We start from the raw sequence: 72,089 nt of genomic DNA, 5'->3' as shown, positions 1-72,089 counted from the left end.
TTTGTACCACTCCTAGATTCAAGCTATCCAAAACAAAAAAATAATGACTTAAATTATTATGTATATAGAACAATTAGTGTCTTTGTCCATCTATTTTGTTTGAATTATTTGATTTCAATACTTTCTTAATTAGGATCTTATGGCTTTATAAGGCCTTAATTACAGTAACTTTGACATCATAGATGAACAATGTTTTTTATGAACAATATTTTGGTTGTATCTTTTTATATTATGGAGATAAATTATAATAATATAGATGAATGGATTAGTATTTGATATTGTTTCTCTAGTTCCAAAATATGCAAGCACAGTAATGTCAAACACTTTAATTTGTATTTCTTTCAAACAAAAAAATAGGTACAAATACATAAACAACATCTGCATATAACATGTCATTTGTTTTTAGTAAGATGCAACTGACTAAATTGTCTATCCAATTTTAAGAAAATAACAACTACTATAATTAGCAGTATACATACAAACATTAAAGTCCCACCAATTTTTAGAATCCTAATTTCAGACTCCAAGCTTTCAAGTTTTCAAGCAATCTTAATCTTTCATTCTTCATTCTCAATTGAAGGACTTGTTTTACCATTAGATGTATCACATCTTCTTCCTAAATTTTATCTGCCCATAGAAACAGCCCACAACACCTCTTACCTATAGTCTACACCCAAATTCAAAAAGATTGAAAGTGAATAAATCATGTTTATACCTAGAAAGACAGAAAATAAGAACAACCACTTATATTGTAGTTTGGACAACCAAAGAAGGGCCTCCTTGGGTTAGGATCTGTTCTTGACCATCGCAGTATTGGTCTCGACCCGTACCCACATAAATATGGTAAACACGAATCTCTATTTCTAGTTATTCTCCTAGCAATGCTTCTATTAGAGCGTGAGTTGTTTGAGCTCCCAGTTGCGTTGCTCGCACTAGCCATAATCATGTGATTTTGAAGATGAAGAAGAGAAGAGAAGAGAAGATAACAGAAGAAATGAGATACTGCAGAAAGTGATCTTTAAATTTAGGGATTAGGATTTTCAATTTTGATTTAGGGATTAAATTGTACCAAAATATTTACTAATCCACATCAACTAACAGTTACTTGGCCAGCATGTCACAAAGGAATCCAGTTTAGCTTTTTGATTGCGTCAGATGGATAGAATGGGCCTAAAGGACGACTCTGAGTTTCGGAGTGCAACTTCAGAGATAAAAATAGATAATTATTAATCTCAGAGACTACTTTAAATCTCAAGTATAACTTTAAAAACTACTTTAAAACTTAACTCAAATTTTCTAACTCAACTTTATATACTAATATACAGTTATCTAAATTACTTAAAATATCTCAAAATATTAAAAATCAGCCTAATATTTTTTACTCTTTGAATATATTTAAATAGTAAAAAAAATTAAAAATAAATTAAACTAGTCAAAACTGTATATAGAATTATATGATTCAAATTTATTTCTTTCAATACTAGCTAGTCTCATATAAAACCAATCGTTTCACATAACAGTTAGTTGAGTCCTATACGCAAATCATAAATCATATTTAGTAAATTTTATGGTGTTTTTTTATTGTAATGTCTAATTTGTTTAATTTATTTTTAAAAATAAATAATAAAATACTTAAATAAAAATAAAATATTTAAAATTTATTAAATATTATTTATTTATCATTTTTAATAAAGAGTAAAGTATCGTTTTTGTCTCTAACGTTTGGGGTAAGTTTCAAAGTTATTCTTAACGTTTCAATCGTCCTATTTAAGTCTCTAACATTTCAAATTGACTCAATGTTGTTATGCTGTTAGGAATCCGTTAACAGAATTGACGGCGGGACAAAATTGAGACGATTTTAAAACGTTAGGGACTCAAATAGGATGAAAATGTTAGAGACAAAAACGATACATAAAATTAAATTTTAATTTAATTTTATCTTTCAATAATATTAATTTTTTACTGTACATAGTATTCAATTATTTTTTAATTACATTTAAATAAATTACACTTAATTACTTTTATTTTAAATAAATTTATTTTTTATAATTTTAAAGAATTTTGATACATTAGAGACAAAAGGTATAATTTATATTTTGTTATATATATTTATATATATATATATATTATTTTTTCTGCAAGTTTATGTACTAATCATTCTACAAATATTTCATAATAACTAAAAATCTTTAAGAGTAAAATTATTAAAAAATTAATTTATAAAATAAAAGTAATATGATTAAGTGTAATTTACTTAGATGTGATTAAAAAATAATTAAATACTATGTATAGTAAAAAATTGATATTATTGAAAGATAAAATTAAAATTTATTTCTATGTATCATTTTTGTCCCCAATATTTTTGTCCTATCTAAGTCCTTAACGTTTTAAAATTGTCTCAATTTTGTCCCGCCGTCAATTCTGTTAACGGATCCCTAACGGCAGGACAACATTGAGTCAGTTTTAAAACGTTAGAGACTTAAATAGGACGATTAAAACGTTAGGGACAACTTTAAAACTTACTCCAAATATTGAGGACAAAAATAATACTTTATTCATTAGATACAATATAATAAATACCATAATATTCACTATCATAAAAACTAAAAAATAATAAACAATAAATAAAATTTTTAGTGTCTATAATTTTTGTGTCTAAATTACCTAAAAATAAAAATAAAAAAATAAAATTATTTTTTATTTTTGAATTTTATATCTAAAATTTAGACACCATAACAAATATCTAAACAATAATTTAATATTTGATGATATATTTCAAACTTTAAGGTAAATCAATTCATTATTATGCTTGTTGATTTTTCTTGATTTATTTAGTTTTCTGGTCAAACTGGTGCATGGCAGTGGCTAATTCATGTCATTGTCAAAGAACTGATAATAATAAATAATTTCGGGGAGCTTAACTGACAGATTAGGACGATACGATGTGGGGACAACAATGGATTCTTGAAGACAATAAAACACATGAATGCCTTTGGACAAAATAAGGTACACGTGAATAATCTCCAAGCCATTAACACGCCTGCTTCCTCCCATCCATCAAATAATTGCACCTTTCAAGCTCATCAACTAATTTATATTCAACAATATATATTGCTAGTTATCCTCAAAAAATGTTCTTTTTAAATTTAAATTAGAAAAAATGACAAATTCATTCCTATTTTTTGGTTTGTAAACATTTAGATTACTAAAATTTAAAAATATATTTAAATTTTCAACTTTTTTAAAATTTAAATATATCGATTTGTGAATTTAATTTGTCTAATTTTAAAAATTCTCTCACTTGTATATCCGTATCAACTAAGTTAATACAGCAAAAGTCACGTTTGATTTTTTTGTTGAGTCTGAAAAACCCAAATGAACATAAAAAATCGATAAGTCCAAATTTTAAAAAGGTCAACGATTTAAGTGAATATGAAAGATGATAAATCTAAATTTTAAAAAAGTAAAAAACTTAAATAAATATGAAGGATCAAAAACTCAAGAACCTATTTGTTATTTTCTCTTTAAATTAATTAAATTTTATCGTAATATTTAATTAAAAATTTTTTATTTGGTAAATAATTAAAATTTCTATATATGTTATAAATTTTTTTTCGGTACCAAGCCCAATTCCTTGAATATACTGCAAACACAAAAAATAAGTAATTCTTTCGAGCAGCAAAAATTTAGGAATTTTATTTATCTGTACCAACTTATTGTATGGATTTTTCTCATTTATAAAATAAAAAAATTATTATTTATTCCAACAAAATTTGTAGACGTTAATTTTTTAAATATGATTTTTTTTATTTAAGTTTGTTGGACTCCAATAAACTTTATAAAAATAGGCAAGTTCGTCTAACTTTCGGCGAACTAATTTATAGAGTTCGCCTAATCCCCGATAAACTCCTTTTTAAGTTTTTTAAAATTCGTATTTTAATGTATTATCCTCATCTCCAAATAGTATATAGATCTATAAATAGTGTATAGGAATACACAAAAATTTACGACAACAAACATGGCTTCTTTAAGAATTTTTTTAATTATAAATTAAAAAAATAAGTCATATTTAACAATGACAGCTACTGTTATCGTATCTAAAAATGCATAGGTACACCAGAATGAGTCATATTTAATAAAAAAATTTAGTTATAAATTAAAAAATAATTATTTTTCATAAATAATCCACTTCAAATATATCAGATTGAAAAGTTAATAATTATTTTTCAGAGTACATAAGAGTACACAAAAAATACACACGATAACAATTCTTGTTATTTTTGGGAAATAGTTATTTTTTTAATTTATAATTAAAAAAATCCTTGTTAAATATGCTCATTTAGGTATACCTATATATTTTGAGATACGATAACAATGATTATTATTGTTAAATAAAATGTATTTTTTTAATTTATAATTAAAAATTATTTTAAAGAAGTCATGCTTGTTATTTATAAATTTTTGTGTATTCTTATACACGTAAATCTATATACTATTTAGAGATGATGATAATGGATTAAAATGTGAATTTTAAAAAATTTAAATACTAAAAAAAATCGTATTTAAAAAATTAAAATCCAAAAAATCTTGTTGTAGAAAATAATAATTTTTTATTTTATAAAAAACAAAAAAAACCCTTATCGCATTGGTTTTGTTATATAAATTTAAATAAATATAAAAAACTTTTAAAATAAAAATGTTAATAAAATTTTAATAATATTTAATAAATTTATAATTTTTATTATATATAAATTTTACTATCTTGATTCAATAATAATTAAAGTATCATATTATTATTTTATTAATTTTTTATTTTAAAACATCGCTAGATGTAAACACTTCTAATTTTTACAAAGCACGTGACATAATATAAAATTAAATACCCATATAATTTTTTTTCTGATGCCAATGCATTTAAGATTAGATTCTAATAAAAGAAAATGATATATCATATATCATTATATAAACTTCACATTAATTTAATATAAATATTTTTAACATATAAAACAAAGACAAAATTAGATAAAATATTAAAAAAAGTCGAAAATATTTTTATAATAAAATAAAATTTAAAAAAATTAAACTAAAATTTATATATAATTTATGTATAAAAAATTAAAATTTAGGAGATATTAACTTTTTCTACATTATCCAGTGTAAAATTTTTTATATATACATCAATTATATATTATTACGTGCATAAATAATTAATTTTTAGATCTACTACATGAGTAAATTATCATAAAAAATTGAATATAATTAAATAAATATATAAAAAATATATTATAAATATAAACAATAATATTAAATTTTTTTGTATTAATATCTCTAAAAATTAAGTATTAAATTTATCCAATATATAATAAATTGTATTATATAGTGGTGGTGATTTAACATCATACACACATACACAATCTCTTTATATATATATATATATATATATAGATAACTTTAATAATCGAATTGAATCAGTGGGTTGAATTGAAAATTGGTTACTAACGATCAAATTTAAATAAAATATTAATTGACAGTGAACCTATAAAAAATTTAAATCAATTTAATTTTTAATAATTTTGGTTTAAAATAATAAAATAAAATAAAATAATTTTTTAAAAATTTTTTTATATAAGAAAAGGAAATCATATATGAAAATGTTTTAGAAAATTGTCAAAAATAAAAAAAAATACATAAAAAAAATTATGAAAAAAAACCGACAAAGGAAAACAAGTACATTCTTATTATATATAGTTATATATTAACAATTATAATTTTTCAAAATTTAAATAATTGATCAATAATTGAACCTGGAGAATTCATCGTCATGAAAGAGTACTTCCTGACTTTGTAGTTCCCTAAGGCTGGGGCGGTGTTCCTTTCTTTCTTGTTTTGGTCCTTTTGTAACTTGTTCTTAGTCATTAAAAAAAAAAAAAAATCAAAGGAGAGTTAATTAAAATGTTGTCTTTTATATTAATTAGTAGACCTCTTGAAAGTCGTAGACTTAGATCCATTATAATAATAATTAGTTTACTTTAAGAAAGTTAAGGGTTAGGTCCTTTAATTTATTTGATAATAGATTAATTTAGATTAACTTTTAAAAAAAATATTTATTTTTAAATAATTTTTTAATAGATAAAAATTATTTACATTTGAATAATTTTTTAAATTTAAATATTAAAAATAATTTTTATTTTTATTTTATCTAAGAATAAAATATTGGATCCGTTTGAATTGATTTTTTTAAAAAAATACTTAATATATTTATCTTTTTTTAAATATTATTTTTAATATGTAAAAACTATTTTTATATTTGAATAGATTTTTTTAAAAATTTAAATATTAAAATATCTTTTTTTAAAATTTTTTTAGTAAGATATTATTGAAATGTAAATAATTTATTTTTTTAAATAAAAATATTTTTTTAAAAGATGTATCTAAATTAATTTAAAATTAAAAAATATTTTATTTATAAAAGAATATTTTTGTTTTTGGTGACTATTTATAAAAGAATATTATTTTTATTAAAACATTCCAAACCAAGTGTTGGCTTTTAAAAAATTTAAAAAAATTACTTTTTAATAAAAATATTTAAAAAAATATATTTAAATATATTTAAAATTTAATAAAAACATTTTATTTTTTATAAAAATATGTTTTTTACTCAAATAAGTGAATCAAAACTAACCCAACAACAAATTAAGGGATATAGACAAGCGAAATTAAATTAAAGTGGCACGCACATACCTTTGAAGCTTGAAGCATGGCATATGGAGGCGTGGGATATGAGGCACTAAGCCACATGAGAGTTCAGAAGTGTAATAATTAAATCTTTGTAAGAATGAGTTGATGGTTGAAAATAAATGAAATTATGAATTGAATTTTGTGATATGCTTTCGGCTGCACTACCATCATCCCTTACGTCAATCTTTGCGGCTATTATATTATTATTATTATTATTCTCTTTTGCTCTTTGTCTCCTCTACTTTCATGCACCCATTCTTGGATGAACAATGGGAATCTTATCTTCCATCGTTATCTTTCCATGACTTAGATCTGGACGAGACCACGACAAACAACTTAAATGACGAATTATAAATGAGTTGGAGGTTATATTTTGACCAAAAAAGGTAAAAGTATTAGATTTATATTTCTTTTTCAATATATATTTTATTTAATCTAAATTATCTAGCTAGATAGGATTTACAACTCACGGTTGAAATACAATAATCACAATAATCATTTTCCTCAAGTATAAGACTGATTAACACGTGGTTGCTTTTCTTATAATAATAAAGCTTTGAGTGCCGACGGAAAAGTCAAGAACTCAATACACAAATCGGTTCAAATATCACTTGATTTTAAAGAAGCAAGAAGATGTTCAAAATTGAGGAGATTTAAACAATAAACTATTATTTTAATCCCCAAAACATTTAATTTTTTATAAGATAACTTCCGAAAAAAAATGAAATATATATTAATTTTTTGAATAAATAACTATTTGTATTTATAAAAAATAAAAATACTGACATATGTATTTATATTAGATCAAAATTAAATTTATATTTACGTAATATATTCTCTATGTGATAAAAGTATCTTGTCTTTGTAAGGTTAGAGTATCACGTAGGATACCTTTGTCACACAAAAAAGTATCTTATGTGAATACAAATTTAGTTTCAATTTAACATGGATAGATATGTCAGTATTTTTATCTTTCGTGGATATAGATAATCATTTATTTTTAATCTTTTAATAAAGATTGTTGTTATCCAATCAGCATTTGCCAAAAACAAGAGTTTATAATGAGTACTTTTGTAAAAATCATGCCTCGAGTTGTTGTCCCTTGTAAATAACTAATGATCCTTTTAATTACTTTTTAGTGCTATAGAGTTTGGCAATTCATTAATCATAATGAAAATTACAGGTCTAAACTACATGACCAACTCTTCCACAAAATTGATATCGTGACCTGGGATTATGAATCTGCTTTTTCTTGAGAATGTTTCTCTTCTACCATGTCTTTCACCAATTCTTCTACCATTGTTTGAGCCAAAACTTATTGAAGTTTGAGTGAAATGAGCAACAACTACTTCTTGATCAGTTTTCTTGAAATGTTCAAGTATGTCCTCAAAATATAAGGTAGCAAGAAAGATTTAGCTTCCTGAACTGTGAAATTGGCCATGCGATTTATAATAGATATGATGTATTTTTGGTAATCTTTAATTAATCTATCGAAGATAGCTTGAATATATGATCATCCTCTTAAAAAAGATAACCTATAACAAGTAATTAATCTATCAGTTTTTTTAAGTGCTACGAATTTTTTTTTTAAATTAGTATAAGCAAACTAAATGTCTTCTGAACCTGAGAAAATTTGAGTATTGAAGTATAATTTCAAAAACTATCCCTCAATGAAAATGATCACCTCAAAAATAATTCAGTTACTTCAAAAGTAATATAGCACACCTCATAAATATATTGTCTCATTTTTACTTGCGAAACTACTAAAGACGCGAAAATACTTACCTTAAAAAGTGAACATATAAAATGCATGTTTTGCTTCCAATGTTTAAATTTGAGTTTGTTCAACAAGTTAAATTGTATAGATATATTGTTTAAATATATTGTATTTAATTTTATTATTTTTATTTTTCTTTATTTTTATGTTTAGATAAACACAAATAGAAGGAGGAGATCCCATAAAAAATATATCTTTCAAATTAATTCTAATATTATGTTACATTAATTATAAATTTTTTATTTTGTTTTTAATCAAACTTATTGAATTAGAAAATAGATCAAAGAATCTTGAAATTAAAATTTTTGGACAAATTCCAGTTCTAAGTATGGATATTAACTTTTCGATAATAAGTAAATTTTTTTCTTTTTTATTAAAGGTAACAGACTTCAGAAGATGAACTTAGTTGAAGGATAAGAGGGAGAAAGAGAGAGAGAAAAAGAAGAGGAAAAGAGAGGAAACATAATTGGTTATTTGTGATTTCTTCATAAAAGAACTGGGCTATACAGGGAGAGTAAGAGTGTTTATTTATAGACTAGCTAGAACCTTCTAGCACCTGATCTAGCTAACAACTAATCAACTAAATAACTGAAAACTAACTGAAAGCAAACCTAGAATCTTATGCTGACTCAGTAGTGCCAACAAACTAAAATAGAATGTGAGTTATTGATCTAACTTGCTGAACTGAACTTGTTGTGCAAGTCACACACGCTTAAGTAGCTGTACTATAACCTCTATCATTTATGAATATAAGTGTCATTATAATTTTTTGCCATACAATTTATCAAGACTCAGACTTATTTGGTTTAGATTCGGTTTTAGTGTGATCCGGAATAATATAATTTTATCGGATCTAGCGGCAGGTAAAGATCTCAAAAATAGACCCGATTATTATTTAAGGTCGAGTTTGGATTAAGTCAAATCTGACTTCACCCAACCCCATGTACACCCCTAATATAAAATAGAAAATTGTTGCTAAAATGAACAAAGTGCTGAAATTATATTGTTTTAGTTTTATATTGCTTTCTTCCATCATAGAAGAAAATTTTTTTAACTTGTAATTATATAGACAAACCTTATTTTCATATCTTAAACCAAATTATACTTTTCTAAATCTTAGACTAGTTTGCATTCAACTCATAACATTCTTGAACAATCTCAAATACATGATAGGTCTTCAAACAGAGTTATTAAGTTTATAAACTTTTCAACGCCCTAGTTAACATTATGAGAGTTGAACTTTCAATTTTTTTGAGAGCTGAACATATGCATCATTATATACTTTTTTTTAAACTCTTTTCTCTTACATTCATTATTTATTTATTTATGAAATTCATAAATTATCTTTTTAGTCATATATGAGATAATTTAAAAATCACTTTATGAGTTATGTGAAGTGGACTAAAGACTTTAATAAGTATTTCTTTTCAAAACTAATATATCAGAATATGTTTTAAAGATGTTAAAACAAGTTTGCTAATCGTACATTTTAACATATATCCGTTGCATATAAATTCAAATACTTGAAAAAAAAATTTAAATTTTTACACTACAAAAAAATTTCTCATTTAGCCATATTTTTTTAAGCTACATCTGAAAAGTCTAACCTATTTATAAAATAGGCTACGCTTTTCTCCGTGTTACCTTTTTATAGGAGAGTAGAAAATAAAGTTGTGGCATTACTTGTAAGGTGTTTCCTTAGATATTATAAATATCAATTATAAAACATAGCTTTATCTTAATATCTATAGGTACACTTTTTCACCAAAGAGAGAGCTGTTGAAGAATAACCTATTGTGTGGTTTGGGTGCGCTTCAAAAGTGTTTCCTAATATAAGAACAGCAAATACACATACGACACTTAGTGAATTTTTTTGTTTCCTTTTATCATCGAAGCTCTTCATTCACTCTCATTCCTTCTCCCGAGTCCTCTACCAAAGCACCAAATAACAAAACCGCTGCTGCCACCATCCGTCCATCTCGTAGCTCTCCCCTTGAAAGGTTCTAAAAATCCTAGGCTCTATCGCGCTGCCATCCGTTTCACCGTTGCCACTCGTCGCTCTCAAGATCGCCACTAGGTTCGTAGTGGTCGTTCGTAATCCTGATAGTTCGTTGTGCTCAAGGGCCCTCCCCTCATTCGCCAATGTTTGCTCTGCAGTCCTGTTTCACATCTCTTTGTCCGTCGTCCATCGTCGTATTTGTCGCCAGCTTGCCGGCTTCGCTGTTCGAATCTTGTCTTCTCCTTTCTCTATCATCAATCGTCTTCTAAAGGTATATATGTCTCAAGGTTCTTGACTATTTTGTTTTCCCCTATTTATTGTTGTGGAGGTTTTTAAAATATTCAATTTATGATTCCTTTGCTATTCGTATGAGGTTATGCGTTTGCCAAATGACTTTTAAGGTTTGTACTTTGTATTTACTTTGTTGGAGTTTGATTTTTTTATTCTTTTTTTTTTGTTTTTAAATTGATTTTGCTTTTGAACCTCTGTTTCTGGGTATTTTCTATTCAAATGTGCTTTGGAAATATAATTGGATGCTTTTACCTTGCATTTGAAATTTGAATTAACAAAAATCTATTTTTCTTGTACATTAGCTACTACAAGATTAGAAAAATTTAATTAAACGCACTTGTAAATCATCTCTAGGAGTTGTTTGATCTTATTGTTTTATGATGGAGCAAGTAGTAAGGATGTTGTTATCACTAGTTCATTTTTATGATGTGGCATTACTATGTAGCAATAGTTAGCTTTTGGAGTCATGAATGAGGTTTTTTCCTGATCCAGATTGTACATCGGGATTCGATTGTATCCAGAGTAAGCATCCATGAAGGACAGATATCGATAATCTAAGGATGAATCACCCAGAGCATCAATACTAGGGAGAGGATATGGATCCTTAGGGCAAACTTTGTTGAGGTCAGTATAGTCAACACGTATAATCCATTTCCCATTTTGTTTTTTCACCAAAACGATGTTAGCTAGCCATGAGGGATATTTCATCTCCCTTATAAATCCTGCCTCTACCAAGGCTTGTATTTGCTCTTCCACGACCTATGTCCTTTCTAATCCAAGCTTCCGATGCCTTTGTTGAATAGGTCGGGAGCTCGGGTATACTGCGAGTTTATGAGACATCAGGTTGGGGTCTATGCCAGGCATGTCGGAGGCTTACCAGGCAAAGAGGTTAGAATTTCTCCTTAGTAGATTAATGAGCTGTTTCTTGAGTCCTTCCTCCAAGTTAGCTCCTATGTTTGTTGTTTTTTTGGGGTTGTCTCCAATTTGGATTTCTTCTAATTTACCTTCAGGTTGGGGGCGTAGTTCATCTCGAGTTCGAACTCCGCCAAGCTCGATGGTACTGACCTCTTTTTCCCCAAGACTTCCTTTTAAATTGAGGCTTTCATTGTAGTACCTGCGTGCTAGCTTCTGATCTCCCTTGATGGTGGTGATTTCTTCTGCTGTAAGAAACTTCATACAGAGGTGAGGTGTGGAGACAACCGTCGTAAGTCGGTTTAAGGTGGTCCGACCTATTAGGGCGATGTATGCCGAGACGACGTCGACCATAATATAATCAACGCTTAATGCCTTCGAACTTGCACCCTTTCTGAAGGTAGTGTAGAGGGAGATGTACCTGAGAGGTCGGATCCTCAGTCCGAAGAGGTTATCTGGGTAGGCCTTTAGATCCTTTTTCTCTAACTCGAGCTTATCGAAGCTGGGTTTGAATAGTATATCGGCCGAGCTTCCCTGATCTATGAGGGTCCTATGGAGGTTGGCTTTAGCAAGGATCATGGTTATAACCACGGGATCATCATGGTTGGGAGTTACTCCTTAGGCGTCCTCTTTGGTGAACGAGATGGTGGGCAAGTCGGGTAATTTGGTTCCCTCCCCGACCTGATACACCTCTTTTAAATGCCTCTTCTGTTATGATTTTGATATCCCCCCTCTAGCGAATCCCCCATTAATCATGTGTATGTGTCGTTCAGGAGTTTGCTGTGGACGTTCCTGTCGTTCCCTTTCTTCATCTCTCTTTCTCTTCCCTTGGTCGTCCGACCTATCAGCCAAGTACCTATCTAGTCGACCTTCTCTGGCCAACTTTTTTATGACATTCTTTAGGTCGTAACAGTCGTTGGTCAAATGCCTATAAAGTTTGTGATATTCACAGTACTCTGTCTGGCTTGTCTGGCTTCCTCCTTTTTTGTGTTTGATTGGGTGAGGAGGTAGAAGTTTTTTTGTGTGGCATATCTCTCTATAAACATCTACTAGAAATACCCGAAGAGAAGTGTAATTGTGGTATCAACGAGGCTTCTTCTAGTTGTATTCTTCTTTCTTCTTAGGTTCCTTCTCTTTTTTGGGGTGGATAAGGCGGGTTGTGTCGAGAAAAAGGCTCCCTTAGTCAGAAATTTTCCTCCATGTTGATATATTTTTCTGCCCTTTCTTGGACTTCATTCAAAAAAACTAGGTGTCACTTGGATATGGACTGAGAGAATGGCCCTTCTTTGAGGCCATTAACTAGCCTCATGATCACGGCTTCAGTGGGCAGATTTTGAATCTCCAAGCTTGCTTTGTTAAACCTTTCCATATACTCTCGAAGGGTTTCTCTGGCCTCTTGCTTGACTGCCAACAAGCTCGGGGCGTGCTTTACCTTATCTTTCTGAATGAAAAATCTGGTAAGAATTCCAGATCGTCAAAACATGTTACTGACCTGGGAGGTAGGTTGTTGAACCACTTCATCGCTGCCTTGATCAAAGTGGTTGGGAAGACTTTATAACAGGTGGCATCAGAGGCGTCAGTCAAATACATCCGACTTTTAAAGTTTCTAAGGTGGTATTTTGGGTCGGAGGTTCCGTCATAGAGATTCATGTCGGGAGTTTTGAAATTTCTAGGAACATTAGCCTGCATGATCTCTTCTACGAACGGGTCTTCTTGGGAACTTTCCTCCTGGTCTGTTATGGTGTTTCGCCTTTGGAGGTCGGCCTCTAATCGCAAGAGCTTTTCTTCCAATTCCCTCCGTCATCGCACCTCTCTTTGCAGCTCCCGTTCTGCTTCCCTTTGACGCTCGGCTTCATGTTCGAGTTATTCTAGTCGTTTTCATTGGCCATGAACCAATCCCAACAGCTCCGTTATTTGCTGAAGGTCTTCCTCTGTTAGTGGATGGACCTTTGATCAGATCTGTCTGGGCTGGAGATTTCTTGATGTCCCTTCTCCGTGAGGAATATGCATTTGTGGTGGTAGAGGAAGTATAATGGCATGGTCCTCTAGTTGGGGCTCAGGCTCAGATTCGGATGTTGTATGCCTGTCTTCGTACTGGTGGTCTGCCATTATTAGGGGTTGAATCCCAGGTTTTTCGACAAAAGCGCCAATGTTTCGATGGTTGTCTGAAACGTTGATTTGGGCTTGAATGTGAGGTCCAGATCCCTTTGTGTGGCAGCGTCCGACTTTTTAATGCCAAGGTGCTACCTGTCCAAGTTTCTCATGAGGGGGTGGAGGGTGGTACCTGTAAGAGACTCTGATGCTTAAGTTAGCAAGGATTTTAGGCAGGATTTTTGTAGATTAGAACATAATTATACCTGATGAGTGTCAGTGTATTTATAGTAGGGTTGGTAACCACCTTTGTTGGAGTAGTTCCATATTTATTGATGGATAACTGTTCTCTTTATCCTGGGAGTTCGTTGTCATCTATCTTTTAGGGAAGATAGAGATAGTGGGAGAGATTTGCGGAGATAACTACCTATTTGGGCAGGTATAGCAAAGCCCCTTTCGGTGCCCAACTTCTCAAAAGAGGTCGGACATGTTATGAAGGCCAACTTTTTTGGTGGACCTTTCATCGTTATTAGGCATGGCTTTATTCGTTGGGTCAAGGTATGAACAATTTTCATATATTAATTTCAATTTGAAATAATTTTTATTTTAATTTTGCTTCACGCATTTTATTTTTAAATTATATAATTCTCTTTCTATAAATGAAACCAAATATTATTTTATTAAAAAACTGTTTTCACATGTTCATTTATTTTGTTTTTGGTTTTTTTACTCATCTCGTGCCGTAAAAAACCCCTCTTCCAACACAAAAATTTTAACAGATCAGATATATCTTACAAATAAAAAAGACTAATCAAAACAAAAATTTCACCCACAAAATGTCAAAAAGCCCAATAACTAACACACCTTCATTAAACAATAATTAAACTCTCCCAAGACAAAAAAAAATTAAACTCTCCTAATTAATTTACTCCAGACAAACCCCCTGCCTTGTCAGTCACCGGTAGCAGACAATGTCTGCGCGTATAGTCACGTAAATCCGTGTCACACAATGAGCTACACCACGCAATTTTCTTACCTGAGAAAAATATATCACTTCCTCATGCTAGTATTGTTCTTAGTATAAAAGTATGGAAAATTCTATGGTGTGGTTATACTGAACATCCACACATGTGGATTTGACGTATTTTTCTGTATTGCCTTACACGTGGAAGGAAATCTGATGTAATCACTGCTATAAAAAACTGACATGTACTGTTCTTTGAAGTGTTGGTTGAGTTAGTGAACGGTAATAACTTCACTTACGTAGATTAATTAATGGAGAGAAGAGGTCTAATTTTTTTGGTAGAATGGAGTAATGGGCCATGTGAATTAAATGTTAATGGGCTGAGATGTAATCTTTCTTAGAGTATTAGACTAACAGACTAAGACTATTAGTAGTGAATGAGTTAAAAGTGAATTATTTTGGCAAGTGAAAAAAAATTTGTGGATAAACGTGAATTGTGTATACAAAAATTATCTATGTATAAAGTCTGAATGTAGTCTTCAAAAATAGCATAGAGTAATGAAAAACAGGATTCGTTTATTATATTAAGGAATGAGCAGTGCCTACATTAACAATGAACCAATTGAGCAGAATTTTTTAATTATTGACCTCTGTTATAATAACAAAACGGGTTTTTTATTATGATATTCATATTAAAAAATAATTTCAACTGAACTTAATGTGAAAAGTGAAGTTAACTTTAAAAGAAAGAAAATTGACAAATAAATATATCTGTATTTGTAGTTACATAAAGAAAAGAATACGAATTTTATTAAAGTGGAATAATTGGTATTGAAGTTGCATGTAGATGCAAAAAAAAAATTATGAAATTAATTACTACTGACTATATGCCAAGCCTAAAAATTATAAAATTAAAATTGAAGTAGTTAAATCCTCTTATTGTGAAAAACCAAAAAGAAGTCTCTTAAATTAGTGCAAGATATGTAGAAATAAATTTAAGATTAAGTGTTATCAAATCATTGTGGAGACTTGAAATCTTTAGGTGTGTGGTTGCATTACGGTATATAAATTGACATAAAATTGATTTTGCAAACATGAGGTGAGAGATACTATGGGCTAAAATTTTTATATATGAATAATTTTAATGTGAAATACAAAAATATTTGATCATTTTGGTGTTCTACACAGTTGTGGTAGTAGCACAAAACGTCACTAACGTTTTTAATAAAAAAAATTTTTAATCATAAAAGAATAAAACTTTACTGACGTTTTGTAATAAAAAATATTATTTTAATTATTAAAACACAAAACGTCACTGAAGTTTTGTTAAAAAATTATTATTTTAATTGAAAAAACACAAAACGTCACTGACGTTTTGTAAATAACCATAGTTGTGTTTAACACACAGTTTGGTTCATAATGAAGGATTTCCCCTCTAGTAATACAATATTAAAAAGAAAAAGTTCAGACACTATGTTTCTTTGATTTTGGTCTTCTGGAATATTTTTTAGCATTAACTTTTTTTTTTCTTCCACTACATACTAAATTTTTATCACACTTCTTTTTTGTTCTTTCAAAGCATTTCTTATGAATAATTTGAGTTACGTATAGATATTTTTGATAAACTACTATAAAACTTATATGAAAAAGCCTTTTAACCCATTACAAACAAAACCACTTTATAAGTGCAAAAGCCCAAAAGAAAAGGTAACTATGATAATAAAATGGCAGACTATTCATTAGCGGAAATAGATCCTCTCCATTTTTTTTGTCACTGGAGAGAATAAAGTGTAATCTCCCACCTTTAATTTTATAAGTGGGACCAACAATAAATGAGAGAGAGAATGTATTGAATGGTGAGATCTTCCACTAGATACCATCCAGTTTTTTTTCCACTGGAGAGGATCCACTCCCTAATTACACATAATTCAACGACAACTTCTGCAGCCTCTCTATGGCCGTCAACAGAGATGATGCAATAGCATTTTGTCACACTTAAGTCCCTACACACGTGTTTTAATGTCATTTATTCCACGTAAAATCCACACGTGGATACTATATACATCCACACCATAGACTCCCCCTAAAAGCATATACTCTACTGTTGTGTGATACAATTTACTAATCATTCAATACTCTATTCAAAATTACTCTTTCCTCAACTATTTTTTCTCTAATATTCTTCATTACACTCATATGGTATCAGAGCTCAGGTGAGACATGAAACTTGGTCCATTTAGAGGATTAACTTACTGAATTTCTCAACTTGGCACTAACGGAATAGCTAATAACACTGTAAACGGCAATTTTAATTTGTATACACTGTCACTGTGTAGAAAGTTTTAAACACACTCATGTAATCTATTACCACGAAAAAAAAAATCATGTTATAACAAAAAAAAAAAAAAACAAGAATCCGATTCAATCATTTGCCTCATCATTATGATTCAGTGACCAAAAGAACTCGATTCACATTAACTAAATTCCTTAAATTTTACTGCTTCAGCAGAATTTTATTTCTAGATCATCTAAAAGTATCATTGCTATAATTATACAATACGCCTGAAGTCATCAACTAATGAAAGCGTATGACAAACAATGTCAACAAGCAAAAAGGCAGGCGATTATTGACATAGTCATATAGGTCACGCAAACAGAAACAGTTAAATTTCTGAGCTGCATAAACACTTGTTAAACAAACCAAATAAGCACTCAAGAGCAAGAGATGCCGACGGCGTGTTTCGACATTATCGAATAAATTGAAATGAAACAATTATAAACCGGTGCAGCAGGTAGTTAGTTTCCTGCGTCTTTCAACCAATTAGCAACTTGTTCTCTTCCAAGAAGGTATAAGTTGGTACCTCCAGATTGTATGGCGCTGGTCCCTTCCTAATTCTGCCAGAAATATCATAATGTGAGCCATGGCAAGGGCAAAACCAACCGCCAAAGTCACCAGCATTTGGCAAGGGGATACAACCCAAATGTGTGCAAACCCCAATCACAATGAGCCACTCGGGGTTCTTGACTCTCTCCGCATCCTGCTGGGGATCGCGAAGAGATCCAACGTCAACACTGTTTGCCAGCTTAATATCATCTTCTGTTCTGCGCCTAATGAACACAGGCTTTCCACGCCACTTAACAGTCACAGTGGTGCCTGGCTCAATGCTGGAGAGATCAACTTCAAGTGAAGCCAGAGCAAGAACATCCTTACTGGCTGACATACTGAGCACAAACTTGAGGATAAGGAGACGGACAAGAGAGGCATAGACAAATCTACCACCTGTTAGGACAAAGTAGGCAAATGCCCTCTTGCTTGGGTCACCAGGAGGATATCGTTCATGATTGTGTTCATCATATACAATCTTAGAGGAAGGGTTTTTGACAGCAGCTACAGTTGCTGGAATTTCAGGAATAATGCTGTTTTCTTTTGTATGGACTGGCAATCCAGTAGCAAAACCTAGGTACAAATTAAAAAAAAAAAGTAATAAGTAACATTAAGTAGGCGAAGAAGATAATAAAGCAAACCCTGAAAAATAAAAAGAAGGCAAGCTCCAAAAACTATAGCAAAAACCAAACTGTGATGGTTACAGGGTACAGCTAAATGGTTGGCATAACCATTTGGGCAACAGGGCTGCACCGGGTATTGTCCTTACTGTTACTTGTGAATAGATGCCCAAAATTCAATTATGTTTTTGTGCACAATTAAAATTTAACATATGCACAATTAAAGGTGTAATTGCTTTTTGGCAATGTACTCATATGTGACAGGTACAGATACGCTCGAATACAGACCTAACAAAGTTTTCGGTAAAAATACGTTTTGGGTATGTATTGGACGTTGCTGAGTACGTTTTTTTTTTTGTTCAAATTCATTCAAAATTACATTGCTTTGAGTAAATTTTATTTATTTTTTATTTTTCTATTTCAAAACTATTTAGATGTGCAGTAAAACATTAAGTTGACTATTTAGACTATTTAAATGTTTATTTTTTAATTTAAGATTAATTATTCAGATTAGTTTAATGTTAAATTTGACATAACCATATTTTATTAGTTGAAAATAACCATTTACTTTTAAAAGTAGTGAAATTTACATATATTTTTTATGTATATACTACGTACCCGTACCCTTTTTCCGGTAAAATTTTCGTACCTGTACTGTAAAATAATAAACAACTAAAATATATTTACCAATTAATCTCAATAAGCTTCAATAATGACTTTTTCTCTCTTCTTTTCTTTTTTTATTTTTGTGAATGAATAACATACTTTTGTTATGAATTATTGAACCAATTTCAAGGAAGCCTAACTTAAAATTAACAGAATTCTTGAATAAACTCTCTCTTGTGAACTATTGAACTAGTGATATAGGAGGGGCAAATCATAGGATGGCACAACAATTTGGGTATGAATTGTTGAAGCAGTTATGGGAAGCCTAACTTAAGAATAACAGAATTATTGGATAAACAATCTCTTATGAACTATTGAACTAGTGATATACGGATATAGGAAGCGCAAATCATAAGATGGAACACAATTTGGTTATGAACTACTGAACCAGCTCTTGTGCCTAACCTTGAATAAAAGAATTCTTGAATAAACAATCTCTTGAGAACTATAGAACTAGTGATATAGGACGGATAAATCATAAGATGGCACAAACAAATACCTTACAGCATACAAATATAACAATCATAACTATAATGAAGACCTGTGACTGGTCAAATATACTTGGTGTTTATCCAAATAAACAGCCTAATATTTTACTTTTGGCTTTTTGTGAACGGTACCCCCCCCCCCCAAAAAAAAAAAAAAAAACATACACACACACAAAAAGAAGCTGGAGTCAAAAGCACAAACACCCGACTGCATTATTTGAATTACATAAAGTTTAGAATTAGAAATGGAACTTTCTAGTTATTGACAGCACAATTATACATGCTAATATCGATTTTAGAAAGATAGCTCCTCACTTGGTATGTTTTATACTTTCATAATTTTTCATTGGTAATGCAATCTCTTGAACGTTCATGTTACTTGATGTTTTTACTATAATCCAAAGTTTATATTACAACCAGATGTGTCATTCTAGTTTCCACTATAAATGATGTATAATGACAACAAAACCAACAATGAAGCATAACCTGTTATAGATCAGAACAACAGCATGCTAGGCTCGGGTAAAATTATTCTATTTATATATTTCCTCAATTAAACACTCTTGAAAAGCTGTTGGTTAGAATATACTGCCAACACAATATGAGAGTTCAAATGCTCGTCGGAATTGAATTTTATCGACAGAGGGTAGCCTGTGACTATCGAAACGACAAATGACGATATAGCAAATGCAAGAGATTTCACATGTCGCACTGCATCGCAGTCAACATTCAAAATTCCAAAAGAAGAAAAATATGAGCACTATTCAACGCCATCTTTTATCCTTCTGTTCTTTGGGCACAAAATAGGACGTGTAGAAGAACACCACCACCAACAATCACTACCACCCTCAAATCCCAAACAAATGTTCGATTGCAATCAGCAAAAAACACGCTCACAATACAGAAACTTCGAATCTAGACACCAACCAAGAACGAGTTAAATAATTTGCGTAAAGCACCTACCAATATTACGATATGACGAATAATAATAAAATCAGGTTGGCGCATAAGCATACCGAACAGACAAAAGCATCAAATCAAGGGCACGGGACAGAAATAATCACAAATCAACTCGTTTGGTTTCGTTTTGATTTGGAACTGAAACAAAAATGAATATGGAAAGGGAAAGGGAAAGAGGGAGAAAACCCTAACCTCGGAATGGGAGACAGAATTGGGGTTGGGGAGCGGATCCGCGATCGTGGGAGTCATAGTGAGGGGCGATGGGGTTCCGAGAGACGAAAGCAGAGGCAGCATGGTTAGCTCTCCATGAAGACGAAGACAGAGAAGAGAACCTCTTTGCTGCAACCCTCAACATCTTCGTCGTGCTCGTGAGCTCTTTTCTTTATTTTCACTGATCTCCTCCCTTTTTCACTTCAGTTTTCGATTTGTTTCCTCTGTTGTGTGGAACGACCGAATGAGGCGATGTGTCCCGATGCTTTGGGAATTAATCAGTTAGCTGCAAAAAAGAATTGGGTAGTAATACATGTTTAAAATAATAACTTTTAGAATTAAAAAAATAACTAATATTAACTGATTAAAATAAATGAACCAACTATAGTTATTAAAAACTGAACTGTTAATTGATCCGGTCACACGACTGAGTCATTAGATTATTGGTTCAATTTGTGGGTCATGTGAGTCACTGATTCACCAGTTGAAATAAAAATATAAAATTATAAAAATAAATTAAAATTTAAAATATATGTCTTCACAAGTATATTAATAATGCTATGTCAATAAAAATAATTATGTTATATATTTAATCATATGAATGGTTATTCAAAAAAATAGGATATAATAGGACAATTGTATAAAATATTTTATAATATTAATGTATCAAAATTAAATTATAAAAATAAATAAATACAATATTATTATTGAAGAATAAAAATATATTTAAAATATATAATTGTTTTAATACGATATAATTATTAGTTTTTTTAGGATGGTAAATGTGTGGTAAACAAATTTTCCAGTTCAGTGTGGATTAGATCGATTTTTTATGGGTTAATTGCAGAAACAGTTAGACACTTATTCTAGATCAGTTGAGGGTCCGGTTCATCGGTTCACCGCAACCCTTCAAAATAAAAATGATTTATTTCGGTCTTTGTCCTCTACCTTCACGACACAATGCAGTTTTCTGTAGGTATTTTTCCGTCAACTTCAAACGAAAAATATTGACGTGTCAGGGTAACCTTGTGTGCTAGCATATCTTACTGCGGATGTGGATGTTTGTTATATACGTGGACAATGTGAAATACGATAACGTTTTTTGAAGACGTGAATCAAGACAACTAAGCCTTTGACCACTTCATATTATCCACGTATGCAACAAACATCCATATGAGCAACGAGATATGCCAGCACATAAGGTTATCATAACACGTCAGCGTTTTTTGTTTGGAGTTGATGGAAAAACACTCATAGAGACCGCGTTGTATCATGGAAGTAGAGGACAAGAGTCGAAGTATATTATTTTTATTTTGAGGGGTCGCATTGTCATTCGGAAAATAGACAAAGATTCAGTTAGTAATTCACTCAAAATAAATTGTTAACCAATAAAAATAAGATTTTGAAAATCGAATCGACCATTAAACCACTCTAATTTTTTGTTTATTAATTTAATGATTTAATCAATTCAACTGCGGTCAACCGAAATAACCGAATTATAATAAAATAATATATAAAATAATAAATAAATACAAAAACTACAAATACAAATAATTATGTTAAATTATAATCTTTGACTATGATTTTTATAATAGTGTGTATTATAATTATAATCATTTGGTTAATATCTATTAGTAGCTTATAATTTTTAAACTTGAACTAAATTTATTTAGAATTTTAAGATTTTAATTATTTTAGTTGTTTTTATATTTATTTTAAATTATATGTATTATCATTTAGGGCAAATCGGGGGTAAAATTTTACACGAATCAACCAAACAGAAAAATGCTTCATGAATCAACCAAGCCACGTTTCTATATAATTCGAAACAGGTTAATTCGAGCTACATTTCTACATAATTCGAATCAGCTGAATTCAAATTATTCACAAACACATGCACATCATCGGAGGGTACTGCTGTGTGCCAGCGCTAGAACCACCTCCGGCCCCAGCTGGCTCAATGGTTCCAATATCATCGTCACTATCATCAGCAATGATATCCGACTCCACATCATCATCATCTGGATCATCCAACACTACATCTCCCAATCCAGCTGGTGCAGCTCACTGTAAAGAGGTCGGCACGAAATTCCCTATTCCAACATCACCGCCTCCACTACAGTTGAGATCAATAGCGAACGAAGGGGAGGTGATAGGTTTGACCGGAGGCTCATACACAGGTACGGATGAAGATGCGCCAGCAGGTCTGGAGCTAGAACCGGCTACCGTCCCTACAGTGGGGGTATGCCGGTTGGAACCCCCCGAGTTAGATACCACATCAACCAACTTCGCCAACAGTTCAGGTGTCCTAACTTCGGAAAACTGCCGACGACAATGAAACATGACCTGCAAGTCCTCATCACTCCCGATCGTGAAACAATCATACTTCACAATTTCTTACTCGACCGAGATTGGAATGCGATAGAAAAACTTCTTAACCCGTTTTACGCCTACCAGACCAAGTTTCTGTACTACAGAATTAACAAGGTTCTCATAGCTCGTCGTAGGCCTCATGAAAATACTGAGAAGATCCTTATCGGTGAACTTCACACTGGATCGTGTTTTTCTCTTAATCGATCCTCTATAATGAACCAAGACTACAAAACTCTCTTCACTAGCCATTTTTCCACTCTAATGAGATCAATTCACATTCACACCATATATATACACATTTGGTCTTTTATAATTCGAACCATACATTGTATAATTCAAATCAACCTGTTTTGAATTACTTGGGTTTGCGAGTTGGTGAGTAATTCGAATCAAGTAGATTTAAATTAGTGTGTTCGTGTATTTGTGTATAATTTGAATCTAGTTGATTCGAATTATGTACAAGTGGAGTTCAAATTTAGCTGGTTCAAACTACATATAAACTTACATGGGTTGCTTCATAAACCACATTTCGGTTTGACTGATTCCTGTAAAATTTTGCTCACCCTGACTTATTTTTGTAATTTGCCCTATAATTTATTTATATTACTATTTTAAATACATATATAACTTATAATAATAAAAAAGTTAATTCTTTTGTTATGAAAAATTTAAATTAAATAAAAATTATAAAAAATAAAACTTTTTTGTCTTGATAAAAAGTCTTAATGAAAAGATTAAAAAAAAGTTTGTTGGACTCAATAAAGTCTAGTCCAGGTGTAACATAGACTAAAAGTCTAAAAAACAAAATCTTAATATATTGTTATATTATTCAATTGGACTAAATCTTTAAAGTGGTCCCTTAAATTCACAACTTTTACCATTTTAGTCTATTGAATTCAAAATTACCTATACTAGTGTCCGAGATTCAATTTTAGGCACCATATTAGTCCCTGAACCTTTTCCAGTACTAAATCAATGAACTAAGTGTTGAATTGGCTCTAACTTGCCACGCTGGACATATAACTAAATAACGTCATTTTTAGTTTGGCACCTAAACAAGAAGTTTATATTATGTGCAACTAATTTTTCAAAATGACCTCATTTTTACTTTATTTAAGAGTTAAAACGAAAAGACGCTATTTAGCTATGTGTCTAATGTAGCAAATCAGAACTCAGCATTTCGTTGATTGATTCACCGTTGGAAAGAATTTAGAGACCAATATGAGCCTAAAACTGGATCTCAATTACCAGTATAGTAAATTTTAAATTTGAGAAACTAAAATAAAATGATGAAAGTCGTGAATCTCAAAGACCACTTTAGAATTTGCTTCTATTTAATTGTTAACTTTTGTCTCTCTCCCATTCAAAGAACAATAGTGGCACACATTTAGGCACATATATTGCACACAAACTTAAAGAAAGAAACAAAAACAAGGATATTTCATTTTCTCATAACGAGAAAAAAAATGCACAAATCAACCAATATTTTCAAGCCTTCAAGGCTACCACCATGTTATCATCGTTCCAGATCCATCGTCTTTGCGTCGGGACAGTGGCTACACGATGGAGGAATTAGGCAAGACGACCGGCTTCGAGCAAGGCGGTGGCTTCTATGGCGGCGGTGGGAGTGAGGGCTGAGCTCGAGTTCGAGAGAAAGGAGAAGGAGTGACTGCGTGAGTGAGAGAGTGTTTTGCATAATCACAGCTTAGTTGAGGGTTTCTCATTTTCTGAACGAAACGGAGCCGTTTGGTGCAAAATTTTGAAAATCGGCCGAGTTCCGGTTCAGTTCAATCGGACAGTTTCCAGCCGGTTTGACAATTCAATCATGGTTTTAAAATTCAGCGATTATGTCTTCTGATCGATTTGCTTTTCTCACCGATTTACAGCTCGACCAATCGGTTTTTCAGAACCTTGAGTAAGAACAAACAAATAAATTGTGTATATGTATCAACAAAGAAAAATGCAATAAAGAAAGAGTAAATACTATTTTTGGTTACAAACTATTTGTTTGAAGGGCAAAAAACCATTTTATAATTTGAAAATTTAGTCTCTACCTATTTAAGTAATTGATCTAAATAACCATTGCTTATATCAGTAACAGAAATGCTTACACCAATTACTTGAATGGTTAAAAACCAATTAAAAGTTTTAAAATTATGGTGGAGCACTTTATACTTCAAGCAAGTGATTAGACACCGAAAAAAATATTTACTCCAAAAAAAATAATACTGAAAAATCATTCTTGGTCCCCAAATATTAATAAAAACAAGGTCTGAAGAGTAAAATAAACAAAATCAGAATGCATAAAAGGTAAAACAATACATTTTTTACAGAATAGAATTCACACACACAAAAAAGACCAGGATCATAATTTGCAAGAATTGCACATTTATTCAAAATAGATAGCACAGTTAACAGTTTAACACGCCCCTATGTTTTAATTTCTTAGGCCACAATTCCATTGTTTTATTCCCCAAAGCAGTGTTTTAGTAATACATGATTAGCAATACTTTTTGAAGAACCAATAAATGAAGTATTCGATGAAAAAGAAATAGGATTAGAAATCATAAGACTATCAAAGATGTAAATTTCATTCACAGCTTTGTCTTGGAGAGGAAGTTTGTGAGTACCTTGATCATGAACAACACTAAAATGAGGCAAAATTTCAAAGAACACATAATTATCATCGACAAATTTGAAGACACTCAACAAATTTTGAGTTATTTGCAGAATATGTAATAGGTTAGTAAGAAGAAAACTAAAATTTCTATTTTTATCATAAAGAACTGAAGAACCGTGAAAAAGAATGTGCGTATCTAGCGAAAGGTGCGGATGTCAAGAGATTCAAGAAATCAGAGATGATGTAGTGGCAAGAAAGAACGATTCTACTTCTATAACTCAGGTAATGAATTCAATATATTCTTCAAATAGCCATCAAGAATAGCATAGATATGATCATCTTCTTGAAAATGATAGACAATGACAAAGGGATCAACAAGTTTTTGGATTCTTACCATGTAATCCAAAGTTAATTGAGTTTTGTTTACGGATCTAGTTTGAGACTTGAGACTTTGAATAGCATATGAATTAATGAAATAATTTTTTATGATCGTCCATACCTCAAGATTCTGTGAATAATGAACAACCTTGTTCTTGAAAGGCAAGATGCTTCTATGTTATGAAATTATTTTTGTCTAGCATCTTAGAAATTGGAGAAGTTATTTTCAAGGATGTAGAAGCACTAATGAAGATTGACATAATGCAGAGGACAAAAAAAATATCTCTAGATACCATGTAAAGGTTGAGTTTAAGCTAAAACCAAAGTGAGAATAGAAAAAAGAGAATGGAAGAATAGAGATTGTCAAGAAATTTTTCTGAAGATGAAGTAAACTGATATTTATGTATATTTGATTCAGATAATTTTTCACACTTAATAACATTATACAATATCCGTCATATACACATGTATTATATCTAAACTCTTAGAGGGGTTAAGCTGAAGTTAAAAGTTAAAACAGGACATATTGAACTGGTTGACTGGTTCATTGATTTTTTTTTTTATCAATTATACATGTTCTTTGACCAATTTTTTGCAATTATTTTTTAATTTAAACTAAATCAATTATGTGATTAGGTTTTTTTTCGGTTAAATTTTAAATATATAATTTTTAAAAACTATTATATTTTTTAGTTTTAACTTTTAAGTGAATTTTTAGTTAGTTAATTAATTTAAAATGAGTAATGCTTTTCATGTACACCAAAGTCAGTTACTAGTATAAAATACATATTAAAATATAAATATATATTAAAAATAAATAAATTACATACGTATTTTTACACAAATATATTGGTGATTAATTTTAGTAGCTAATTTCAACATACAAATAACATTTTTTTTATTTAGAATTTAGAATCTAAAATTTATATTTTACATTTTATAAAATTAAAAAATTATTATTTAATGTTTAAAGTTAAAAATAAAATTTAAATAAAAAAATTTTTTGATGTTGAAAAAAGAATTAATTCCCACAAATTTATTTTTTTATAAAGATGAAGATCAACTGTATATGAAATAAATAATTAAAATTTTTAAATAATAATTTAGTTAAATTTATTAAATCAGAGTTCATGTGAAGAAAACTTGAGGTTATACCTTCCAAAAATATTTGGACCCGAACTTTTTCACTTTCACTCTTAAATTTTTTTAATGATAACCTATCATCCACGTAATGCATGTACATCCTCATCAAATCTAGACCGTCAAAATGAAGTGACCAATTCAGTGGTGACTGGTGAAACAAAAAACTGAAAAATCGAAAACCATCCTATCCATTTTCATTTTCTCTTCAACAACAATGGCAGCAACAAAGATGCTGTTATCCCCTCACCCACACCACCCTCTCTGTTCTTCTCCCCCATTTCTTGCGAAATCACACTGGCTACAACAACAACGCCCTCAAGTACCAAGGAAGCTCCACGTGTCCCTTCAAGACCCCATTATCGATTACATCATCACAAACCAGCAACAAGAACTGAACCCTAATTCTAATTCCCTGGTATTGCTTGCGGAGAGTGTTGGTTATTCTACAGCCAGTTATTATACTTCTTTGGGTCTCTTTGTTATATCTGTTCCTGGACTTTGGTCCCTCATCAAACGTTCTGTCAAATCCAAAGTAAGAATCTAATTTTTCATGCATGGAAATTGAAGTTCGAAAGTAGTTTCCACTGTTTACATGTTCTTTCTTTTTGGTGAACAATTAGATTGTGAAGAAGACTTTCATAGGTGAAGGGGAAAAGAAGGCGCCAAATCAGGTTGCTGGGGAGATACTATCATTCTTCACTCGTAACAACTTTGCGGTGACCAATAGAGGAGAAACAATCACGTGAGTGCCATCAGGTTTTCTTAGTTATAATATCATGTTTTCAATCAAAGCTTGTTTTTGTCCTCTCTTTTACATGCCTAGTGTATAGTACAAGTACTCAGGTAGGTTGCATTTGATTTTAGAAACAGAATAAGACAGAACACCGAAAATATGATAGAAATGACAGACACATAAAAATTAGTGTTTTGTATTTTGTTTGGTTATAAACTGAATATAAGATAGAATCAATTATGAAAAGTCTAATTTACTGATTATTTTCTTCCTCACACAAAATATAGGAAGGAAAACGTAATGATAACAAATATAATTATGAAAATAGGGATAATGAAAAAAAAAAGTGGTGTCTCTTTTTAGTGTTTCTATTTTCTCCCATCAAAGGTACAAATTACACTAATTTAGTATTTCAGGACATAATGTGTTTCTATATCTCACTTGCCAAATATGATTTTGTGTTTCCGTGTTCTTGTTAGTGTTTCGTACTGTTAATAAACACAGCTGTATGGAACGTGTTTGGTAGAATAAAAATCTAATCCTTTCTGCTCTGTGGGCACGTGCATGTGTGGATAAGAACTAAGATTGAAAGTTCAGAAGGAGGTACTAAACAACCAACATTTGAGCTAAACAAAGCACAGCAATTTAAAAATAAGGAAATAAGCTTAGTGTGGATGTTTGAGTATAGTTAATACAAATAAGCCAAGAGAAGAATTAGAGTGGACATTTCCAAGTATTGGATTAACTGATAAGATTCTTAATCCTGAATTACATTGAATGAATGCATTTATTGCAATGCTTTACTATTTGGATTTTGGAGTTGATGGAATGAAAAGATTTTTCAAAAGAAACAAATTTTTCATTTGTGGAAGCTTAGAGTGAAGGGGAATGGTAGTGCAATAATGGATTATGAAATGAGTTATATGTAGAAGTGTGGAAGACATTTGATTCGAATTTGAGGGGCTGGTGAAGTATTCTTGATCATTAAGTTGTATGTTCTGTTTTGCTCTGACCAAGTTTTATATAAGATTACTCCATTTGCTGATTATTGTTAAGCTTTGAAAGCTTATCATTACTATTGCGGTTTGTAGACTACAACAACTGTTAAATCTCGAATGAAAGAACTAGAAGTTGAAGGTTCATTTCTTCATTACGCACTTCTATTGCAAGATGTTAGTACATTGAAATTCTGCATAACAGTTGCCTTTGATCTTTTTTCAATCCTGATGGAAATGCCGAAGAGTTTTGGAGGATTAGCTAATTTTGTTTGAAAGTGTGTTTAATAATTATGCCTGTTGTATGAGTTAGAAGGGTGAAGGAACTAGGAAGCATGAAGTATGAAGGAGATTTTGATATCACAAATTGGAGTAGAAAGCATTAGAGAGGAAATTTGATTTCTTAGTTGTAGAGTAGCCCTATAATCATGGGATTTTGAGGATTGCAGATACAAAGCCCTTTAGTTTTCGTATTGGCTGTTATGCTTCGTCCTGGCATTGAGTTTTTTTAAATATCAAGAAATAATATCAGACTGTGTTAATGCAGAATGCTTGTGGAGCAGGTTGCCCTTTATATATATATATATAGTAGGCCATCTTAGATTTTAACTTTAGACAAAAAACACAAAGGATACTCCAGATTTGAAATACTGTCAATATCACAAGTCAAAGTCCCATCAAGAAGAAAGAATAGCCATTATCTTTTCATGCCAAAAGTGTTTGATCAATCAATCAAGCAGTTTTCCCTCTTTATCATTTGCATTTTTAAATTAAGTGAAAAGAATATGGAAATCTAATGTTTTTTGGGTTTCTTCTGTGAAGGTTTGAAGGAACGATGGTTCCTAGCAGGGGCCAAGCAGCACTATTAACCTTCTGCACTTGCATAAGTCTTGCAAGTGTGGCACTTGTGCTCACCATAACTGTCCCGGATTTCGGCAATAACTGGTTTTTTATCACAGCCTTAAGTCCATTGGCGTAAGTGAAGAAGGCATTGAAAATTTACATTACGCTTAGTAGCTCATTGTTTTGGAGAGTAGCTTAAACGTTAATCCATCCATATAGTCCTAATATGTGGATCTTGTGTGGTTCTTCTTTGGGAATTTTCACAGTGGTGCGTATTACTGGACTCGGGCATCTAGAAAGGAGGAAATTAAGGTGAAAATGATGGTTGATGATGATGGAACCTTATCAGAGATCGTTGTTCAAGGTGATGACCAACAAGTTGAACAAATGAGAAAGGAACTCAATCTCAGTGAAAAAGGAATGGTCTATGTTAAAGGTGTTTTTGAAAGATGATGGCAGAATCAGAATATCATAGAAGCCTTTAGAAACAAAAAACATCGGAATCATTGTGGATGTTACTACTGGACTTGAAAAAAAATGGATATAGCTTCTCCCATAGAAGCCTTGGAAGCATGGTGAATCAGCTTGGTCAAGCAGCAAGTTAACAGCGGCTATTAATTGTTTAATTTGTTGGATGGCACAAGTATGCAAAATGCTAGATACCTATTTTGCTAAAGCAGAAAATGTCAAAATGTTTTTACTTAAGACATGCTCAGGGCTCAGCAGTACCTCATTCTAAAGTTTGTTGTAAAGAAGCTTGGACTTTTCTGCTTAAGAAAATTCTCTGTGGTTCACATATGCAGCAGTACCGCATTTTATAATATTTTCTGATTTTTCTCCATCATGCTTGGATTGAAATTCAGTTCGGAAGACAAATCAGTTCCACAAAATTTAAACGTTCAATTACAGTCTCTCATCATTCAAACCTTGGCACATATTAATCTATCCACATAATATTATTCTAAAACTAATCCTATAATTCTAATCACAAAGAGTCGAAAACTATACAGCAAATATAAACTGCTTTCTTGGTTCGGTTTTTACCATAAGGGTTCTGCCCCGCTGTTTACATTATCATTTTGCCACGTTGGCAACAATGAAGCGACTCAAATGAAACTAGATATGTAAATTCCATACAATGAAAGACAACATTTAGAGAAATTGTTTTGAATATCAGCGAGCCTTGGAATTATTTACTACAACATTTAAGGCTTGTTTTAACATAGCAAACGGATCCCAGTATCCCACATTCACTAGTCTTAGATGAGACATGAAACTTAGTATCCTCTTGCAGAAAAACATCCATTTAAAGGATTAACTTATCTAATTTCCCAACTTAACATTAACAAAATAGCTAAGAACACTATAAGTGGTGAATTTAATTTGTATCCATAGTCACTGTATTAAAATGTTTTATACACACGTTATAACCCAAAAAAAAAAAAAAGAAAAAAAAACTATGGAACAACTTACCTCAAAAATCATTACGATACAGTGACTAAAAGAACTTGATTCGCATTAGTCAAAATCCTTAAATTTTACTGCTTCAGCAGAATTTTATAATTATACAAAGCTCCTGAAATCATCAACTAATGAAAGCATATGACAAGCAAAAAGGCAAGCATATGACAGAAACAGAAATCTCTGTGCTGCATAAACACTTGCTAAACAAACCAAATAAGTACTCGAGAAGAAGAGATATCCACGCCGCATTTCGACATTATCAAATAAATTAAAAAAATTATTGTAAACCGGTTCAGTAGGTAGTATCCTGTGTCTTTCAACCAATTAGCAACTTGTTCTCTTCCAAGAAAGTATATGTTGGTACCTCCAGATTGTATGGCGCTGGTCCCTTCCTAATTCTGCCAGATATATCATAATGTGAACCATGACAGGGGCAAAACCAGCCACCAAAGTCACCAGCATTTGGCAAGGGGATACAACCCAAATGTGTGCAAACCCCAATCACAATGAGCCACTCAGGGTTCTTGACTCTCTCCGCATCCTGCTGGGGATCGCGAAGAGATCCAACGTCAACACTGTTTGCCAGCTTAATATCATCTTCCGTCCTATGCCTGATGAACACAGGCTTTCCACGCCACTTAACAGTCACAGTGGTGCCTGGCTCAATGCTGGAGAGATCAACTTCAAGTGAAGCCAGAGCAAGAACATCCTTACTCGCCGACATACTGAGCACAAACTTGAGAATAAGGAGACGCACCAGAGAGGCATAGACAAATCTGCCACCTGTTAGGACAAAGTAGGCAAATGCCCTCTTGCTTGGGTCACCAGGAGGATATCGTTCATGATTGTGTTCATCGTATACGATCTTAGAGGAAGGGTTTTTTACAGCAGCGACAGTTGCTGGAATTTCAGGAATAATGCTGTTTTCGTTTGCATGGACTGGCAATCCAGTAGCAAAACCTGGGTACAGATTGAAAATAAATTATCGAGTCGCATTAATTTGGCTAAGATGTTAATAAACCAAACCCTGGAAAATAAAAAAGAAGGCAAGCCTTCAATAACTATAGCAAAACCCAAACTGTGACGGGTACATGGTACTGCTAAATGGTTGCCATAACCATATTGTCACAATGGCACTGGGTACTGTCCTTACTGGTACCGGGAATAGATGCCCAAAATTCACTTATCTTTTTGCACACACTTTAAAATTCAACACATGCACAATTGAAAGCACAATACTCAGTCAAATAATAAACTACATAATATTTACCAATCAATCTCAATCAGCTTCACTAATGACCTTTTCTTTCTTTCTCCTTTTCTTTTCTTTTTATTTTTATACCTTTTAATATTTGTAAGTGAATAACACGCTTTCATTATGAATTATTGAACCACAGAAACAGTTCCACGGAAGCCTAACTTATGATTAACAGAACTCTTGAATAAACAACCTTTTGTGAGCTATTGAACTAGTGATATCGGAGGGGCAAATAATAGGATGGCAGCCAATTTCATTATGAATTATTGAAGCAGTTATGGGGACGCCTAACTCAACAATAACAGAAATTATTGATTAAACAATCTCTTGTGAACTATTCAACTAGTGATATACTGATACAGGAAGGGCAAATCATAAGATGGAACACAATTTGGTTATGTACTATTGGATCAGTTCTGGGGAAGCCTAAACTTATGAATAATGAAATTCTTGAATAAACAATCTCTTGAGAACTATTGAACTAGTGATATAGGAAGGGTAGATCATAGAATGGCACAAACAAATACCTTACAGCATACACATATAACAATCATGAAGATAATCAAGCCCCAATCAGAGCACAAACACTCAACTGCATGATTTGAATTACATAAAGTTCAGAATTAGAAATGGAATTTACTAGTTATTAGCAGCACAAATAGATGTATACACAGTCTGGGAGTAATTTGTTTAAGATTGTAGTTCATGTACAAGCTACTCTCGATTTTAGAAAGAAAGCTCCCCAGTTGGTATGTTCTATACTTCCATAATTTTTCATTGGTAATGCAATCTCTTATACATTCATGTCACTTGATGTTTTTAATATATCCAGAGCCTATATTACAACTAAATGTGTCACTCTAGTTTCCACTAGAAATGATGTATAATAACAACAAAACCAACAATGAAGCATAATCTGTTATACTTCAGAAGAACAGCATACTAGACTTGGGCAAATTTTGCTACTTATATATTCACTCAATATAACACTCTTGAAAAGCTTTTGGTAAGAAGATATTTTCAACACAACATGATAGTTCAAATGCTCGGTGGATTTAAATTCTATGCAAGACATGTCTCGCTGCCCTGAAATCAAAATTCAAAATTCCAAAAGAAGAAAAATACGAGCACTATTCAACGCCATCTTTTATCCTTCTGTTCTTTGGGCACAAAATAGCACGTGTAGAAGAACACCACCACCAACAATCACTACCACCCCCCAAATCCCAAACAAATGTCCGATTGCAATCAGCAAAAAACACGCTCACAATACATAAACTTCGAATCTAGACACCAACCAAGAACGAGTTAAATGATTTGCGTAAAGCAACTACCGATACTACGATATGGCGAATAACAATAAAATCAGGTTGGCGCATAAGCACATAAACATACCGAACAGACAAAAGCATCAAATCAAGGGCACGGGGCAGAAATAATCACAAATCAACTTGTCTGGTCTCTTTTGATTTGGAGCTGAAACAAAAATGTATATGGAAAGGGAAAGGGAAAGAGGGAGAAAACCCTAACCTCGGAATGGGAGAAAGAATTGGGGTTGGGGAGCGGATCCGCGATCGTGGGAGTCATAGTGAGGGGCGATGGGGTTCCGAGAGACGAAGGCAGAGGCGGCATGGTTAGCTCTCCATGAAGACGATGACAGAGAAGACAACCTCTTTGCTGCAACCCTCAACATCTTCCTGCGATTCTTTTTTTTCTACTGATTTCCTCCCTTTTCACTTTTGCTGCCTCTATTCTGTGGAAAGAGGCGATGGGTCCCCATGATTTGGGATTTAATAATGGTTAGTTTGGATTGGTTATGAGAAAATTACTTATTTTTTTATTTTTTTAAAGAGTAAACATTTAATTAGTTTTGTCCATTTTTTTGAACGATAAAGCGGTTTTTGTTTAAAAAAAAGACACTTCGATTCTTAATTTTTTTAATTTTGAGATAATACGATCTTTCTGTTAAAAAATTTATTAAATAATAATAAAAATTAATTATTACTACTACTACTATCTTCTTTATCCTCGTTATTATCACTCATACTTCTATTATTTTTATTCTATAACTATATTTTATCATCATCATTATTTCTTCTATTGTCATCATTACTAATACTAATATTGTTAACATTAAAGTTCTCCTCTTTTATTTTTTATTTAATGTTATTTTTTTCTTTTAAAAAGATAGAATTATAATGTGATTAATCTAGTCACGTGAACTAAAGAATAAATTTTTTATTCGGTCTCACAAATTTTAATGTTGAATAATCTTGTCTTTCACTATTTTCTTTTTCCATTATAATTGAAAAATAAAAAATGAAAGAAGAAAACTTTGATGTTGATAATATTAGTATTAGTGATGATGACGGTAAAAGAGATAATGATAATGATAAAGTATAGTTACACAATAAAAATAATAAAAGTAGGAGTGATAATAATGAAGATGAAGAAGATAATACTAGTTCTGGTAGTAAGTAGTTATATTGTTAAAAAGAATTTTGTGGGGATTTAAAACCTCCCACCAAACTAATTTTTATTATTATTTAATAATTTTTTTTAACAGAGAGATCGTATTGTCCCAAAATAAAAAGGTTGAGGATCGAAATGTTTCTTTTTTTATAGAGGTCGCTTTGTACTTTGTAAAAATGGACAAGGACCGCATTGAGTATTTACTCTTTTTTAAAAAAAAATTTAATAGATAAAAATTATTTTATATATAGATAATTTTTTAACTATGAAGTATGGCGTTGAGTTATTGTGTTTATATATCGGGCACACTTCGAACATTACGTTCATCGATACTCATTCGATACACATGTCTGCTATATTCAATTATGTTTTCATAAAAAATAAAAAAGTTTTTTTCAGATATACTTAAACACACTTAAATACCATCACGTGTTAGCGTATACAGCTTTATTCTTAACATGTATTCTTAAAATGAGTTTAGAAATAATATATATTATTATTTATTAAAATAAAAAATATTTTAAATACTTTATATAGCTAAAAGAAGACATTAAAAACAGTTAAAAAGTTATTTTATTTTTTAATATTAATAAAATATGAAAATACCATTGTAATTTATCCAAAAAATACTTTATATTTTATATATATGTCCTGTTCCCGTGTCTTATAATATTTTAAAATTTGTGTGTCCGCGTCCCATATCCGTGTCGGTGTCCATGTATCATAACTTTTTAAAAAGAGCTTTTAAGTATTAAGTGTTTGTTTGGGTGCTATTATCTTGATTAAAAAAAATATCTTTTTTCAATGAAAAAATGTCTTTTTTATTTTTTAGCGTGTTTGGCAAATTTCTAGTAGTAAAAGTAAAAGTATTAGAAAAATAAAAATAAAAAACATCTTTTTTGAGAAGCTGTAATTTACATCTTTTTTTTAAAAGATCTTTTTTCTTTAAAAAAAGATATTTTTCATGTAATAAATAAACAAAAAGTACTTTTATATTGTTATACCCAAACATAATTGATAGATGAAAAGATCTTTTAAAAAAAGAGAACTCAAAAAAAAAATTTTAGAAGTTCACCCAAACAAGCCCTAAACGTCTTTTGCTTTTTTTTAAAAATAAGGTATTGCTAGCTTTTAGAAAAAGTAATTAATTTGCTTTTTTAATAAAAATACTTTGTTTAAAAGATGTATCCAAATAGGTTTTAAATTGAATAAAAGTATTTTATTTAAAAAAAGGTACTTTTTTATTAAAAAAACTAATCCAAACTAGCACTAAGTTAGCTACAAAAAAAAAAAGCTGAATAGAAGAAACAACTAAATAAAAAATGTCAAATAAAAAGTTCATGTTTAAAACTATTGTAAAAGATAATAATAGAAGTGTCAATTAGAGCACGATATTTAAAACGATCTAATTTTCAGCATGTCATGACTAATGATAGTCATTAAGTATTACTATTTAGTTGACTTTAAGACTCTTAGACTATATATTAGTTATATTAATATGAGTGAGCCTGCAGCATGCGTTATAATAATAAGTAAACCAAGTCTATTGATATTAGTACAATAGTTAAGCATATAACATATTCATGATAAAAACAAAAACGTATAGATAAATATATCACATAAGTGTCGGAAGGCTAAGTTTCATACAATGTGATCTAATAGCTAATAATCCATCACAAGTTTCACTGATATCATTGATTCTAGCACTGCATCGAATCACTCGGGATATATGGACCGCATATCGAAAGAAGACTCTGGCTCGAGCTCCATCAAGTATAGTGACTGAGGAGGAAAAGAGAAGTTAAAACCTCTCGGATGTAGCTCAAACAGTAGAAAATCGTACGGCACATCAGGATCAAACTTCTGACTAAAAAGAGAGTGAGAGAAAGGTCTCTCAAAAAGAACATATGGGCAGGAGTGAACATCGTTCCATATGGTTGTCCCACCCCATAGGAGGTCCAAGTAGTAGTACGGTGCAGAGACCTCAAAGAAGATGATTCTTGATCCCATTTGCAGAGTGGGAAAGAAGGTGGGTGAGAACCAAAGATTTCCAGCAAGCTAATACAGAAAATAGAGAGATTTCATACTAAGTCTCGATTTTGTGAAAAATTAAACATTTACATACTAAGTCTACGTTTATTGAGGTCATTCCGATAAAGGACACATACAAGCAGTAAATCAAGTAGATAACAGAATATAATTAGCAAACACAAGCACGTAATTTCAGTCAGCAAGAGAATGCACAATAAGATATGATGCGAATTTGTTCCTATCGCAGGCCATGAGCTCATGCGTCAGTTGACTACACACAACTCAACGTTACTCAACCCTAAATCCAGATATGGTCACTCAACTGCATACAATCAGGATATGTGCCTCACGAGAATTGTCCTTTTGTATACAGTCATGGCACTTGGCATATAGCCCTTAATATGAATACAGTTGAAAAACTCTTCATATGGTGGGCGACCTATGCCATACAATTACTGGCTAAACGGTATAGAATTTCACACTACTAGGCAGCCCTTAAGCACTTTGGGGTTTACGTTTCTCTTTAGGACACAATATAATGATTATTGAAGGGCCCTTTTGTCCTTGATCCTTTAAGAAATGTGAAGTGCTCCTTGATATAGTGGTGTAGGAATGCATGAAACAAAGCTAGTTTTCTCTTTTTTTCTCACTTAAGGCTTCGACCTCTTCTCACTTTTCTCTTTATATTTTCTTTCTTCTCTCACTTACTAATTTTGTTTAGAGTGGTGTGAAATAAAAAAATATGAGAATGGTGGAGAAAGAGTTTATGTCTTATGAGAATTAATGACAATTTAAGAATTCTAGTCATCGCTTAGTGGATAACCTTATCCTTAGTAATTTTCTAATGTAAAAAATTAATTAATTAGAGAGAGAGAGAGAGAAATTAATTAATTAGAGAGAGAGAGAGAGAGAGATGTTTAAGAATAGTATATTAGGTTTAAGTGAGTCTTAAGGAAGTATTTTACCTCATGGTAAAATATGAGTGGACAAGATTTAATTAAGAAGGTAGTTTTTAGGAATGAGTGGTTGGAAATTTTTCTTGGAGAAGGAAAAAACCAGATTTAATTAAGAAGGTAGTTTTTAGGAATGAGTGGTTGGAAATTTTTTTTGGAGAAGAAAAAAACCAAGGTAGTAAATTTTCACTAACAAGTTTTTACGATTTTCTGTGAAACTAATTAATTAACCTGGTTTGACTTTGATTGGCATTAATTATAATCCCAGTTCTAGAATATCTCTAGGATATTGTAAAGAGGGTAATAGATAAAATTATCCGTGAAATTGAAATTATTTATTTATTTATAATTTTAAAAAAAAGAAGGTTGTTACAATATTTTGCTTCTGTGCTTGATCGAGCGGTAAAAGTTTATTTCTTGGCACGTTAGGTGATTAGAGAGTCACCGAAAAGCAAATAATAGCCAGTAGTAAGCAATGATTAGTGAAGTCATCAGCCCAATCAACATCTGAATATGCTTGAAGGGTTAAAGAAGACTGAACAGAAAAATAAAGACCTTGAAACATAGTACCCTTGACATAGCGAAGAATCCGAAGAACAACGGCATAATGAGTAATGCGTGGTGCTGATAAGAACTGGCTAACAACATGAACAGCACAGGCAATATCTAGTCGATAAGCTTGTTTAAGACCATAAAGTGTCTTGCAAAAAAAATAAAACTTTGTTAGGAGAATAAGAATATCTCGGAGAAGGTTTCATATAGACTTTCTTTTTCAAGTCACCATTGAGAAAAGCATTTTTCACATTCATCTGACATATAGACCATTTGCAAACTGTAGTAATTTCAAGAAAAACTTGAACATATGTGAGTCGAGCAAGAAGAGCAAAAGTCTCTTCATAATTAATACCATACTCTTTAGTGCATCCTTGAGCAACCAAACGAGTCTTACACCTATTAATAAAGAGTGAGTCTTGATTTCGTAAATCTATCTGCTATCCACAACTTCTTGATTAGAAAAACAATCAACCAAATTCCAAGTGTGTGATTTATCTAATGCCTAAATTTATTCCTCCGCCGTCAATTTGAATCTTTGAAAGCTTCCTTAATGACCTAGGTTCATGAATGTGAAGGATAGTAGCAAAACAATGATAATGATAAAGATGTGGAGGTAGATTTCTTACCCTAATATTGTGAGTGGTCGTAGGAAGAAGGATCATAGGAGCAGGATCATCGTTCAACCTTGGATAATTGGGAGTAGTAGAAGGTACATGAATAGGAGGCTCATGAGGTGAACTTGTCACAATGCTTGTATTATCATCACTAGAGAAAAAATCAACACTAGGATTAGTAAAGAAAGGTGAATAAGTAGAAGGAATAGAATGAAAGTAGGAAAAACTAAAAAACATGTGATATTTCCATAATACAACATGTGAAGATATATATTTTCGGCGAGATATAGGATCCCTACAACGATAACCTTTATGCTCAGTTTTGTAACCAAGGAGACAACATAGGCAAATCCGAGGTTCAAGTTTATTATGTTCATGGGGCTGAAGGAGAACAAAATAGACACAACCAAAAATTCGAAGCGAACTATAGTTTGGTGAAGTATTATAGAGACGCTAAAAAGGAGTAATGTTAGATAGAACAGAGGAAGGATAACGATTGATAACATGGAAAACAATGAGTACAGCTTCACTTCAAACATGTTTAGGACAAGAAGAGGAAATAAACATGCACGACCAGAATCAAGGATATGACGATGTTCTCGTTCATCAAACCCCGATAGAAGTTGTGAGAGCAAGCCCCCAAACTTTAAATTGTATAAGATCAAACGAAGAACAAGCAAGAGGTGAACTATTATCGAAAGATAAAGGTTGTTTTGCAGTTTGACAAGAAATATAATCAAAAGACTCATTATTATTGACTAATCCTAATACTTTCTTAGACACGAGAGGACGCAATTTTTCTAATGAATTGTTAGCAGGACAACGATACCATAAGTGAAGTGTGGATGGAGGAGAAATAGCAGAGAGGTTTGTGGTAGAGAAAACATGAAAATTCCAAAGTTCAAACAGTCTTTCAACCTTATATCCAGTCCCAATAATTTGTCCTGTCTTCCGCACACAACAACTAGAAATAGAAAAGTTAACATCAAAATCAAGTTCAACTAATTAACCTACAGAGATAAGATTGAAATTCAATTTAAAAATAAAATGAGTATAAGGTAGGTGAAGGTTAGACTGTGAGATAGATCCTTTATGATTCACATAAATAAGAGATCCATCAGCAGTGTGAATAGATGGTGCGGCGGTAATGGTAGATAAAGAGGAGAAAACATTATGCATATGTGACATATGATTGAAACAACCAGAATTAAAGTACCATTTAGAGTTACCTGGAGGAGTGGATAGAGCAATAGAAGTATTATAAGAGTATGAGAGAAGATGTTTAAGAAAAAACTCAATATCAGTTAGAGAAACAGAAGATGGACTACCGAAAGTAGATTGAGTAGATGCATTAGCGGCGGCAGCTGCAGTAATAGGCACAGACTTTGGAGCGTTGGAGCGAGGATGATACCTGTTTTGATTTGGACGAGGTGGACGGGTAGGACAAGTAGTTATCAAATAACCCAATGGAGAGAAGAAGATCCATGTGGCTCCCAGTCAGCAACATGATGTGGCATGGGCCAACAAGGTTGATTGATCAACATGCAGAGATTCAAGCGGGTCGTGAGTGGAACCAGTCGGGTCTAGATATGTGGATAAACAAAATTCTTTGATCTAGACCGTTGATCTTTGAATTTGAGATGGATGGTCCAGATTGAATCTAGAAATCCGATTGAAGATAGATGGGGCAGCAAACTTCTTGGTGGAGCAGCAATCTTTGAACGACGCGTGATAACGCGTCCAGTCTCCGATGATGGTGATGTTGAGTCCATTGAACTCACAACAGAGAGGTGAACACAATGGTGTGTAAAAATTTTTGAAAAACGTTGGGAAGATGACAAAAAAAGACCAAAAAAACGTTGCAGTGAGAATGATAATAAAGGTTCAACAGTTTCATCAACAGAGAATATGATGAGGGGTGAGAGCGCGTGAGACAACAGATTCACGAGATGCTTCATTCGTTCAACTCAGAGCGACGTAGAGAATCTTTTAGAATGGTTTGTGATCTAATACAACAATGGAAAGTGACCAAAAATAAAAGAAAAAATTGCTGCCACAAACTAAAAAAAAAACAAGAAATCTATTTTCTGAGTTGCTTCCTGTTAAATGATACACATATCTTTATATTATAACAATTTATCCCAAAATACTTATATCTTCATGTCAAAAAATCAAAATTAGTGTGTTCATATCCCATGTCCCTACTTTATAACTAGGGTGCCAAACAGGCCTATACCCTAAATACGTTGGACCGATGCACGTAACCTACCAAAAAAGCAGGTTGGACTTAAAAATTGAAACCGCCAAATAGCAAAAGTCTACCTAACTTGCATTGTTTAAACCGCGGGTTTTGGCAGGGCAGGACGGGATTTTCCACCAGGTTTAGTTTTTTTTTTACAAGGGGTATTTTTGTATTTTTTTGCCAAAATCTAACATTTCTCAACCCAACTTACAAGAAAATGAAGATAAAAATTGAGTATTTTGGATTATGTTTATTTTACTTTGAAAATAATATTTTTAATTATATTTTGAATGAAAACTTGGTTTATAATTATGTTTATTAAATATTTATCATTACAAAGACTTTAATGTTTGTAAATATAAAAATTATAATTTTTTTATGCCTTTAAAAATTATAAATTTATTAAAATAATTGTAAAATTATATATATTACTTAATAATTAGTAATTAAAAAAGAAAAAGAAGAAAGTTGGCGGACCTAGCCCGCCAGCCATTAAGCAGGGCAGAGTGAAATTTTAGGACCGCTCACTAGGCGGGCTTTCGGCGGTGCTGGGCGGACTTCCGGCGGGGCAGGCTTCTCCACTTGCCGCCCCTATTCATAGCATATAATCATGTTACGGAGGAAAAACAAAAAACACGTTATAAAAATATATATATAAAAAAAGCTAACAACCACTCACCTCAAAAGTCATTACTATCCAGTGACTAGAAGAACTCGATTCACATTGATTAAATTCCTTAAATTTTACTGCTTCAGCAGAATCTTATTTCTAGATCATCTAAAAGTATCACTGCTACAAATTATACAATACACCTGAAGTCATCAACTAATGAAAGCCTATGACAAGCAAAAATCCAGGTGATTATTGATATAGGTCACGCCAAACAAAGTTAAATTTCTGAGCTGCATAAACACTTGCTAAACAAACCAAATAAGTACTCGAGAGCAAGAATGTCCGTGCCGCATTTTGACATTATCGAAAAAAGATAATTGTAAACAGGTGCAGTAGTATTATCCAGCGACTTTCAACCAATTAGCAACTTGTTCTCTTCCAAAAAGGTATAAGTTGGCACCTCCAGATTGTATGGCGCTGGTCCCTTCCTAATTCGGCCAGAAATATCGTAATGTGAACCATGACAAGGGCAAAACCAACCACCAAAGTCACCAGCATTCGGCAAGGGAATACAACCCAAATGTGTGCAAACCCCAATCACAATGAGCCACTCAGGGTTCTTGACTCTCTCCGCATCCTGCTGGGGATCGCGAAGAGATCCAACGTCAACGCTGTTTGCCAGCTTAATATCATCCTCTGTTCTGCGCCTGATGAACACGGGCTTTCCACGCCATTTAACAGTCACAGTGGTGCCTGGCTCAATGCTGGAGAGATCAACTTCAAGTGAAGCCAGAGCAAGAACATCCTTACTGGCCGACATACTGAGAACAAACTTCAGGATAAGGAGACGGACCAGAGAGGCATAGACAAATCTACCACCTGTTAGGACAAAGTAAGCAAATGCCCTCTTGCTTGGGTCACCAGGAGGATATCGTTCATGATTGTGTTCATCATATACAATCTTAGAGGAAGGGTTTTTGACAGCAGCAACAGTTGCTGGAATTTCAGGAATAATGTTGTTTTCGTCTGTATGGACTGGCAATCCAGTAGCAAAACCTGGGTACAAATTGAAAATAAATTAATGAGCAACATTAAGTTGGCTAAGACGTTAATAAACCAAACCCTGGAAAATAAAACGAAGGCAACCCAAATGTGATGGGTACAACATACTGCTAAATGGTCTCCATAACCATATCAGCACAACGGCACAGGGTATTGTCCTTGCTGGTACTTGTATATAAATGCCCAAAATTCACTTACTTTTATAGCACAATTAAAAAACAACATACACACAATTAAAAGCCACAATGCTCAGTAAAACAACAAAAAAAGTACAAAATATTTTACCAATCAATCTCAAATAAGCTTCACTAATGGCTTTCTTTCTTTCTTCTTTTCTTTTCTTCCTATTTTCCTTTTTGAGTAAAGTATCGTTTTTGTCCCCAATGTTTGGGATAAGTCCTATTTGTGTCCCTAACGTTTAAACCGTCCTATTTGTATCTCTAACGTTTATAAAAGTAATTCAATGTTATCCTATTATCAATTATACTAACAAATCGGATTATATTTTTCAATTATTCTCACTTGGATGTATTCATTCTCAATTAGGTCTCACTTGGATGCGTTCAATTTTAATATTATACCCACTATTTGTGTTTAGATTCAATTATGTCCATAGAAAAGTGAATTATGTAAATGTTGTAGGAATTAGTTTCAACTTTTGATGAGCTATTTTTCGGAATGGATCATCGATTCTATCCCAGACATTTGTATTCTAACTTCAAAAAGAGATTTTTAAAACTCAAACTAAAGCGTTCATGATGTGTAATTGACGACAAGATAACATTGAATCATTTTTACAAACGTTAGGGATACAAATAGGATTTACCCCAAACGTTGGGGACAAAAACGATACTTTACTCTTTCTTTTTTAAATGTTTTGTCATTGAATAACACACTTTCGTTATGAATTATTGAACCAGTTCCAGAGAAACCTAACTTATGATTAATAGAACTCTTGAATAAACTACTACTTGTGAACCATTGCACTAGTGATATAAGAGGGGCAAATCATAGGATGGCACACAATTTGGTTATCAACTATTGAACTAGTTCCAAAGAAATACTGAACTCTTGATTAAAAGAATGGCACAAACAAATACCCTACATCATACACACATAACAATCATGAAGATAATCAAGCTTTGTGACCTGTCAAATATACTTTGGTGTTTATTCAAATAAAGAGCTTAATATTTTATTTTTAATTTTTTGTGAAAGGGTAGACTTTTTATCCCTAGAAGCTGGAATCAAAAGCACAAACAGAAGGAAAGCTCCCCACATGGTATGTTTTATACTTTCATAATTTTTCATTGGTAATGCAATCTCTTGCACACATATGTTATATTTTTACTATAATCCAAAGTCTACAATGAAGCATAACCTGTTATACTTCAGAACAACAGCATGCTAGGCTTGTGTGTGTCTGCTCTCAATAAAACACTCTTGAAAAGCTTTTGGTTACAAGATATTCTGAACACAACATGATAGACTGATAGTTCAAATGTTCATTCGATTTGAATTCTATTGACAGCTGGTAACTTCTGAGTTCTGACTATCAAACGAAAAATGACGATCATGCAAATGCAAGATATTTCACGTGTCACGATCAAAATTCAAAATTCCAAAAGAAGGAAAATAAGAGAACTATTCTAACGCCATCTTTTATCCTTCTGTTCTTTGTTGTTCGGGCACAAAATAGCACTAGCAGAAGAACAACACCATCAACAATCACTAACACCCTCAAAATCCCACACAAATATTCGACTGCAATTAAAAAAAAAAACGCACAATAGATGAACTTCGAATCTGGATACCAACCAAGAAAGAGTTAAATGATTTGCGCAAAGCAACTACCAATACTACGATATGACGAATAATAATAAAATCAGGTTGGCGCATAAGCACCGAAACATACCGAACAGACAAAAGCATCAAATCAAGGACACGGAGCAGAAATAATCACAAATAAACTTGTTTGGTCTCTTTTGATTTGGAGCTGAAACAAAAATGAATATGGAAAGGGAAAGGGAAAGAGGGAGAAAACCCTAACCTCGGAATGGGAGAAAGAATTGGGGTGGGGGAGCAGATCCGCGATCGTGGGAGTCATAGTGAGGGGCGATGGGGTTCCGAGAGACAAAAGCAGAGGTAGCATGGTTAGCTCTGCATGAAGACGAAGACAGAGGAGAAAACCTCTTTGCTGCAACCCTCAACATCTTCTTCGTGCTCTTTTTTTTTTTTCACTGCTTTCCTCCTCGCTTTTGTTTTTTATTTGTTCCCTCTGTCCTGTGGAACGCCATGTGTCCCGATGCTCTGGGAGTTTTTTTTTTTTTTTTTTTGGGTCAAATATGCCTTGCCGCCTTGGGAATTAATCAGTTAACAAGGTCGGTTGCTTGTTTGTTTTGGTCCAAATTGTTGAGATAATCTGTTTCTTAATTTCCCTCTCAGCCACGTCGTTTGTCGTTGGGCCTTTAAATCAATTCAAAGGTACACAGGATAACAAATGGGCTAGTTTGTCCCATTTAGTTAAAAATCTATTATTTAGTGGGTTGGTTCATTCTGTCCTGTCTAGCAAGGTAATTCTGAATTTTATCTTCCTCTTGTTTATTGGCAGGTTGGGAGACTAAATCTATTAATTTTTTTATAATTAATTTTTTTATTTTATTAATAAATTATTAAATATTAAACTATATATATAACATAATTTTACAATAATTTCAATAAAATTATAATTTTTAAAAATATAAATAAATTATAATCTCTAAATTCAGAATTATTAAAGTCTTTATAATTTTAAATATGTAATAAATATAATCATCAACTAAATTTTTTAAAATAAAATAATAAAATTAACATTGTAAAAAATAAAATAAATATTATCTAAAATATATAATTAAAAATTTTAAAATCTCTAATCAATCAAATATAAAATATAATCTAAATTATAATTTAAAACATCTTTAATTATCATTTTCAATTAAAAAAAATAACGGACTCACCAAAAAAAACCCGCCAAAATACACGAATGATACCGTACGAAACTACGAATTAAACAGACTTTTTAATTACAATGGTTTTAAATTTTTAGTCTGTTCCGCTTTTTTTAACCAATTACGCGGGTTTTGGCCCATTTGCTCCCTATACACAAGGATAACTGATTGTATTGATTTCTAATTTTCTAAAAATCCAAACCCGAGAAAAATAATTTAGTCCTATAAAAACCTGAAAAAAATGGTCAATTACTAGCCAACCTGAATTAGTGTAATTAGTTCACTCGATCCTTAGACAAGTGTCAGAAATTGTGGCAAAAAAAATCAAAAACTACATATTTAATTTTTTTTTAAATTGATGCATTCAAAAGTAATAATTATATGATTATCAAATATTACATATTTAAAATGAGAAAATATAGTGAATCTGCTTTTAGTGACGAAAGCTAGTGCACTCCAGGTAAAGTAGGGAGTGCAGCACTCTTTAAAAGTTAACCTACTATTAAAAGTGATCAGGTAAATTAAATTTATTTATTATTATTATTATTATTTTGTTATGGGGTGAACAAACAAACCGACACTAACAAAAAAAACTAATTCGCTCGTTTAATAGAGGACTATCTTTACACAAAAAAATACTCAAAAAAATTTAATCGAATTCCTCCGTTACTCTGTTATTGTTGATGTGATGTCTTCAAGCATTTTCACTATTTTGTTTACTAGCAGGTGTTTTTACTATTATTCTGTCTAGCCATAGATTTTGACGCTCTTGAACCCACTCCATTTCACCTCTATCATAAATGGACCTTCAAAGCCGAAAAAATTGCCGCCATAGAAAAGGAAGACGCTGTCTGTCGCCTGTTAGTTGGCTAACTCCAAACTGATTCTGTAGAAGAACCGGTTTCCATGAAAGCGCCATGATGACGCAGTCAAAGCACACAAAATACATGACGGTTATAACAAGTTCATTATCTTTTATTTCAAATTATCCTCAACTTGTACGTAATAGAATGAAAAATTAAAATATAATTTTATTTAAACAATTATTTGTATTATTTTTATTAATTTATTCAAAAAATAATTAAATTTTGAAGCTAATTGGTATAAAATATTACAGATATAAAACTAAAAAAAAAATTATTTGTATAAAAATGAGCCTAATAAATAATTATTCTATTTAAATATAATTAAGAGTATTTCTTTCTTTGCCAATGAGTTATAATTCAAATGACATAGTCTCTGTATTCACCTAAAAGTTGGTAAAAAAATACTTCTTTTTTTATTAACTTTTTTAAACATTAATTATTTATTTTACATACTATATAGAAATAAATGAATATAATATTTATTGAGTAGACACAGTTACGTAAAAAAAATTTATTGTCATAGTATTTGAACCAAAGAAAAGAAAGTATTATTTTAAGAAAAACTAACAATATATTTTTAATAATATTCTTAATACAAAATAATAAATTTTAAATATTTTTTTAAATAATATATATTAACTAAAATAATATAATTATCCCAAATATTATATTATAAATATAGTAAAATGACATATTTCAATAAAAAATTGTTAATAAAAAATTATATGAATTTTTGTTTCGCACAAAATAAAATTATTATATGTTTATTTGCTTTTTATGTTATATATATGGTTTTTTTAATTAAATTAATATAATACAAAATCTTTTATTATTCTATTCATATTTAATGTTTTAATTTTGTTTTTCACAAAATAAAATTATATACATAAAATATTATAATTTTGTTTTATCATTGTGTTTATATTTAATATTATAATTTTATTTCACTATAAAACAAAATTTATTTAAATTTTAATATTATATACATAAAATATATATATAACACAATTTTTTATCATTGTGTTTATATTCAATATTATAATTTTATTTCACACAAAACAAAATTTATTTAAATTTTAATATTATTTAAATTTTTTTTTTAGATTTAATACATGAATTTTTAACTTATTTTTTATGTATTATTTATTTTAATTCTAAAGTCCAATAATTTTTTTTACAGACATGTTGTTTTTAATATTTATATACTATTTTTTTATTTTGAATTTCAGCCTGAGACTTATAAAAAAATTCTAAAACTTGTAAAAAATTATTAACCTGATTAACAGGTTACCTTTTTAAATCCAGACCATTCAAATAAAATATAATAAATGAAGAGTTTAGATTTAATAAATTCACAAGGTGTGCAGCACTCCATACTTAGCAAGGAGCGTTTAAGAATGAGCCGCTTTTAGTTAATTAATATTAATCAATTTTTTTAATTTAAAAAATTTATATTTTTTGAAAAATTTAAGATTTATAATTTAATATTTAAAAGTAATAGTTTATGATTTAAGTCTAAAATTTAAAATAAATAAAATAATTTTTAATAAATTAGTTAATGTTTGTTAGAACAAGTTGGCAAGCATTATTCGTAGAATTTAACAAAAGAAAAATTTATTTATTTATATCTAAAAAATTATGTGAATTCTCACAATTTTAAATTATTTTCGAAATAAAAAATGATAAATATTTTTTACAAGTGTAATAATTCATGTTATGCATGTGATAAAATTAAAATTATAATTTTAAATTATTCTATTAAAATTAATTTAAATTGTAATAATTTAATTAATAAATAAATAACATGATGTACATTATTCGTGTTTTTTTAAATATAATATTAAATGTATTAACTTGAATGTAGCTATTAAGTGTATAAAAATTATGTTTGAATTATGAATTCTCCAAATGAAATTATCCTGTTTCAAATATTTAAATTATGAATTCAATCATAAATTATAATTATGATTTAAAATTTTTTTTCATATAATATTACATTTTTTTCTCCACTTTACTATTAATATATTGATATTGCAAGTCTAAATTACAGTATTTTACTGAAATTTGACTAAAAATAAATAGTTACGTATTTTTCTATCATTTAATTTATTTAATACACCATGTGCTAACACTAACGTATTTTTTAAAAATATATATTGATAAAAATAGATATAATATAATTACAAATATAACATAAATAAATAAATATATAAATAAATACGAAATCAATATGTTTACGAATGTCTTTGTTAAATTTTATAAATTAGAGAATAAATTATGTATTCGATTGCTTGGTGATCACATAGATGATCAAGTAATTGGATTGTAAATTGATCTTATAGTGTACATCTTATTTTTTTTCTCATTTTTTAATGAAAGCGAGAATTAAAAGAGTAAATAGTAATATATAAAGAAAAAAAAATTGCACCACAACACATAATTATTACCAAAAAAAATATTCATATTAAAATATTAAAATTTTACATACTACAAATCATGAAGATCAATTATAATATACTGGTCATTTCTCTCTATTTTTGACCATGATATAAATTTTTCTTTTTAAGTCAAGAGTCCAATAACATCTGATTGAATAAAAAAAATTGAATTAATAATAATACCAAATTAAAGACAAATGAGTGAATAATATAAGAAAGTATAACTTCGTACGTGCATAAAATAAAGAGAGTTTACTGATTTATTTTATGTTAAACGATAAAACTAACAATAGTATATTAATAAAAAGATATACCTTTAAACAAAAGTCATAATACAATTTCAAATATTTTCATAAATAAACTGTTAAAATTTTTGTTATCGATAAAATGATGCTATTATACAATTTTTTGGTAAAACTTAAAATCAAAAGAAAAATAATTTTGTGTGGATTAATATAAATTAATTACGTACCAAATAAGTAGAATAGTTCATTTGTTTGTTTCAATATATCAGCATGGACAAGCAAATTAAAATGATTATCCAAAATTTTACGATTATTGACCGTATGTACTATATGTGACTCCTTCTCAAAAGATATTTTGCATATGTGTACAGTCAGAAGATATATTCCGCTTGATTTCTCAATCTCAAAATTTGAGAAGACATAGACCTTCCTTTCTATCAATTCTTTTTCAAATATTTTTGTCAAATAATTATTGATTGAACAATGAATTTTATCGTACTGCAAAATAAATTAAATATAAAAGCTATTAAAATTTATAAAGCTATTAAAAAGAATTGTCTTTGACTTGTGAAATGGTGCACTTATAAAATTAACTTAAAATATGAACTACAAATATTTATAAGAATTTAATTTGATGCACTGACAGTGTAAAGTAGTTTTACACATACATCCAATTACGTAATAATACATCAATAAAAATAAATACCTTTCACATTAACCGCGTGAATGATCATCTAAAAGAACGGATGTGATTGCGCAACTGTATAAAATACTTTACACTGTCAGTGCATCGAAATTAAACTCTATTTATAAATTGAACTTAGTATTACTTGAAAAAAAATTAGTAAATAAATCAACTAACCTTATCATCTATTAGAACTATTTCTATGTGAGCGGTCTTACTCTTGTCAAACTTGGATGGGACTTTCTAAAGCCTTATAATTTTTTTCTTTATTTTCCATACTTTCTTTTTGTATAATCTACTATAGGTGATACTATTGATAGGATCATAGTCAATAGTCATTAGGTATGAAAAAAAAATAGAATAAAGACTATGTCAAAATTATAAATTTTTTAAATAATAAATATGAAAGAAAATTTATTATTACTTATTATATATACTAATAATATGTCAATAATTTAAAAAATATACTAATAATACTAATAATTTAAAGATAATTGTACTACCGTTATAATAAATTTAGTTATTACTCTAAATAAATAAAATAAATAATATATTTGAAAACTAAAGAAAAAAATTAGCGGTAATTATGTTTTCATATTTTCATGTTTTTTTTTATTTTGTTGCTTGCCATTCTTTCACCGCAATGTTAGATCAAAAAAACTCTAAATTTGAAATATAATAATAAATATATCATGTGCTAGAAAAAAAGTAATTTGAATTGTAGTAATTTGATTAATAAAAAAGTAACATGTTATACATTCATTTTTTTTAATCTAGTGTTATGTGTATCAACTCTAATATAGTTATTAATCATTTTTTTCAACCTATTTTTTTTTTCTAAATTTATGATTTAAAATAATAATTATAAATTTTAATAATTAAACAAATTATTATATTATAATTATTTACGTTTTATTCCCAAAATTAAAAACATACATACTATTTCTTTTCTATTTAATGGTTCTTTTATTTATACTATCAGTATATATTGATCGATTAGTCAATAATTTTTTTATTCATAGGATATATTTATTTATTTTGTTTAAATAATTTTAAATCTTTTCTTATTTAAGTATACATATATATTAAGTCACATATATTAATTATATTTTGATTTTTTAATTATAAATATTTTTATTAGCCTACAATCATTCAATGATTTTGTTATTCCATTAATACCATCGTATGTGTAATAATATTCATAAATCATACTAATTTTCGTATTTATTTATATGTATATATATCAATTTTTAGTTAATAATAAAAAATTTTAAAATATATATATATATATATTATATAAATATATTTAAATTACATATATTAATTATTTTTTTATCATGATTAATTTTTTTTAAGCCTACAATCATTCGATAATTTTTTTTACTTTATTATTAATGTTATCGTTTCATAAATTATAATAATTTTTTCATTTATCTATACATATATATTAATTTTATTAAATAATTTTAAATATTTGTTTATATATAGAGTGAATACCCCATTCGACCTCTGACAATTATCTCGAAAAGACAACGAGACCCTCAAGAAAAAAAAATACCCAATTCGGCCCCTGATATTTTTTTTGGGACTAATTAGTCCCTGTGCCAAAAAAAATAACATTGATTTTTTTTTGGCATAGGAGCCTCATTGTCCTTTCGAGATAATTGTCAGAGACTATTTTAGATTTTTCTCTTATATATATATTGTACATATAAAAATTTAAGTCACATATATTAATTATTTTTTTGTTATGATTATTTATATATATATGATTATTTTTTATTCTACAATCGAATAATAATTTTTTATTTTTTATATTCATACATATTCTCCCATCCCTTTTCATATGCATGATTAACAATTTTTCTAAATAGTGATATTTTAATTTTTTTATGTATTTTTATATATTAGCAAGAAAGTAAAATCACGTATTGTGATTTTTTTCATTTTTTACGTCTTAATCTTAATTAATCAATCTTATGTTCACACAATATAATTAAACTTTTAATCATTCTAATCTATTGATGAATTACATTTCTCTTAATAATTGCATTACTAATATGAAATAAAAAAAAGTGATATATATATCCAAAAAAGAAAACAAACTTAAAAATAAAAAAAAAAAAATTTCATATTAAAAAGTTTAAAAATAACATATCCAAAAAGAATAGTCATAACATATAGATTGAGACAACAATCTAAATTTCTCTAAAACTAATTTAATCAAATACCAATATTAGAACTAAATTATTTAAATAATATTTAATCTATTCTAATCCTTAGATACGTATATATTGATTAGAGCCATTCTCGTAACAACCAACCAAAATAACATCATAAGATCGAATACTTAGAATTCATACAAAATCATAATATGTTATAAAATTATTTTTAATACAAAAGGTTTAAGAGAAGAAAATTTAAATATAATACCAATCTTTGAATTGCATCTTCAAGGTTGACACGAATTTTTCAAAACTGAACCTAAATTGAAAAATTCAATCTCATTATATGCTCTTCACTTCGAATATTTTCAAACAAACGTAGAAAACGTGTAGAGGATGTGACTTGAACTTGACCTACAAAGCTCCTTAGAAACAATTGTCCAATCAAAGAAAAATAACATATTAGAAAAAAAAGAATACTTTGACGCTTAGTTTTAGACTCACTAATCACAAATAAACACTATATATAGCCATTAGTAGTACAAAGTTAATTATAGAAATTAATTATTGTAATATCAATTTACCACTATGAACGTTAGTATCATATTTATGTTTAATTTTTTATATAATTATAATTAAGATATTTTTCTAAATTAGTATAATTATGCATTACTCATTAAATGCTAATTGTAATATAATTCTAATAAAGATATTTTTTAAAACAAATTTAGAAGAGAGAATAGTGCTTTTATTTTGAAAAGAAAATAAATTCATGAGGATTTGACACCTTACTTTCATTAGTTGAAGGAAAATCTAATTTTAGTATATCAAGTAGATTATTTTATATAATTATAATAAAGATATTTTTTAAATTAGTATAATCATGTGTTATTCATTAAATGTTAATTGTAATATAATTATAATAAAGATATTTTTTTAAAAATAATTTTAGAAGAGAGAATAGTGCTTTATTTCATTACATGAAAATAGTACCTTCTAAAAATAAAGATATTTTCTTAAATTAGTATAATTATGCATTATTACTTAAATTCTAATTATAATATAATTATAAGAAAGATATTTTTATAAAATAAATTTAGAAGAGAAAATAGTGCATTCATTTTAGCAGAAAAATGAATTTACGAAAAATCGACACCTCACTTCTATTAGCTAGGAAAAAATCCAATTTTAATATATTAAGTAGATAGAATGTACCATCCGTACAGAAAAATAGGTGTCCATAATACATAATTTGTGACATATTCTTCCTCTTTTTTTTTCTTTTTTTTTCTCCTTATTTTATAGAAAAAAGAATCATCCAACTTCTCTATTAATTTAGACTTTTTAACTTCTTTACCATTCATTTTTTCTCTTATTTTTCAATCTTCTCTTCTCATGCAATTTAATGTGGGGTCAATTTAAATAAGTAACTTAATTAATTTTTTTTTAAAAAAAATTAAAACATAAAAACTTATATTAGACTCTTTTTTTGTTATCCATTTTATTTCTACCATTGTTATCAAGGTAACCAACCATCTCCCCTCCTTCATGGCTAACACCTTTTTCTTTTTTTCAAATTCTGTCAAAATGTCATTCATCTAAAAGTCTGAAACTACTTTTGCACCTATCACTGCTTTCTCTGTCTTGAGAACATGAATTTGTGCCTACAATGAGATTAAAAAAAAAGTAAGATTCAACAGTCCTCTTTCTTTTCTCTCTTATAGTTCATTTGCATTTGTTGTCTTTTTTATTTAAAAAAAAGCTTTCATAGCCTAAAATACTAGTCAAGAAGTGGTTTAATATAAAAAAAACAATAAGATGAAGCAGCAAGCTAATTAGCCTCCCTATGACAACAATAAAGAATCACTCTCTTGCTTAGCTTTTTTGCTTTCAATTATATTTGGATTTTTTTTTGCTAATTAATTACTTTTTTAAATAGATCCTATATTGCTATTGTCGGAGTGATTATTATGTTATTGTTACAGATACAAAAATGTCCACCGATTATAACATCTTTACTAGTGAATGCTCTAAACTTTTCCAATTGTATGCCCTTTATAATTAGTTAATTACTACTCTTAATTAATTCATAATTAAATATTATTCTTTTTTAAAATTTATTAATTGTTGTTGTTATTGCATACTTGAAAGTTGCTTTAGTTGTTAATTATACATAGTTAATCTACTTTATTCATATTGATTATGCTACACATTTATGAAAATTTTTAGAATTTTCATGATCTTGTTTCATAAAAATAAATATATAGATATTATGATAGAGAAGTCTAGAAATTAAATAAATAAATCAAGTACTAAAAATATCTAATATTAGTATCAAAAAATATCTAGATTAATATATAAAAAATTTAAAATCTAGAAATATCTAGAAATTATAATGAATCAACTTGTGAGGCCTATAAATAGACCATCATGGAGTTTATTGTAATCAATTAATAAATATATTAAGTCTCACTAGCCTTTGTACTCTCTCCTTAACCCATCAATAATATAACTATCAATTTTCTCAAACCATTCATCCAAACTATTTATTCATCAAAACTATCCTTACTACAATATTCAAATCCATAATATACTAAACCAACATCAAACTATTTCATAAAACTAACAGTGATATCAGAGCTATGTTTGATCATCTATTGGGCATATAATCTTTCTTCCTAACCTATCAACTATATGTATCTACCACATTATAACCTACTCAAACAAATTTTTTCATAACCATGACTATCTCAACCATAAATATTTTCGTGCTCATATTGTCAGAAGACAATTATGAGGACCGGCATTCTCAAATAAAAACCTTTTTACAAGCACAAGACTTGTGGGATATTGTCTACAAAGGATTCACCATGCTAGAGAATCAAGCAATACTTTTCGTTGCAGAAAAGAAAAAATTGAAAGAGTAACACAGAAATTATATTGCTTTATGCTTCTTACAACAAGTTATAACGAAGACAATCTTCTCAAGCATAAGAGAAATATCATTAGTTAAGAAAGTGTGGAAAAACTTGGAGCAAGAGTTCAGAGGCGACACAAAAGTACGTACAATCCTCCTCCAATCTCTAAGGAAGCAATATGCAAATATGAAAATGAAAAATTATGAGAAATAAAAAGTTACTATACAAGATTAATGAGTTTAATAACTGAAATGAAAGCTTATGGAGAGGACTTGTCACTTGCCCGATAAAAAGATAGTGAAAAAATACTCATTAGTTTACCTTCTAAATTCGATCCTAAAATGTCTCCAATTGAGAAAACTAAGTATCTATCAACGCTAACATTAACAGAGTTAATAAGCTCACTACACATTTTTTAACAAAGACTCGCAAATCGAGGTGATAAAGATTCAATAGTAAATGCATTTTAGTCTAAACTCAATATAAAATCTCAGAATCTAAATAAAAAATGAGGAGAAAAAAGACAAAAAAATTCTAAAAATTTAGACACTTTTAGAAAAATAGAAAATAAAACTGAAGATAGGAGACAATATTCTCCATGTGGCATATGCAAGAAAACTAACCACCTAGAGAAGGATTGTTGGCATCGTGAAAAATCACAGCACCGCAATTGTAAAAATTTTTAGCATATAGAGAAAGACTGTAGAATGAAGATCAATCATCGCACAAACTTCTCTGAAAAAATGAGGGAGAAGAATGTCTCTTTTATGCATCATCACAAGAAGAGTGCAAGAAGAAAGATGACATATGACATGATATCTCGATAGTGGTTGCAGTAATTATATGACAGGTGATCAAAACCTATTCAGTGACATCAATAAATCTATTCGATCTGGCATCAGACTTGGAGATTGAACAATCGTGCAGGCGAATGTCAAAGGTACAATCACCGTCCATACCAAGATAGGAACTAAGAATATTCATGATGTACTGTTGGCTCCTAAACTAGCACATAATCTACTTAGTATTGACCAAATAATGAAAAAAGCCTACGTATTACACTTTGAAGAAGACTCGTGCACCATAAGTGAAAGAAAAACTAAAAGACTTCTAGCAATCGTCAAAATAAAAAACAGGAGCTTTCCACTAAAATGGAGTTATATCATAGAAACTGCATTAAAGGCACAAGAAGATAATTCATGGCTGTGGCATCGAAGATTTTATCATTTTTACTTTTATGGATTAAAGTTCCGACATCAAAAGCAACTAATGAGATATCTACCAAGTATCACAGAGATTAATCAACCTTGCGAAGGATACTTAGTTGGCAAGCAACATCGTCAATCATTTCCTTCTGGAAGAGCTTGGCGAGCCAAGGTATTGCTTGAATTAGTTCACACTGATTTTTGTGGGCTAATAAAGACCCCATCACTCAATAACAACAGGTACTTCATTCTTTTCATTGATGATTATACTAGAATGACGTGGGTATATTTTCTACATAAAAGATCAAAGATTTTTGGCATCTTCAAGAAATTCAAACATGTGGAGAAACAAAGTGGTCATAGTATCAAGGTACTTCGTAGCGATAGAGAAACTGAATGCACTTCTAAAGAATTTAATAAATTCTGCGAAGAAGAATGTGTCAAGCATCAACTCACAGTGGGATATGCTCCTGCGCAAAATGGAGTATCTAAAAGGAAAATATAATTGTGATGGAGATGGTACGTTTGATCCTAAAGGAGAAAAATCTGTCAAATATCTTCTGAGCAAAAGCTGTTTACACAGTAGTATACCTACTAAATCACTACCCCACTAAGGCAGTAGAAAATAAAACTCCAATCGAAGCATGAAGTGGGCGAAAGCTTTCTGCAAAGCATCTAAGACTTTTTTTATGCATATGCTATGTCCATATTCCCAGACAAAAAATAAGCAAGCTCGATGAGAAGACAGAGAAAGGAATCTTCCTTGGGTATAGTTCATAATCAAAAGGATACCGTGTGCATAACTTGCAAACAAAGAAACTCACCATCGGTAGAGATGTGGAGTTTGATGAAAATACTTCATGAAACTGGAAAGATGAAAAACTCGAGAAAAAAAAAACATTGAAGTATCACAGCAACCACCTACAAGACTAAAAGAACAAGAACATGAAGAAGTAAGCACAACTACTCCAACAGTAGAAGCAACCACTGATTCTCCTCCAAGAAAAACTAAGTCTCTATAGATGTATATGAAATATACCATTTTTTCAAGATCGAGCCTACAAACTTTGAAGAAACAAAAAGTAATAAGAATGGGGAAACACCATGAAAGAAGAAATCAAAATGATTGAAAAGAACAACACATGAGAGCTGATAGATCGTCCTTCAAATAAAGATACCATTGGAGTCAAATGGGTATACAAGACTAAGCTCAATCCCGATGGATCCATTTAGAAGCATAACGTAAGGCTCGTAGCTAAAGGATATGCACAAATTTTGGGATAGATTACACAAAGACATTTGCACCCATAGCTCGTCTGGATACTCTTATTGCACTAGAGCACAAAAATAATGGAAAATCTATCAATTGGACGTAAAATCTACCTTTCTAAATGGAGAACTAGTGGAAGAAATATATGTTGATCAACCACAAGGGTTCATTGTAGAAGGACATGAAGACAAGGTGCTAAGGCTCAAGAAAGCACTCTATGGACTTGATAAACCACTATTTTATGGTTTATCTTGTGCTCAATTGAGTGGTTTTTATCAACTCTTTCCCTACTTACTCACAATATTTGCATGGTTTTATTTTTTTCTTCCTGATTTTGTGCTATGATTGAAATCATGCTTCTTGGACCTTATATTTGCTAATATTAATCTTCTCTTATTACCATTAGATGCCGTGATATGTGTGTTAAGTGATTTCAGAGATTACAGGGAAGGAATGACTTAGAGGATGAAAAGGAAGCATGCAAAAGTGGAAGGAATACAAGAAGTTGAAGAAATTGCTAAGCTGTCCAGCCTGACCTCTTTGCACTCAAATGGTCATAACTTGAGCTACTGAAGTCCAAATGATGCGGTTTCAGTTGCGTTGGAAAGCTAACGTCTGGGGCTTCGAAATGATATATAATTTGCTATAGTGCCCATACAGCTAGGCGACACGAACGCGTGCTCCACGCGGACACGTCGTAGTGACGAAAATCAGCGTGACAGAATTCGCAATCAGCAATTTCTGGGCCGTTTTTGACCCAATTTTTGGCCCAAAAAACACATATTAGAGGCTATAAAGTGGGGGAATCCATTCATTCATCATCATACATTCATAATTCACAATTTTAGGTTTTTAAATGTAGTTTTTAGAGAGAGAGAGAGAGGCTATCTCCTCTCTCTTAGGTTTTAGGATTAGGATTCCTCTTAAAGGATTTAGAATTTCTTCTTCTCAATTTCCAGGTTCAATGTTCCTTTTATTTATTTTTCCAATTTAATTTATGAACTTTTCCATGCTAGATTTGATTTCTTTTATTAATGCAATTTGAGGTATTTCAGATATATGATTTTTATTTAGCTTTCTATATTCTTGGCTTTGATTGAGTAATTAGAGACTCTTGAGTTATCAAACTCTTTTGTTGATTGATAATTGGAAATTGCTAATTGGCTTGAATTCTGCTAACTCTAGTCTTTCTTTAAGAATTGACTAGGACTTGAGGATTCATATTGATTTATCCACTTGACTTATCTTCATAGTTAGAGGTTGAGTAAGTGGGAGCAACAAACAATTCTCATCACAATTGATAAGGACAACTAGGATAGGACTTCTAATTTTCACACCTTGCCGAGAGTTTTCTTAGCTATTGATTTATTAATTCCTACAATTTATTTCTCTTGTTCAAACCTTCCAAAAACCCAAAGATACTTTTTCCATAACCAATAATAAAACACACCTCCCTGCAATTCATTGAGAAGACGATCCGATGTTTGAATACTTCGGTTATTTATTTTTATTGGGTTTGCTTAAGTGACAAACAAAATTTTTGTACGAAAGGATTCTCTGTTGGTTTAGAAGCTATACTTACAACGCGATTATATTTTTAAATTTCTTTACCGATAGAAATTCGATCATCAGGACTCAAGCAAGCTCTGCAAGTATGGTACAGTCAAATTGACAAATATTTCAGTAGTCATGAATTCAGGAGGAGTAAAAGTGAGCCTACACTATACATCAATATGCAAAGTAATTCAAACACTCTCATATTTTTCTTGTACGTGGACGACCTTACTACACAGGAAACAATAAGACCATGATCAAAGAATTCAAAGAAGAAATGAAGCAGACATTTGAGATGACTGACTTAGGATTGATGCACTATTTTTGGGCATTGAGGTAAACCAAAATGAAAACGAAAATTTCATCTTGCAAAAGAAATACACTCAAAATTTGCTACAAAGGTTCAAGATGAATAATTGTAAAGCAGTATCTACTCTTCTAGTCCATAATGAGAAATTATAAAAAGAAGATGAATCTCGAGAGGCAGATGCTTTGCAATATAGAAGTCTTATTGAAAGCCTCCTTTATCTAACTACCACAAGACCTGACATCATGCATGCAAGAAGTCTACTATCAAGATTCATGCAAAAGCCAAGTTAGAAGCACTATGGGATTGCAGAAGAATCTTAAGATATCTATAAGGCATACAAGGATATGGAATTCACTATAAATCTACTGAAGATCTAAAGCTACTTAGATATATCGACAGTGATTGGGCAGGATCAATTGATGACATGAAAAAGCACTTCTGGATATGCATTTACACTACGATCTGGAGTATTTTCTTGGGCATCAAAGAAATAAGAAACTGTGTCTCAATCATCTGCTGAAGCTGAGTATGTTGCAGCTGCAAATTCTACTAGTAAAGCAATATAGCTAAGAAAAATATTCGAATACATAGGAGAGTAACAAGAAGAACCAACAACTATGTTGTGCGACATTAAGTTAGCAATAGCAATGGCAAACAATCCAGTCCATCATAGTAGGATCAAGCATAAACTATTAAGTATCATTTTATACGAGAAGCTATATTGGAAAAAAAATAAAGATCGAGTATTACAACACAAATGAGCAACTGGCAGACATCTTCATTAAGGCACTACCAAGATCAAAGTTCGAACTATTTTGAAAGATGCTTGGAGTTACACAAATGTGCATCAAGGAGGAGTATTGATTATGCTACACATTTGTGGAATTTTCTAGAATTCTCATGATCTTGTTTCATAAAAAAAAAAAAATATGTAGATATTATGATGGAGAAGTCTAGAAGTTAAGTAAATAAATCAAGTTCTAGAAATATTAAAGATTAATATCTAGAAATATCTAAGACCTAGAAATATCTAGAAATTATAATGAACCAACTTGTGAAGCCTATAAATAGACCATCATGAAATTTATTGTAATCAACTGACAAACATATCAAGTCTCACTAGCCTTTGTACTATCTTCTTAACCCATCAATAATATAACTATCAATTTTCTCAAAATATTAATCCAAATTACTTATTCATCAAAACTATCCTTGCTGTAATATTCAAATTCATAATACACTAGACCAATATCAAACTATTTTATAAAACTAACAATCCAACACCCATACTTCCTTTCAATTATCTAGGTTTACCCCCTTTTTAAATCTCCTTGCTCTCCTTTCCATTAAACCTATCCGGTTAACTTTGATGGATTGCCTCATCTTCCAGATATTCTGCCCTAACCTCTAATTGAGGATGCAGTGCAATAAGAACAATGTCATCACCACACTTGCCACAATCACTATTAATCCTTTAGTGTTTGTTTCATTTCTTTTCAAATTTTGTAGTGCATTTTCATATGCTTCTAAACATTTCACCTTTTTCATTTTCTTTTCTCTTATTTCTTTTTCAATCCAAAATATGGCCATATTTCTACAGGAATTTCTGAAAATATGACATTTGGGACACCAGTGATTGATTGGTTAGTTGGTTGGTAGTTTATGAGTTTCAGAAAAATGATTGTCTCTTAATTTGTTTTGACGATTATGGATGAAATCATTTACTAAGCTCTTGAATATGAAAATTATATGTTGGGTGTTTATGTGTTATTTTCATGAATCTTTTTAAATTTTATTTTTTTAAAAAGACACTTTTTGAATTTTCATGAAGACAAGGAAGTGAAAATTTATTAACTCTTTCCAAAAGTCTAAAATGCTACAACAACGAAGTAAATTAGACCGATTAGCCTTAGCACGATGTTTTACAAGATAGATTGTCTCAAATACATTGATTCACAGATTACATTTTCTTATGAATAGGTGACAAACCCCATTTGTAAGGTTTATCTTGTATTGATTTTAGGGGATTTTATCACCTTTTACCCACATTTATCCATTGAAATAGCATGGTTTTATAACTTCTCCTTTAATTGTGCTTAAGAGTGAAAACATGCTTTTTAGGACTTAAAATAGCTAAATCTAATTCTCCTTGATTCCATTAGATGCCTTGATATGTTTGTTAAGTGGTTTAAGGTTTAGGAGGCAAAGATTGGATCAAGAGAATGAAGAAAAAAAGCATGAAAAGTTGGAGAACTCATGAAGAAATGAAAGAACCGGAAAGCTGTCAAGCCGACCTCTTCGCACTTAATCGACTATAACTTGAGCTACAGAGGTCCAAATGATGCGGTTCCAATTGGGTTAGAAAGCTAACATCCGGGGCTTCGAAACGATATAAAATTTGCCATAGTTGCTATACATATAAGGACGCGTACGCGCCCTGTACGCGCACGCGCCGTTGGTGCACGTGATCACTTCATGCAAACTCGTGGCTAGCGAATTTACAAGCCTTGTGGGCCCAATCCAACTCATTTCTAATGCTATTTAAGCCAAGGATTGAAGAGGGATGAGATAGTTAGTAACCATTAGTTTAAGTTTAGTTTTAGAAGTAGTTTCTAGAGAGAGAAGCTCTCACTTCTCTCTAGGATTAGGATTAGGATTAGGTTTAGTTCTTAGATCTAGATTTTAATTCATCTTCTTCTACCTCTATCTTCTCAATTCCTTGTTGCTACATTCATCTTCTTCTATTCTTTTATTGTAATTTCCTTTATGTTGTTCTTATATTTTGTGTAGATCTAGTATTGTTCCTTCTACATTCTTCCAATTCAATAAGAGGTAATTCATAATAATTGTTCTTCTTTGCTTTTCTATTGTTGATCTCTTGCCTTTGTAGTTAGATCTCTCTTTAATTCTTGCAATTTATGTTGTTTACTTCTATTGCACTTTATGTGTTTGTTGAAATGTCTCTTTTAGTTTTAGTGTAGAATTTGTTCCTCTTGGTCTAGGTAGAGTAATTAGTGACACTTGAGTTATCTAACTTCTTTGTTGATTGGTAATTGGAGAGATTGCTAATTGGTTTGGAGTGCACTAAAGCTAGTCTTTCCTTGGGAGTTGGCTAGAACTTGTGGCTCAAGTCAATTCATCCACTTGACTTTCCTTTATTTAGTAAGGGTTAACTAAGTGGTAGCAATGAACAATTCTCATCACAATTGAGAAGGATAACTAGGATAGGACTTCTAATTTTCATACCTTGCCAAGAGCCTTTTATAGTTGTTAGTTTATTTTCATTGCCATTTACTTTTCATGCTTCCTATCCAAAAACCCCAAAATAACTCACAACCAATAACAAGACACTTTATTGTAATTCCTAGGGAGAACGACCCGAGGTTTAAATACTTCGGTTTATAGATTTTAGGGGTTTGTACTTGTGACAAACAAATTTTTGTATGAGATGATTATTGTTGGTTTAGAGACTATACTTCGACGGGATTTTATTTGAGAAATTCTAAACCATCAAAAATCCAATCGTCAATAGGCTCACCAGTGATAATCAAAGCGTGTTCATACGATGAAGGCTCATAAGTGATAATATCCTTATGTCCCATAAATGTATGCACTATTTGAAAAATTAGACTTATGGATCATATGACATGGCACTGAAACTAAACATGATCAAAGTCTATGATCGAATGAAATGAAGCATTGTAGGGTTTGTAAAGAAGAAACTAGTTTTTGTGCAAAGTGGATAGAGTGGATAAAAGAATGTGTAACTACGATATCATGTATGTTGTTGCGGAAGGATTACCAACTAGTTTTGTAAGCTCAACTAGAGAGCTCCATCAGGAAGATCCCTTCTCCTCCTACCTTTTGATAATATGTGCAAAAGATTTCTCTTTTTTGCTCCACAAGGAAAAATAAAATAACTTATTTCAAGGATTTTGGCTTAGTAGTAGGTGTCTATCCATCAACCATCCTCTTCTTTGTAGACAATTCTCTCTTATTTTGCAAAGCTACCCAACAAAATTGTGATAAACTGATAATCTACTCTAAACTCTACAACAATACAATAACTTAAGTAGTCAAGTCATCAACTTGAACAAATCGATAGTGTTCTTCAATAAAAATACTCCATAGTCAATCAAAACTGAATTAGCAAGTTCTCTTACGATTCTAATAGAGAAACATTTTAATTTGTCGAAAGACAAGGTTGTAAAGAAATTGCACTATTGAAAATGCTCATTGCTACCAGCAATTAGAAGGAAATCATTATACCCGAACCATTAAATAAAAAAAATGGAAAAGAAAACATGGATCAAACTGAGACATGACACCTCATTAGTTTCATTCATTAAATGTCATGTAATCATTTCAATGGGATTCATTTCATTTCTTTTTATGATGAGAGAGAGAGAGAGAGAGAGAGAGAGAGAGAGAGAGAGAGAGAGAGAGAGAGAGAGAGAGAGAGAGAGAGAGAGAGAGAGAGAGAGAGAGAGAGAGAGCCCTCACCAAAGCTTCCGAGCTTGATTTCTTGTGATCCATAATTTTAATAAAAAATCTAATCCGATAAAAGTATTCGTATCTTCCTCCTCTTCACGTTGGCGTTACTTTTTTTCGGTAGAAATTGATGGTAACGTAGCTTCTCTTCTCCTTGAGTTCGGCCAATTGGAGTTCTAGGAAGCACAGACGATTTCTGACGCTTTCCTCTTCAGCAGCTCGGTCAGAAAACTTCTCCGGAGCTTTTGTTGATTTTGATTTTATACGGAGGTAGGGGGTTTTATTTTAAAATTAACAGTTTTCAATTTAAGGATGTCCAAAAATATAGTAAATAATTGTAAATATGTTAATAATTATAATGTTATTGAGTTTAGATCTTTTGCTGTGAATGATTGGCTGTGTTTGTGACTGAGTTTTTGGTTATAAGAGTGAATGGAAATTGATTTCTTAATTAGAAGTAGTAATTTTGAGAGTTTATAAATGATTTTACAAGGATTGGAATCATATGTTGATTATTGAGAACCTTATGTTTGAAAAGTGCTAATAGAAGGCTGGTAAACTATCAAGAAGTTATAAAAGTGAGGGATCCCATAAGCGTGGTGAAGTCGAGTCTTAAGGGGAGGTTCTGTCTGAGTTCTTGTAAAATTAAATAAACGAAAAGATGGTTTTGGTTAATGATTAATGTGAAAAGAACATTGTCGAAAGGTTTTGTAAAGTTTGAATGAACGTGCGAGTTTTTTCTTTGGTTTTAATAGCAAAAATTTTGAAAGGGAGCTGAATTTTATTAAAATAGAAAGAGGCGTAGTTTTAAAGAAAACAATTTGATTATGTAAAACTTATTTAATATTTTGAACAGTGTGGTTATTAAAAATGATTTGTTACTTGGGAATATTTTGAAAAAGGGTTTGAAAGGTGGTTAGGTTGGGATTCTTGAAGGGTGGCAAAGTCCGAATTTCAAAGATAATACTATAGAAGTTTTTACAAAATTCCAAGGCTGTGCTTAAGGCATTATTTAAAAGAAAATTGGATTTAGGATTCAACATAGTTGATTTTCAAATTATCAAGAAAAGTACTATGTTTTAAGTTTAATCTATTTCAATTTATTAAGAAAAAGAGTTTTTATTAAACGTTATGAAGTTTGATTATTTAGAAACTAATTGGTTTAAGATTACAATAGATGAGTGAATAGGTGGTGATGCAGAGGAATGTGTAATTAAGCGGTGATGCGGAGGTACGTTTAATAATGTAGGTGATGCAGAGGTGTGGGTATATAATTGGTGATGTGGAGGCATAATAAAAAGAAAGGAAATGAGAACTAATGAAGGAAATAGATACTTAAGAGGAAAATAATGAGAAAGAATGAATAAGATAGATACTTGAAAAGTGTATGTTAAATAGGTCTTGTGCCAAAGTGCTAATGTGGAAGTGCCCGCCTGATTGATAGCCTAAGATTGCTAATGCGAGGAATGTCTGCCTAACTGATAGCAAATTGTATGTTAAATAGGCCTTTGGGCCAAATTGTTAATGCAAAAGTGCCCGCCTAACGGATAGCCTGAGATTGCTAATGCGGGAATGTTTGCCTAACTGATAGCACTGTATCTTACTGTAATGCACATTAAAATGTTATTATGATGAGGCCTAACTGATACAGGTAACCGTGATGCCAAGGTGTCTAACTGACACAATAAAGGAACCATATTCGGGGTTCACTTCGAGTAATGTCGGGTTACGGGTAGACAACCGATGCATGAACTCATGGCCCGTATAGGAAAGGCATGCATCATATTGTTTGCGCATTTGCATTTGATTGTGGTTGTTTATCTTGTTTATTTGTGATTGTGTTGTTGTCTTGGTGACTTACTTGTATGCTTGATTGGACATTTTACTTGTGCTGTGGACTTAATTAATAATGTGGTGGGAGTTGATGTTTGTGATTTGAGTTCAGGTATATTATTTGCGATGCTGACTTATTTAGATATTGCGATAATTGAGGAATGTTAATGTGACGGAGATTTTGTTTAAGTGATGTGATTTAAAGAAAGGGTTTTACACGGCTTTAGGTAAGACTTAAGAAGGATTTCAAAGGTTTAATAAAGAAAACTATTTTGGGTCATGAGTTAACTTTTTGTATATTATTCTGTATGTTTTTACGGCATTCGCTATCCCTACTAAGAACTTGCGAGGACGATGTTTTCACCCCCTACAGATCTTCTGTTTCAGCGACAGACCTGAGAATCCTTGGCGCGGAGCCGCGACTGAGCATCGGAGCTTTATGTATATATATATATATATATATATATATATATATATATATATATCCATATTTTCTGTAGTTAATTTAGTCTTGGATTTTTCCCTCGCCATTTATTGTCTTTGATTTTTAGAGGGGTAAGACTTGTATTTGAGAATCTTGGAATAAGTCTACGTATATATTGCTGTGTGAGTATATATATTTGTGACTAAGAGTTTTAAAGTAAAGACCTTTCATTTTCTTAATTAGAGTTTTGGTTCGTATTTGCGAAGGCTCAATATTAAATAAACAAAGTATATAAATAAAGGAATAAAGGTCAGTAGTGCTCGAACTTTTAGTGCAATTATGAGGTGTTAAAAGTTAGGGTGTTACAGACGTAGTGGAGTTTGATGAAAGGGAAAAAGGTATAGGAGAAAGGAGCAAAGTGGAAGATCACAATACAAGGGTCTGATAGGATTTGAGAAGACTTGTGGTTTAGGAATCATCCTCCATTCCAGCTAGCAGCTGGTGAATGTTGAAATGAGACTTTGGCATGGATCCACTAACTTTTTGAGAATCTGGTGGATGGAATCAACTAATTCTCAGAATAATTTCAGCTTAGAAAATGATCAACATATTTTTCTAATCCCAATAGAATAAGGATACAACACGATGACATAAATCAGTAATAGCTCTAGACAATACATTGGAAGAACGTTTGGAGCCTAAAATAGTAACTAAAAGTGAAGACCTATGACTCACAAGGGAATCACAATGATAGCGAAGCTTTATTCAAGATTGCCAAAATCAACGAAACTTGTCCTTGATTTTCATCAATGCTAGAAGCACCACTACACGCTATAGTGTTCAGTCTAAAAGTTAAAGGGAATTGTAATAGATACCCTATGATCAATGCTATACCTAGAGATCTAAACCTACAAGCATGACATTGGTAAAAACAACTAACTAAAACTTTGAAGTTGAAATATTTCGAGATCATAATCCAAACATGCTACTTTTTATGTCAAATTTGGCTTTTTGGAAACACCCTTGTCTTAGAGTGCTAGAGGAAAGATCTTAGAAAAATTTTGTTCCTAACCTTGATCTTGCAGATGAGTTTAATAGACAACATACCCAACTCCATCTTTTTTCATAAAGCAACAACGAGCTAATAGTCAAAATCGTCCGTGAAAGATCATTCTTTTCCAAATTGGTCTGTAGAAAATTTAATCAACCAAGTTCGTCCCCAAAAGATATTAAGTTAGTCGCATTAGTTCTTCCATCATTTTTGTGACTGATGATGTTAAAAAATTATTGAGCTGGCATGTTAAATGACAGCTCATAACATATATGGTAGTAATCACTAATAAGATAAGTTTATGAATCTATGTCAAATAAGTCCCTGATTATATAAAACCTAATCCTAGATGCTTGGAATGATGAAACCTTCGACTCTTTTCTCTCCATAATCCTTTTTATTCAACTAATAATAATTAAAAAATAAAGAAGCAGCGATTTATCTCCATATCCATTTTCTCAGTAAGCATAAAAAATCATTGAGGAAAAAAAAACGAAAAATGCGAATTATCGTCCAAATATGGGAAAGAACGACGAGCAAAGAAGGCGAACGTGAACATAGATTTTGAATTAGAGTTTCAGCTCCATAAAAGAAGTGCGGAATTGAAAAGAATGAAGCTGAAATCAGAAGTTAAACAGAAAAAATTAGTAAAAATTGGAGAAAGAGAGAGAGAGGCATTGCCTGTAGGAGAGAGAGTATGAAAAATGTGAGAAATCCTAGACAATAATGATAGTCTATTGGTTGGAGCAAAGAGAAAAGAGATGTTTGTGTGTTTTGAATCCGCACAGTAGTGAGGAATGGTTGTTTTGTGTGTCTGTGTGAGAGGAGGGTTTATGCATTTCATTATTATTAGGGTTAAGTACGATTTTAGTCCCTATGGTTTAGGCCGAAATTTTTTTTCGTCTCCAACCTTTTTTTCAATACAAAATCGTCTCTAAAGTTCAACTTAGTTTTAAAATCGTCCTTTTGGACAGATTAATTTTTTAAATGACAAAAATACCCCCTCTCTCTTCTCACCACCACCACCACCCCACCCACTACCACTCTATCACTATCTGCACCACCCCACCCACTATCAGCCAATCACAATCAGTTCATGAATCCAACAAGAAAACTCAACCTTCAACAACAACCTCAAATAAATCAAAATCAAAACAACAATTTATCACCAAAACTATCATCATTAACAAGAAACAAGAATCATCATCATCATCATCAAAACAAACATTAACAAAAAAATCAGAAAAAATAAATTAATTTATTAATAAATAAGATAAATAAAAGAAAGAAGAAGAGGCAAAGTGAATGCCTATCATCAGAAACAAAGCGCAATAAGACACGAAGGAGAACAGTGAAGCAACGGGTAGAACGTTGGCGGCGCGACGTAAGCAGAAGAAGGCCACTACCGTGATGGCGCTGGCATGAGCTAAAGCGGCAACGACAGCGACGTGAATCCAAGCCAGCGGTGGTGCCAGCGAACCGTGGTGGTACTGGTGTGACAATAGAGAAGAGCAGCGACGGTGGTTCCGGTGGTGATTTGTGGCAGGTACTCTTCCTCCTTTTCCTCCTTTTTTTTTCCATTTTGCTCCATGTGTTCATCTTTGTGTAGCTGTTGTGCCAATGTGAATTATATGATATGAATTTATCGCTAATGTGCTTTCCGACAAGCGACAGCGAGGGCAATGACCAAGCCACAACGAGGGCAAGGTGCTGCGAGGTGAGGGCGAGTCGCGGCGAGGTTAGGGTGCAAGTCGCAATGCTGCGAGGGCGAGGGTGAGAGCTAAGCGACGACGACGATGAGGTGCTGCGAGGCTAGGGCACGAGTCTCTGAGTTTTTGCTTCGTTCTCCTTCTCTCCTTCTCTCTCTCTGAGTTTTTGCTTCGTTCTCTTTGAGTCTCTGCTTCTCTTTCTTCTGAAGGTGTGATGGAGATGATGATACTGAGGATATAATTGTTTGAAGGACGATTTTAAAACTACGTTGAACCATAGGGACGATTTTGTATGTAAAAAAGGTTGTGGACAAAAAATTTTTTGGCCTAAACCATAGGATCCAAATTCATACTTAACCGTTATTATTATTTGAATAAAAAAGAGGCGAATGCGATCGTGTAGAAGGTAGATTCCTTCTACACCTGTAGAAACACACGTGTTATTCCATTATATAGATAAGTTACCGTCTAAGTCAAATCCAGACATGAACTCAAGACAACAATCTCTACAGTATTAGTAGATGCATAAGTCTCTAGCTGTGATTAGCCTTATGAATAGGTAGATAATTAAAAGGTATAACTAAACTATATTAAGAGTCTATTTGGGAAGTTTTAAAAGTAACTTTTTTGAGCTTTTGATTTATGAAAAGTAGTAGTATTAATGTTTGGTGTAATTTTCAAAACTAAATTGTAGTTTTTTAAGAAGTTATTTAGGAGCTTATAGAGAAGTTAAAAAAATAACTTCTCTCATAATATTACTATTTTTTATCATATTTTTATAAAATAAGTACTTTTAGAGCTAAAAATCTAAACACAAAATTAATTTATTTATAAACTATTTTTAATATAATTATTTATTATTTAAATTATTTTTTCAAAAAAAAAAACAATTAAATTGTTTACTCAAACTGATCTTTAATAGTAAGTTATTAAAGTAAGTTGGGTCCGATGTGGTAGTGAATGGACGTTGGAAATTATGTGAAACTTTGATGGATTATAGATGATGAACAATGGTCTGATATAGGAACAAATTAAGGTTGTAGTTTGTTTATAATTTTATGCACGGGATTTTATAATTGTATAACGAATTAGTTTTTTTTTGTTAAATATTATTATTTGTGGGGATAAAAATATATTAAAATATTTTTTTTTTGGTTAAACATCAATATTTATACTATATATAATAAGATATGGAAATTAAAAAGAATTGGTGCATAGATTTTTCTAAAATATAATTTACACACATTTAATAAATAAAAGATTGAATTAATAGACATGATAGAAATTATTATTATACTCGGTGACAGACTCAGAAAATTTTTATAAAAGGACAAAAATATATTAAAATAAAATTTGTTAAACATCAATATATTTATAATTCGAAAAACACAAAAAAATATTTATAATTTAAAATTAAAATTATATATATATATAAACTAATAATTTTACTTATATTTATAATAATTATATATAAGAGTTAAAATAAAGAATATGAATTAGAATTTAATTAAGAAGTTAATTTTTTTAACTAATTTCAATCAATATTAATTAATTTTTTTAAAATTATATTATTTATCTTAAAATTTAAACCCTGAAGTCTAAAAAATTGAGAAATTTTATAATTAAAAAAATAATTAATGTTAGATAACTAAAAGTCAATTTTTTATAGTTTTTTTATTATTTAATATATAAATAATATTTTTTTATCTCAACCAATTTTTGAAAAAAAAATATTTATATTTAAAAAACTAAGCATCAGTTTAGTAATTAATTAATTGACTATTTTAAAAAGAACATTATTATTATTTATTATTTTTTTATTTTTAGTTTTGATACTAAATTAAATTTAATGCGATATATATAATTACATATTAAATTTAATAAAATATTTTTTTAACATAATTCTCAAAAATATAATTTATAATTTAATATAAAAATAAAAATAATATAATAATAGAATTAAATATATTTATTTATATATAATTATTATTAATTTTCATCATCCAGTGAGGATAAGTGCTCCCCTTCTCTGTAATTTAGGTCTGTCCCTGGCTATATTAATTTTTAATTTTTATTTTTTAATTTTTTATACATTTTGACTACTTATTAAATTTTTATCATAGTGTTGATATTAAATTAAATTTAACAAAATAAATATTATTGTGTGTTAAGTTTAATAAAATAAATTTTTTTAACGTAAACCTGAAATCAATCTTTTATAACTTACTATGAGAGAAAAAAATAATATATCGATAAAGACAAATATACCCCTCATTTGTATTTAGGGATAGAAGTTGCATTGATATTGCTATGAATTACAATTATGTTGAAATATTATGATCTTAAACATATAAATAAATCAAATTAATATTATTATATTCACTAATATTTGACCTAATATGTAATTATTTGTTTTGTGACAAATAGTTGAGTATGATATTAAATATTTGTCTAATAAGAATATTAAGGCCTTACCATTAATTTTTTTTTATCTATTTTGATGAGGCCAATTGTTTGGGTCAGGACCTCTTAAAAAAGAAAAGTCAATAAATCTAATTAAATTCTCTAATGGTAAATTCCATGTTTTTTTTTATATGCTGCAATTGGATTCCAACTTTGGTGAATATGTGTCAAGTATTAAATATAAACTCTTTAGTATTGTGTGAATGAGTATGTAATATAAATATATTATAGTGATTTAAGATTGGAAGTTATCCAATTCATATGACAAAAAAAAGGTTAATATTCTTGCATAGTACGCAATGTTCTTTTAATAACTACGTATGTCTTCTATAGATGTAAAAGAAATTAACTTTCTAACACTCATCTAAAAAAAATTATGGAGAGAAAAAAATTGAAGATTGGTCGCTAAGCATATAAGTAATCGGAGACATGGTTTGAGCAAAAAAAAAGTTAGTTATTGATAATAAGAAACATACATCTATGAATGAGATGGAATTAGAATTTATATAATTATCACATAACGTGT

At 30.6% G+C, this 72,089-nt stretch overlaps 4 protein-coding genes and 1 long non-coding RNA gene across 5 annotated transcripts in view; 1 reads left to right on the top strand and 4 right to left on the bottom strand.

Annotated features, from left to right (window-relative positions):
- The window catches only part of LOC112698247 (uncharacterized), a 7,398-nt gene extending 552 nt beyond the window's left edge, over positions 1 to 6,846 (bottom strand). Inside the window, exons 1-2 of the long non-coding RNA XR_011862525.1 lie at positions 6,742 to 6,846; positions 5,805 to 5,907 (exon numbers count right to left, since the gene is read on the bottom strand). This is a non-coding gene — a long non-coding RNA (uncharacterized lncRNA). The remainder of the gene's footprint in view (positions 1 to 5,804; positions 5,908 to 6,741) is intronic.
- Positions 6,847 to 17,255: 10,409 nt separating this feature from the next.
- On the bottom strand, positions 17,256 to 20,962 carry LOC112697091 (cytochrome b-c1 complex subunit Rieske-4, mitochondrial). Its single transcript, XM_025750095.3, has 2 exons — positions 20,583 to 20,962; positions 17,256 to 18,229 (listed from the first exon to the last, which is right to left on the bottom strand). The coding sequence occupies exons 1-2, from the start codon at positions 20,743 to 20,745 to the stop codon at positions 17,586 to 17,588; spliced, it is 807 nt and encodes a 268-aa protein (XP_025605880.1). The 5' UTR covers positions 20,746 to 20,962; the 3' UTR covers positions 17,256 to 17,585.
- A 6,250-nt stretch (positions 20,963 to 27,212) lies between these two features.
- On the top strand, positions 27,213 to 30,526 carry LOC112697092 (protein COFACTOR ASSEMBLY OF COMPLEX C SUBUNIT B CCB1, chloroplastic). The gene is made up of 4 exons (XM_025750096.3): positions 27,213 to 27,646; positions 27,735 to 27,856; positions 29,665 to 29,817; positions 29,952 to 30,526. The coding sequence occupies exons 1-4, from the start codon at positions 27,329 to 27,331 to the stop codon at positions 30,136 to 30,138; spliced, it is 780 nt and encodes a 259-aa protein (XP_025605881.1). The 5' UTR covers positions 27,213 to 27,328; the 3' UTR covers positions 30,139 to 30,526.
- Positions 30,527 to 31,180: 654 nt separating this feature from the next.
- Positions 31,181 to 34,187, bottom strand: LOC112697090 (cytochrome b-c1 complex subunit Rieske-4, mitochondrial-like). Its single transcript, XM_025750094.3, has 2 exons — positions 33,938 to 34,187; positions 31,181 to 32,109 (listed from the first exon to the last, which is right to left on the bottom strand). Exons 1-2 carry the CDS (start codon positions 34,098 to 34,100, stop codon positions 31,466 to 31,468), a joined length of 807 nt encoding a protein of 268 aa, XP_025605879.1. The 5' UTR covers positions 34,101 to 34,187; the 3' UTR covers positions 31,181 to 31,465.
- A 7,792-nt stretch (positions 34,188 to 41,979) lies between these two features.
- On the bottom strand, positions 41,980 to 45,350 carry LOC112697089 (cytochrome b-c1 complex subunit Rieske-4, mitochondrial). Its single transcript, XM_025750093.3, has 2 exons — positions 45,000 to 45,350; positions 41,980 to 42,943 (listed from the first exon to the last, which is right to left on the bottom strand). Exons 1-2 carry the CDS (start codon positions 45,160 to 45,162, stop codon positions 42,300 to 42,302), a joined length of 807 nt encoding a protein of 268 aa, XP_025605878.1. The 5' UTR covers positions 45,163 to 45,350; the 3' UTR covers positions 41,980 to 42,299.
- Between the last annotated feature and the right edge of the window lie 26,739 nt (positions 45,351 to 72,089).

The sequence above is a fragment of the Arachis hypogaea genome, chromosome 6 (assembly GCF_003086295.3).
Source record: "Arachis hypogaea cultivar Tifrunner chromosome 6, arahy.Tifrunner.gnm2.J5K5, whole genome shotgun sequence".
NCBI lineage: Eukaryota > Viridiplantae > Streptophyta > Magnoliopsida > Fabales > Fabaceae > Arachis > Arachis hypogaea.
Note: the sequence above shows the minus strand (reverse complement) of the source record. Positions and strands in the feature narration are given on the sequence as shown.

Bases quoted from the DNA above. Each gene is read 5' to 3' on its own strand.
- LOC112697091 (XM_025750095.3), bottom strand. From the start codon at position 20,745: ATGTTGAGGGTTGCAGCAAAGAGGTTCTCTTCTCTGTCTTCGTCTTCA. The intron at 18,230-20,582 runs GTTAGGGTTTTC...ATTTGTACCTAG, and splicing joins ATTCTGTCTCCCATTCCGAG to GTTTTGCTACTGGATTGCCA.
- LOC112697092 (XM_025750096.3), top strand. From the start codon at position 27,329: ATGGCAGCAACAAAGATGCTGTTATCCCCTCACCCACACCACCCTCTC. The intron at 27,647-27,734 runs GTAAGAATCTAA...GTGAACAATTAG, and splicing joins AACGTTCTGTCAAATCCAAA to ATTGTGAAGAAGACTTTCAT. The intron at 27,857-29,664 runs GTGAGTGCCATC...TCTTCTGTGAAG, and splicing joins AATAGAGGAGAAACAATCAC to GTTTGAAGGAACGATGGTTC.
- LOC112697090 (XM_025750094.3), bottom strand. From the start codon at position 34,100: ATGTTGAGGGTTGCAGCAAAGAGGTTGTCTTCTCTGTCATCGTCTTCA. The intron at 32,110-33,937 runs GTTAGGGTTTTC...ATCTGTACCCAG, and splicing joins ATTCTTTCTCCCATTCCGAG to GTTTTGCTACTGGATTGCCA.
- LOC112697089 (XM_025750093.3), bottom strand. From the start codon at position 45,162: ATGTTGAGGGTTGCAGCAAAGAGGTTTTCTCCTCTGTCTTCGTCTTCA. The intron at 42,944-44,999 runs GTTAGGGTTTTC...ATTTGTACCCAG, and splicing joins ATTCTTTCTCCCATTCCGAG to GTTTTGCTACTGGATTGCCA.